The sequence below is a fragment of the Salvelinus alpinus genome, chromosome 23 (genome assembly GCF_045679555.1).
Source record: "Salvelinus alpinus chromosome 23, SLU_Salpinus.1, whole genome shotgun sequence".
Lineage (NCBI taxonomy): Eukaryota > Metazoa > Chordata > Actinopteri > Salmoniformes > Salmonidae > Salvelinus > Salvelinus alpinus.
The window spans coordinates 39,064,058-39,136,146 of record NC_092108.1 but is presented as its reverse complement, the minus strand read 5'-3'; the positions used below and the strand labels follow the sequence as shown (position 1 = coordinate 39,136,146).

At 42.8% G+C, this 72,089-nt stretch overlaps 1 protein-coding gene across 2 annotated transcripts; it reads right to left on the bottom strand.

Annotated features, from left to right (window-relative positions):
• Positions 1-14,603: 14,603 nt before the first annotated feature.
• On the bottom strand, positions 14,604-64,282 carry LOC139550944 (protein FAM110B-like). Of its 2 annotated transcripts, XM_071362238.1 has the most exons (3): positions 64,156-64,271; positions 25,889-25,985; positions 14,604-17,354 (listed from the first exon to the last, which is right to left on the bottom strand). In XM_071362238.1, the coding sequence occupies exon 3, from the start codon at positions 16,963-16,965 to the stop codon at positions 15,718-15,720; it is 1,248 nt and encodes a 415-aa protein (XP_071218339.1). In that variant the 5' UTR covers positions 16,966-17,354; positions 25,889-25,985; positions 64,156-64,271; the 3' UTR covers positions 14,604-15,717. The 2 variants fall into 2 exon arrangements, with proteins under 2 accessions (XP_071218339.1, XP_071218340.1); XM_071362239.1 differs by lacking the exon at positions 25,889-25,985 and having other exon boundaries at positions 64,156-64,282.
• Positions 64,283-72,089: the final 7,807 nt, after the last annotated feature.

The window sequence follows — 72,089 nt, the reverse complement described above, 5'->3', positions numbered from 1 at the left end:
ACCGAGACACTGAATATGTGGTCTCAAGACCGGACTCGAGTACTACAACACTAGTAGTAGTGGTCCGATTTTGACAGAAAGCAAACACTATGATTCATTGATTTATGACTATGACTATTTATGACTATGATTCATTGATTTATGACCCCTTGATTTATTCCACATGTTGTTGTGTTACAGCCTGAATTCAAAATTGATACAATATTTTTTCTCTCACCCATCTGCACACAATACCCCATAATGATAAAGTGAAAACATGGTTTTTGAAATTTCAGCAAATGTATTGAAAATTAAGAAATATATAATTTACATAAAGTATTCAACCCCATGAGTCAATACCTTGTAGATGCATCTTTGGCACTAATTACAGCAGAGTCTTTCCACATCCCGCAGGTAAAGAAGCCAGATGTGGAGGTCCTGGGCTGGCGTGGTTACACTTGGTCTGCGGTTGTGAGGCCGGTTGGACGTACTGCCAAATTTTCTAAAACGACGTTGGAGGTGGTTTATGATAGAGAAATTAACATTCAATTCAACAGCTGGCAACAGCTCTGGTGAATAATCCTGAAGTCAACATGCCAATTGCACGCTCCCTTAAAACTTGAGACATCTGTGGCATTATATTGTGTGACAAAACTGCACATTTTAGAGTGTTCTTTTATTGTCCCCAGCACAAGGTGCACCTGTGTAATGATCATGCTGTTTAATCAGCTTCTTGATATGCCACATCTGTCAGGTGGATGGATTATCTTGGTAAAGGAGAAATGCTCACTAACAGGGACATAAACGCATTTGTGCACAAAATTGTATAGAAATAAGCTTTTTGTGTGTATGTAACATTTCTAGGATATCTAATTTCAGCTCATGAAACATGGGACCAACACTTTACATGTTGCTTTTATATTTCTGATCAGTATAGATACAATTCATTTAGAAATTCGTCAAGAATAACACAACAAAAATGATGTATTTCCATTGTGGTCCTAGTTCAACCAATAAACATGTTACACATTCACAGCTAATCTACATGGAAAAATATTATGGTGTACCATGGTCTAAATACTATAGTATTACTATATTTATATACTACTTACTAGTTTCAAGTTGTAATATCACGTGCACAAGTACAGTGAAATGCCTTTTTTGCAAGCTCTAAACACAACAATGCAGTAAATCAATCAGTTCCAGTACCATATTTACAGTGTGCAGTGATACTGGAGTGATTGAGATAGATATGTATAGGGGTAAGTTGACTAGGCATTTGGATATATGATAAACACAGTAGCATCAGCATATTTGATGATTGTATGTGAGTGGGTGAGAATGTGTGTAGAGTCAGTATAAATGTACAGTACCAGTCAAAAGTTTGGACACACCTACTCATTCAAGGCTTTTTCTTTATTTTTACTATTTTCTATATTGTAGAATAATAGTGAAGACATCAAAACTATGAAATAACACACATGGAATCATGTAGTAACCCAAAAAATTGTTAAACAAATCTAAATGTATTTGAGATACCCTTGGCATTCCCTCAACCAGCTTCATGAGGAATGCTTTTCCAACAGTCTTGAAGGAGTTCCCACACATGCTGGGCACTTGTTGGCTGCTTTTCCTTCACTCTGCGGTCCAACTCATCCCAAACCATCTCAATTGGTTTGAGGTCGGGTGATTGTGGAGGCCAGGTCATCTGATTTTTATTTATTTAACTAGGCAAGTCAGTTAAGAACAAGTTCTTATTTACAATGACGGCCTAGGAATAGTGGGTTAACCGCCTTGTTCAGGGGCAGAACAACAGATTTTTACATTGTCAGCTCGTGGATTTGATCTAGCAACCTTTCGGTTACTGGCCCAACACTCTAACCACTAGGCTACCTGCCGCCCCCAGCACTCCATCACTCTCCCAGCACTCCAGCACTCTCCTTCTTGGTCAAATAGCCCTTACAAAGCCTGGAGGTGTGTTGGGTCATTGTCAGGTTGAAAAACAAATAGTAGTCCCACTAAGCGCAAACCAGATGGGATGGCGTGTCGTTGCAGAATGCTGTGGTAGCCATGCTGGTTAAGTGTGCCTTGAATTCTAAATAAATCACAGTGTCACTAGCAAAGCACCCCCACACCATCACACTTCCTCCTCCATGCTTCACGGTGGGAACCACACTTGCGGGGATCATCCATTCATCTACTCTGCGTCTCACAAAGACAGGCAGATGTTCGTGACGGGAAAGCACACTGGCAAGACCTGACAAGACAAGACGAACTGACAACAGAAACAGAGAACACACGTATAAATACACAGGGGATAATGGGGCAGATTGGCTACAAACACAAAGACAGGTGAAACAGATCAGGGTGTGACATTGTTAATTGAAATGTATTCCAGGTGACTACCTCATGAATCTGGTTGAGAGAATGCCAAGAGTGTGCCAAGCTGTCATCAAGGGAAAGGGTGGCAACTTTGAAGAATCTCAAATATAAAATATATTTTGATTTGTTTAACACTTTTTTGGTTACTACATGATTCCATATGTGTTATTTCATAGTTTTGATGCCTTCACTATTATTCTACAATGTAGAAAATAGTAAAAATAAAGAATTATGTGTGTGTGAGCAAATTATGAAGTGAATGTTTGTGTGTGTGTTGGAGTGTCAGTGTGCGTGAGTGTGCATAAATAAATAAAAAAATGGTCAACTCAGTCCATGTAGCCATTTTGTTAGCTATTTTGTAATTAGCAGTCTTATGGTTTGGGGATAGAAGCTGTTTAGAAGCCTGTTGGTGTCAGACCTGATGCACCGGTACCACTTACCATGCGGAAGCAGAGAGAACAGTCTATGGCTTGGGTGGCTGGAGTCTTTAACGATTTTTCCCGATCCTGGATGGCAGGGAGCTCGGCCCCAGTAATGTTCTGGGCTATCCGCACCACCCTCTGTAGCACCATGCCATCGAGGGTGGTGCTATTGTCATACCAAGCAGTCAAGATACCCTCAATGGAACATCTGTAAAACTTTTTGAGGATTTGAGGGCCCATGCTAAACCTTTTCATTTGGACACAGAGGAAGTTGAAGTTCACAACCCACTCCACTGCAGCCTCGTCGATGTGGATGGGGGCGTGAAAATTACAGTGAATGTGTCTGTCAGTTGTTCTGCGCATTCTCTCAGAACGTGCCCTGGAATACCGTCGGGCCCCGGGGCCTTGCGGGTGTTGACCTGATTAAAGACTTTTGCAGACTTTACTGTAGTATTCACTATAGTGTTTTGCGGACATGAGGGTAGTATACTATAGTATTCACTGTAGTGTTTTTGAGGACATGACTGTAGTATACTTAAGCAATAAGGCCCGAGGGGGTGTGGTATATGGCCAATATACCATGGATAAGGGTTGTTCTTATGCGCAACGCGGAGTGCCTGGACACAGCCCTCAGCCGTGGTATATTGGCCATATATCACAAACCCCCGAGGTTGTCACACCCTGATCTGTTTCACCTGTCCTCGTTATTGTCTACACCTCCTCCAGGTGTCGCTTGTTTTCCCCAGTGTATTTAGTGTGTTCCCCAGTGTTTCCTGTCTCTCTGTGCCAGTTCTTCTTGTATGTTTCCAAGTCAACCAGCGGTTTTCCAGTTCTGCTTTTTGTATTTTCCTTTTTCCAGTCCTCCTGGTTTTGACCCTTGCCTGTTTCTGGACTTTGTACCTGCCTGCCTTGACCACGAGCCTGTCTGCCACTCTGTACCTCCTGGAATCTGATCTGGTTTTGATCTTTTGCCTGTCCACGACCATTCTCTTGCCTACCCCTTTGGATTTATTAACATTGCAAGACTCCAACCATCTGCCTCCTGTGTCTGCATCTGGGTCTCGCCTTGTGTCTTGATAATTTCAATTGACTGATTGCCTTATATATCCCGTAACTCAGTAAAATCAAAGAAATTATTGCATGTTGCGTTTATATTTTTGTTTAGTGTATTTTTGCTATGGTGTTGTCTGGTGAGTTGCTCAGAACTATTGACCCAACTCAATAGGTGGTCTGTCACTAACATGTGTCTTTGTTCTGGTTGAGGTGTTCCCCTCATTGAACTCTAACTGGCAGTTTGCCATTTTAGCTAACCCTAGTCGGCAGGTGTTACTACATTATACTACAGTCATGTCTGCAAAAACACAATATTGCCGCCATGTCCGCAAAAACACTACAGTGAATACTGTAGTATACTATAGTAATGTCCACAAAACCACTACAGTAAATACTACAGTATACTACAGGCATGTCCGCAAAAACACTATGGTAACGGTTAAAATGTTGGCTTGACAGTCGCTGGACCAGGGTTTGAGTCCCGTTAGGGGCTACCCCTCTGAATTCTGTACAATATACTGTACTTCCATGGTTGGTTTCATTGACTCTCTTTAACTCCCCCTAATTGACCCATTTTTATCTACATCTTCCGAGTCTGTGGGAGAGGTTTAATTGAGCAAAGTGAGGTGTAGAATCACTGATCACAAATAGTATTCCCTGCCAAATAATAGGTTTTGTGCGATTTAAGATTCACAGAGCTACACCTCCCCTGGCTTAGGCAATCCCCCTGCCAAACACACATGCACAACCAGACATTGATTGGAGACCGCTTGTCAATTACAGAACATTTCATAGGATTTCTTACCTACAGCAACACTAGTGGATAATGGTGGAAATACCAGTAAAAGCACAGTACCTCAAAAAGTGCCCCCAAACTTCTGGCCCTATATATAGGTTACTCCATGGGAATGGGGCCATGTTATTCTGTGGTAAACAGTCACTTGTCTATCTCTGCCTCGTCCTGTCCTGCTGTCTGCCGGCCCTATACATGCCGGTAGGGTGTTGTGTTGAGAGGGGGTTTGATCTATGTGTGAATGTGTGCGTCCACATGTGTATGTGGGACAGAGAGAGAGGGGACCAGATGTTTGCTAGTGTGATCAAGGAGCAGTCTTGAGTCATTGAATCAGTGTAGCCATCAGGTCTTCATGGTGATACAAACTGTTGGTCACTAAATCCGGTGAAAACTAGAACCATGAAAAAACAGCTAGCTGGAGCTCGTCTGAGTGGTTGGCTTCGGAGCCCTCACCCGCTATGTTTTTAATGCTGATTGGTTTTGGTTCATCCCACTATAGTGGTGTCTGGTTAGAACTTGATGTTGAGGCCCATAACTATACTCTTGTCTGTCACTACCACACATACGCAAACACAGCTGTTTCATATGGTGCTGTCATGACAAATGGGAATAAGGTCAAATCATGATGTCAGTGACCTTTAGGTTGTTAAGTTGGAGCTCTAGAAAGATGCCCGAGTTTCCGACTTGGAATTCCGAGTTGGATGACCGCTGAAAACAAGCTCCGACGGGAAAAATGGTTTTCTTCCAAGTTGTCTTGAATGCACTGAAGTCGGAAGTCAGCGATTTCCGTGTTCCCAGTTGTTTTGAACGCGGCAATAGTTCTTCATGTGATTGTGATTATGCCATTTGACGCCCAAAACACTTGGGTTTAGGAAAAAGCATGCGAACTGTCCATCAGCACAACACTTTCTTCTTCTTCTTGCGGCGGCATGTAAACACAGGCAATAACGTGAGGTGTCGGGGGCAGAGCCTTGGAATGCATCCAAGTTCCCTTATTGGTTGGATTAATCAGATTGAGAGGGCTGTCCTTTTGGAATGAGGTGAAACATGCACCCCTACACCCATAGAAATGAGTATAGGTTTTTGGCTTACAATCCTGTCAGGTGATGTAATAGGGCCATATCACCATTGAAATTACTTGACACACAGGCATGGCATTGAAAATAGCTATGCCCATATGACTTACACGTGGGAGAGCTGTAACACTGCAGTCTAATAGCATAAAACACTCAAGGTAGTGCTGTATGAGATGCTTTTCCTGAAAAGCAGGCTCCACTCATTAGTTGACTAATAGACAACATTTTTTGGAGTTGTACGCATCCTTACTGGCCTACCAAGCAAAAGAGCAGTAACTGTGCATTTGGTCAAAAAGGAGTTATTAACTTTTTTTCATACATTAAATACATGCTTTATCATGTGGACAAATATCCCGCCTCCATTGTGTTGTGGTATGGAGAACATTTGGGGTCATGTTTTCAGTAAAAAGTTAAGGTGGAACCAAGGAAAAAGGCAGTAACTGCCATCACACGTGAGTTACTGCCTTTTACCTTGGTTTCACTGAGCTTTGTGCTGCAGTGTCTATGGTTGACCTTGGTATTATTTATTGTTCTTCGCTGATACAAGTGTCAAACTATATGACACTGACAGCCACATAGAAATAAACATATTAACACAAGTTTGTGTTAAAAACAATCGCCATGGAAACGTATTCCAGTGGGTGTACCAAGCAGAAGGCAGTAACTGCCGTCCAGGGACAAAGGTCATGTCAGAGGTTGGGGTCAATTTAATAAAAAATGACCTCATAGTAAGACAACAGATAACCATATCTCCAATGATCTGCCTACAATTCATTTGGCTGGACAATATATTTTTTTTCTCAATTTCACTCTATGAGCAGTTTTTGCTCTTTTGCTTGGTGGGGCAGACTACAGTAGCTAGATTTCTTTACTACACATTCCATCTATCCATTACACATAGGAATGGTATGAAACACAAATCCTTAGAGATTCAACTTTTGAACCTGAGACCTTCGATTTCTTAATTGTTTCCGTAGAAATGACTATGGATGGTGTAACACACATTTGGGTGCAACGGGGTTCATAAAGTATCAACCGAACACTGGTATTGCCTACCTCCTATGGTTCACATGACCTGCTCACCTGTTGGCAAAATACTCTATAACTAGGACCTTGAGTTTTGCCTGGCCAGTTCATTTGATCAGGCAGAACTCCTGGCTCTACTTATAAGATGTCTATTTATATGGAGTCTTGCCAACAGCTAAAACCTGACTGAGTGACTGCGGCCCTAAAGTGATAGTGCAGGGAACCTCATAATGGTTAACTTTGGGAATAGTAGGCTTATCGAAAAAACAGACCTTTTAGGCCTTTTCCCCCTCCAGTTAAGCACTGCCTCACAGAAAGCTCCATTATTTTCACCACTTCACACACAACTGCAGCTCTGAAGCTCAGTGGAGGAGACTCCACGATGGTGGTGGTGACAGAGCGTTTCTGAGTTAAGGAGTCTGTCAGCTCATTACTCAGAGCTAAACGTCTCCTCTCTGTCTCGCACGGCGAATGGGCTTCGGCTAAGCTGCCGCAGTTGAGTAGAATGACTCAAAGGCTTAAAAGGCAGCAGGCGGTTCTCTACTGAGTGTGGAGGAGTGCGGGAGGAGAGAAGCTTCCAAATCCAATACCAAATCCAGAGATGTTAGAGTGAAGTCCAAAGATCACTTTTTATCTCACTGGCCCGGTTGGGCCAGTTGGCCAAAAATTTTACGTTCAGCACACAGACATGGTGTAGTTTTTAAATGCATTGGGGTCATGCAGGGCCTATATGTTGGCATGCTTCTCTCTATGTTAAGCTATTAATAGGCTACATTTGGTTATTATGATATCAATATATGTACAAAAATATGTAGACACCCCTTCAAATGAATGGATTTGGCTATTTCAGCCACACACATTGCTGACAGGTGTATAAAATCGAGCACACAGCCATGCAATCCCAAGAGATAAACATTGGCAGTAGAATAGCCTTACTGAAGAGATCAGTGACTTTCAATGTGGCATCGTCATAGGATGCCACCTTTCTAACAAGTCAGTTTGTCAAACTTTTGCCCTGCTAGAACTGCCGCTGGTCAACTGTAAGTGCTGTTATTGTGAAGTGGTAACGTCTAGGAGCAACACCGGCTCAGCCGCGAGTGGTAGGCCACACAAGCTCACAGAAAGGGATCGCCGAGTGTTGAAGCACGTAGCGTGTAAAAACTGTCTGTCCTCGGTTGCAACACTCACTACCGAGTTCCAAACTGCCTCTGGATGAAACATCAGCACAAGAACTGTTCGTCGGGAGCTTCATGAGTATGGAGTTGTTGAGATCGGTGTGGAAGAACTTGACTGGCCTGCACAGAGCCCTGACCGTAACCCGATTGAACACCTTTGGGATGAATTGGAATGCTGACTGCGAGCCAGGCCTAATCGTCCAACATCAGTCCCCAACCTCACTAATGCTCTTGTGGCTGAACGGAAGCAAGTCCCCGCAATAATGTTCCAACATCTAGTGGAAATCCTTAACAGAAGAGTGGAGGCTGTTATAGCAGCAAAGGGGGGACCAACTCCATATTAATGCCCATGATTTTGGAATGAGATGTTCGACTAGCAGGTTTCCACATACTTTTAGTGTATGTATTAAAAAGCTGTGTAATATAATTTAGCAATGTACAGTGCATTTGGAAAGTATTAAGACCACTTGTGTTTTTCCACATTTTGTTATGTTACAGCCTTATGCATCAACTTCTGGACTGCTAGGGTGCTCGAGAAGTTGTAGCCCAAAGGCTGGCAGTTGGCGATGTTAAAGTCGTTTCATCTTACCTTCCAAAAGCATTGTATGCAACATTTTCCACCACCATGCTAGAGTAGCTAATGCAACTTCCTAATGTTGCGCCTCACGTTCAGCCAGGGGTAACAACAGATTGCTGCAAACTGATTTTCTGAATGTGACACGCAACATCTGGGACTAGCATTCCTAGATATTTCTCCATTTTTCCCCCCACCTTCTCGCCGTTAAATTGAGTTAAAGAGGAAATCAACGCCTTTGCAGCCTGAATGGAGAATGTTTTATGTACGAACCGGTCCACGGAAGATACGAGTGTATAGCAGGCTGCATACAATGCCTTTGGATGGTAAGATGAAACGGCTCAAATTCGCCATCTGCCGGCCTTTGGGCCAGAGAAGTTGGGAACGTGTTGGTGCATGAATGAACGGCCAATCGTATTGCTCAAATAAATAAAATAATTCTGTGTGTAGTCTTCAATGGTTTTCAATGGTAGACTGCGACAGAGTAGTTAAATTATTGATGCCAATGATCCACTAAGAGAAGAACGACTGCCCCCTCTCATTATAGCTACGGAAGTTTAAAGGCCAACCACGGTACCGCCGGCATTGTTAGTGGAAAAAAGGATCCATTTTAATGAATGGAAAAATTGCAATCTTCGTGCTCAATCTTCGTAAAAAAATAAATAAATCAAAGTCAATAATGGTATCAATAATTGCATCTAATTCCCCAGATTTATTGGTTGAACTGATTATTTTTAAATCACACACAGAATAAGGTATAAGGATAATTGAGTTGCTAATGACAGCCTGCAGTACCACGGTCGGCCTTCGAGTTACTCAATGAGAGGGGGCAGCACTTTGCTAGCCTGCAACGTCACTTCCTGTAGTAGCTCAAACTGCTCATGATTTGTCTCCATGAGACACCATCTTAACTGACTTTATTTAGCTTCAATGTGGTATTGAGTCTTCACAAAATAATAAATGATGTCATGTGATCGATGACTTTTTACATTCATATATACCGTCACTGGATACACTAGCCGGACACACATTTTTACCGGCCCTGGGCCAGCAAGCCCTCGTTAATGTTTTGTATTGGGCTTTGTGAGGTTGTTGTTGTTTGACCCCATGGCTTTGAAATAAGCCCTACTTTAGCTGAATGTAAAGCTGCAATAAGTAACTTTTTGGGCAACCTGACCAAATTCACATAGAATAGTGAGTTATAGATCTGTCATTCTCATTGAAAGCAAGTCTATGAAGTGGTAGATCTGTTCTTTGTGCGTTATTTCTATGCTTCCCGTTCTTATGTTTAATTTTTGCATCTTTTACTTTCAGTTTTGTACACCAGCTTCAAACAGCAGAAGATACAATATTTTTGGTTATGGAAACGATATTTGACAGCGGTTTAGATGTTATAATGATTATCTACACCCCTCAAACTCAACTCTGGACCTCGAAGCCAGTTCCACTGCATTTTTTCATTGTTCCCCTCTAGTCAGGGACTGATTGAGACCTGTGACACCAGGTGTGTGTGCAGGGGTACTCTGTTCTACCTTTATTATCAGGTAGAACAGAGTACCCGTGATCTACACTATAATTGCTTGTTTTGAGAAATAAACTGAAATTATATGAAGTATTAGAATTTTTGCACCCAGGAAATAGCAGAGCGATTTCTGTATAGTGCATATTTAACAGAAATATATATATTTTTCTGGTAATCCAAGCTTTGTCAAATACTCATATTCACTGTCTTGGCAACTGTCCTGTTCCAGATTCTAGGCCATCTAAAAGGTACCCTAGAAATATCCTGGCAGCACACCAGCAGACAGACACTAACCATTTGTGACTCAAGGGTGAGGCTAAGGTCATGCTTGGTCTTGCTGGAGATCATACTGTTTTTAAAACAATCAGTTGTGGGGGATGAAGACTAGAAATGCTTCCCCTGAGAGCACTGTAGAAACTATAACCATATTGTCTATCTAGCAGTTGTAGTTTTATAGTATGGGTATGTGCGTTCACACTGACCCCTTTGTGAAACACGTTAGGGTGTGGTGACTAGACTTGTGGTTAAAAACCTCTGACAGACCGACCGACTTATCTTGGAGGTTTCACCACCCAATAACAATAGAGAAATAATCTGAGGGTGAGCACTTTCATTCAATGCAGGGGGGGGGGGGGTTGTCCATCAGTGATGTTTCACTGTGTAACGTGTGACCTTGTGCTTAACCCCCTAGAGTCGATTGACGCACTGGTGCATCAATCTAAGTAACATCATACAAAAATCACCATGAAAATCCGTCAGTTTAAGACAGAGTATCTTTTTTTGCATTGAATGCATCTCAATCCCGCACATCCGCCTGTCGCACTTCTGCATCTGCGGTGAAAGGCGGCAGAGCTAGAGTGGTGTTTGTCAGACCATGAGACGAAAATCGGTCTTCTCACGAAAACGATTGCGGCATCCGAATGGTTTGACCTACAAACTAATGTGACTCCACTGTGGAAAGGGGAGATTCTCACAAACACGATGGTGGTGTCACGGGACTCGTAACAAGTACCAGATTTTACAAAAATGAATGGAAGTATAAAGGTAGTTTTGTGCCTACCCAAAAAAGGGGCCATGTGTAGAAATATTATATATACAGTTGAAGTCGGAAGTTTACATACACCTTAGCCAAATACATTTAAACTCAGTTTCACAATTCCTGACATTTAATCCTAGTAAACATTCCCTGCTTTAGGTCAGTTAGGATCACCACTATATTTTAAGAATGTGAAATGTCAGAATAATAGTAGAGAGAATTATTTATTTCAGCTTTTATTTCTTTCATCACATTCCCAGTGGGTCAGAAGTTTACATACACTCAATTAGTATTTGGTAGCATTGCCTTTAAATTGTTTAACTAGGGTCAAACGTTTCAGGTAGCCTTCCACAAGCTTCCCACAATAAGTTGGGTGAATTTTGGCCCATTCCTCCTGACAGAGCTGGTGTAACTGAGTCAGGTTTGTAGGCCTCCTTGCTCGCACACGCTTTTTCAGTTCTGCCCACAAATTTCTTATGGGATTGAGGTCAGGGCTTTGTGATGGCCACTCCAAAACCTTGACCTTGTTGTCCTTAAGCCATTTTGCCATAACTTGTATGGGGTCATTGTTCATTTGGAAGACCCAGTTGCGACCAAGCTTTAACTTCCTGACTGATGTCTTGAGATGTTGCTTCAATACCTGTTCCCTCCAGCATCTTCACAGGGTCCTTTGTTGTTTTTCTGGGATTGATTTGCACTTTTCGCACCAAAGTACGTTCATCTCTAGGAGACAGAACGCATCTCCTTCCTGAGCGGTGTGATGGCTGTGTGGTCCCATGGTGTTTATACTTGCATACTATTCTTTGTACAGATGAACGTGGTACCGTCAGGCATTTGGAAATTGCTCCCAAGGATGAACCAGACTTGTGGAGGTCTACAATTTATTTTCTGAGGTCTTGGCTTATTTCTTTTGATTTTCCCATGATGTCAAGCAAAGAGGCACTGAGTTTGAAGGTAGGCCTTGAAATACATCCACAGGTACACCTCCAATTGACTCAAATGATGTCAATTAGCCCATCAGAAGCTTCTAAAGCCATGACATCATTTTCTGGAATTTTCCAAGCTGTTTAAAAGCACAGTCAACTTAGTGTATGTAAACTTCTGACACACTGGAATTGTAATACAGTGAATTATAAGTGAAATAATCTGTCTGTAAACCGACTTGCCAAAACTATAGTTTGTTAAGACATTTGTGGAGTGGTTGAAAAACGAGTTTTAATGACGCCAACCTAAGTGTATGTAAACTTCCGACTTCAACTGTGTGTATGTATGTGTGTATGTATGTATGTATCTATATACACTGCTCAAAAAAATAAAGGGAACACTAAAATAACACATCCTAGATCTGAATGAATGAAATATTCTTATTAAATACTTTTTTCTTTACGTAGTTGAATGTGCTGACAACAAAATCACACAAAAATTATCAATGGAAATCAAATTTATCAACCCATGGAGGTCTGGATTTGGAGTCACACTCAAAATTAAAGTGGAAAACCACACTACAGGCTGATCCAACTTTGATGTAATGTCCTTAAAACAAGTCAAAATGAGGCTCAGTAGTGTGTGTGGCCTCCACGTGCCTGTATGACCTCCCTACAACGCCTGGGCATGCTCCTGATGAGGTGGCGGATGGTCTCCTGAGGGATCTCCTCCCAGACCTGGACTAAAGCATCCACCAACTCCTGGACAGTCTGTGGTGCAACGTGGCGTTGGTGGATGGAGCGAGACATGATGTCCCAGATGTGCTCAATTGGATTCAGGTCTGGGGAACGGGCGGGCCAGTCCATAGCATCAATGCCTTCCTCTTGCAGGAACTGCTGACACACTCCAGCCACATGAGGTCTAGCATTGTCTTGCATTAGGAGGAACCCAGGGCCAACCGCACCAGCATATGGTCTCACAAGGGGTCTGAGGATCTCATCTCGGTACCTAATGGCAGTCAGGCTACCTCTGGCGAGCACATGGAGGGCTGTACGGCCCCCCAAAGAAATGCCACCCCACACCATGACTGACCCACCGCCAAACCGGTCATGCTGGAGGATGTTGCAGGCAGCAGAATGTTCTCCACGGCGTCTCCAGACTCTGTCACATGTGCTCAGTGTGAACCTGCTTTCATCTGTGAAGAGCACAGGGCGCCAGTGGCGAATTTGCCAATCTTGGTGTTCTCTGGCAAATGCCAAACGTCCTGCACGGTGTTGGGCTGTAAGCACAACCCCCACCTGTGGACGTCGGGCCCTCATACCACCCTCATGGAGTCTGTTTCTGACCGTTTGAGCAGACACATGCACATTTGTGGCCTGCTGGAGGTCATTTTGCAGGGCTCTGGCAGTGCTCCTCCTGCTCCTTCTTGCACAAAGGCGGAGGTAGCGGTCCTGCTGCTGGGTTGTTGCCCTCCTACGGCCTCCTCCACGTCTCCTGATGTACTGGCCTGTCTCCTGGTAGCGCCTCCATGCTCCGGACACTACGCTGACAGACACAGCAAACCTTCTTGCCACAGCTCGCATTGATGTGCCATCCTGGATGAGCTGCACTACCTGAGCCACTTGTGTGGGTTGTAGACTCCGTCTCATGCTACCACTAGAGTGAAAGCACCGCCAGCATTCAAAAGTGACCAAAACATCAGCCAGGAAGCATAGGAACTGAGAAGTGGTCTGTGGTCACCACCTGCAGAACCACTCCTTTATTGGGGGTGTCTTGCTAATTGCCTATAATTTCCACCTGTTGTCTATTCCATTTGCACAACAGCATGTGACATTTATTGTCAATCAGTGTTGCTTCCTAAGTGAACAGTTTGATTTCACAGAAGTGTGATTGACTTGGAGTTACATTGTGTTGTTTAAGTGTTCCCTTTATTTTTTTGAGCAGTGTATATACAGTATATATATATATATATATGTATTCCCATGAGCTTTCTTATATCTCCTAGACATAGGACAAACACTTCAAAACCTTGTGTCTTATGATAGTCAAAAAATCTGTCTTTTTTGCCATTTATGAATGTGTTTCTCTGGGCTATAGTAGTAAAGGCCAAATTCAGTATTTTATACCTAAAGGGGTCCTACAATTCAAACTCAAATAGCTAAATGATCTATAGTATGAACGTCTGAACTGTATTTGAAAGATGAGGGAATCTGTCCTTTCCACATTGGTTTTAGATTAGATCACTTCGTCTCTGAGCTCGGAGAGTAACAATTGACATAAAGAAACTGCATTACCCACAATGAATCACTCTCCTGACATATCCCACAGCCTTTTAAACCTGGAACATGAACAGTGGATAGGAGTAACTGTCAACAGACTCTTTTTCAGTTTTACATACTAGCTCAGGTTCATTGTAGTCTGTGGAGCGATACATAGAAGCATGGAAAATACATCTTGACAGCTTTTCGCTTTATAGGACCGCACAAGGAAGGTGATATTGGTGACCTATGATCTATGAGCTAACATCAACAGACTACACTCACATGGGTATTCTTCTGATCCTCCAGCGGTTAGATGGGTGATGTAACGGTAACGCAGTAACCATAAGTATTGTAGTACAGAAAATGAACAGAGCTCAGTGTTTCCTCATCAAATATAATTTTAATGAAATAATACTCACATTTTTCGACGTAGATGGCAGATGGAAAAACAAGCCATTTATTGAAATAATGCAGAATAACTAACATTGAAAACAATTAATTGCCTTAATTTTTAAGTACTGTAACAGTTCCAACTCCCATATACTGAACCATGTATGCCGTCATAACAACGTCATACACATTTGATCGTGAACAGGGTTTGACGCAGTCTCACAGTCAAGCCCAGAGAGAAGATTGAACAATGTAGTAAGTTAGCTTGACAGGCGCCCTCTGACAATAATCAATAATAAAAATAAAAAAATGTATATACATTTTCTTACAGCATTTACACACATCTTAAAGAAAAGCCAGTACCACAAAATCCAACTGTCAAAAAGAACATTATGGACAACAAACTAAACAGAAGCAAAAACCACGTAATGCTGAATGGTTTCATGATGCTGCCTGAACGTTATCGCCATAGTAATGCTGAGAGAGGGGTTAAGCTGGGGTTTCCCCAGGAAGGGGGCAGGGTCTGAGTCTGGAATGTACCAAACAAACTCTCCTGGTACCAAAGGGGTGAGGCAGGTTTGGACTGTACCATGCTTCCACAGTCCTTTTTTCAGGGGAGTTTTTTTTCACACACAAAGCTCAGATGCATCAGAGAGAATTATTAGACTAAAGACTGGTTACACACTGAAGCGCTGCATTCACACCCGTATGGCTTCCAGGCTTAGTGTTGTTCAGAACGAAAGGACATTAAGAAGACACACCTAAAAAGAGCTGGCATCATAATGCTGGTCTAAACAGAGAAAGCAAAACGATGAGAGAGAGCTGCACTACTCGAAGAGACGGCACTGAACGGCAGCCATCTTGAAAAAGGCAATTTTTTCCTAAACCTGCTGCTTTAGCTGGAGGCCGCACTGGCGGGTTGGGTGGAAGGAGTCATGCAGATTCAGAGGACAACAAACACTGAACGCGAAAGCGACCGCAAGAGCCATCCACTGGCGCCTTGCCAGATCAATACCTTGACATTCAGAGAGATTCAGTGCGCAAGTGTCCAAAGACCTTCATTGCATTGGTAGTATATATTTTTTTGTATGTTTCTTCCCTCTCTTAGACATGAGATACTTTCTGTGACTCGCGTGCCTGTTTGATGCTGTACAGCCATTTGATGACGCGGGCGTTGCGTTCTACGGCCGAGATCCCGTAAGGCACGCGTTCGCTTGCATCTTCCTCCTCGTCCGTCATGTCCTCGTTGCTGTGCCGTGATTGGTCGCAGTCCGAGCTGATCATGCTGGCGCTGCGGAAGTTGAGGGAGATGATGTCGGAGTTGGCACGGGCGAAGCTCTCTATGCCCACACTCTCCAGCTCCTCGGGGTCCAGCCCACAGTAGTTAAAGAAGCGCTCCACGTCGGCGCCGGCTCGTGCGTAACGGTCGCTCAGGTCCGACTTGGAGCGATGCAGGGACGGCCGGCGGGCCACAGAGCTCCCCAGCGCTAGCTCCAACTGCTCAGCTGGGGCGGCAGAGGAGGGCGGCGTGGTGGTGGCCTCGCTCTCAGGGGCCTGGGGGGCGTTGTCGCAGAGGGGGGCAAGGACTTTGGGGCTGGGCTTGGGGGGTAAGGGAGGTGCGGAGCTGCTGCTACTTCGGGCCGCCCTTAGAGACTTACCGTTGCATAGCCTGCGGATGTCGGAGGAGCTGTGGGAGGTGTGGAGGGGTGAGCGGTCACCCTCGCCCCGCTCCTCCAGCAGGCGGCGGCTGAGGTTCAGGTTGCCCCCCTGTGGGCTCCGTCGGCCGGGTACAGGGGGAGGCACCTTGAGGGACTCGGAGAAGGAACAGAGGCTGGTGGGCTCAGAGCAGTCCGTTGTGGTGGGGATGGAGCGGTGGGGGGCCCAGCTCCTGGCCCCGGGCTTTAGAGTAGCGCTCTTAGCGTGGCCCTCAGAGGTCGAGCCGGAGCTGTTCAGGAGGTTCTTAAGGATCTCCAGGTTGAGGTTCTCCCGTTTGCTGGTGGTGGTGCACGTGTCTGACTTGGAGTTGTTGTTGGATGCCTTGAGGTCCACCCCACCACCACCGCCCCCATTCGCCCCTCTCTTAGCCACGGCAGGGCAGACAGGCGGCTTTGCTAGCAGCGGGGGCTTAACAGGCTCCTGCTTGGCGTTGATGACCTCCTGGCTCTTGACGTACTTCGACTTGTCCGCCTCCAGCCGCTCCACAGCGCTCAGCCGCTTAGGGTTGGGCTCCACCTGGCGCCGGAAGTAGTCGGGCCCTTTGTTGAGTATGCGCAGGGGGACGGTGGAGGCAAAGGCCGCCCCGTGGCCGGGGGGCTTGCTATCTGCCAGCGGTGTCAGGGTCTCGGTGGGCATGTCTGGGTGGCTCGGGATGGCCGCCGTGGTGGCTGACGCGGGGGGTGGCTCTGCTGCTGCGCGTAGGGCAGCCTGCAGGCACGCACATGAAGCCAGGCGAGCGGAGAATGGGGGCCGTCTCCACTGGCCTTCAATAGCCAGGTCTCATCCCCACAGAGCATCAATCAGCCCCTACTGCTGCCCTGCTCCTACTGCCCCACAGCCTGCCTGCCCCAGGGTGGAGCGACAGAGAGAGAGAAACAAGAGGAGAGAGGCAGAGTGGGGAGAAGGGACAGGCAGAGCGAGTGCAGGGGCAGTGGTCCGGATCAGTAGGCCCAGGGGTGTAGGATTGTGGGAAGGAACAACCTCGTCTCACCTCCTTTGTTCGCCCACGACTGGAGGCAGCAGATCTGAAACAAAAAAGAGACCAATCGCATTAGGGGATCAGGTGACATCACGGTCATAGCAACAACATGAAGAACTGGGACACATGCATGTACTTGACTGTTGAGGGGCACACTATATAGACACACACCTATAGGAACACATGCAGACGCAAACACACTTAAACACAGGGAAATATGTTCCTAGTGAAAAGGAGGAAGGCTGAGTAGAAAAGCATACAGTTAGCCATGTCTTTTCCCTGCATTCTGCTCTAACATCGCAAGTGTTATGAAGAACCTCATTGTCTGTCAAAGTGAGGAGTGCGATTATTCCAGCTCTCCCTCAGATACACACACACACGAGAAAGTGCTGACACAGCCGCCAGTGGTGTGTTTTTCCCCCCACCACAGAGCCAGAGAGAGAAGGGACTACGAGAGTGAGATCAGACACAGGAACAGAATGGCAGAGAAAAGGAATGAGAGACAGAAGAGAGATCGAGAAAGTGCAGAGTGAAATATAGGGTGCAGAGTGAAATGTAGACCGAAGAACCTCAAGGCTGTTGGGGGGGGTGGGGGGGGATCATAAATAAAAGTAATTACAGTGGCATCAGGGACAGGGCTGTTTGTGTGCCGGCCAATGGACAGGGAAATTGCAGTGACAAAGCAGTTTTATGGCCCCACTGTGTGTGTGCGCGCGCGAGTGTGTGGTTGCGCTGCCTGCGACACGTCATACATTACTGAGGGGGAGGGAGGGAGTCTGGGGCGATGCGGGGCAGACGCCTGGACTGATTCAGTAAAACGTAAAACACATGGCTGGTGGTGGCCCTAATGTCTGGCTTACTAAAGAGTAGATTAATGAGTTCATTTCAAAGGCGCAACCTGTACGTTTCACCCTGCCTGGGACTTGTTTGTAAACTGATGGTGTGATGGGGACTTGGACCAGGGCGAATGTAACCATTTGGGGACGACGACGACGACGACTTCAACTAACCGAGGCACCTTTTGACTATTATTGTCTCAAAATCACTGAAATTAACAGGTTTGTTACTGCATAAACTACAACATAATGTAATCGCAATCTGTAAACTTGACTATCCCCACCCCATCATATCAGCAATTATTTTTTCATAGAAATGCCTGAATCCAATCTCTCTGATTTTACCCAGCCGAATCACTGTGATTACACATGTTGTTTTCTCATAACCAAAATAATCCACAAACGGGACGGGGGTGGGAAGGGACTATAGCCCCAGACTAGATTTAGATCATCCAATACTCACTCCCAATTCCCACCCGTCGTGCGGTGTAGAAACACACCACTACAGCTTATATCCTGACCCGTCAACCACTCAAAGACCCGCATCCCTCTATTTAGAAATATAAGTATATTGTTAGAGGCCTGGAGAGTCCATTTTGCAAAACTCAATCCAGCAACGACACAGAGTCCCAGCTCCAGCCGAGACACGCCATTGGCCACGGGGTAACCGTAGGGACCCAATTTCATCATCTAACGGTAAGACACTCCAGGTAATAAACCAAATTAGGCAAGGCGGCCTGCCTTGCCCATAGGCCCATTGCCCCCACCTACATTTTTTTCAATCAAATCCGTTTCAATGAAAGACATTTGTTTGGTTAGCCCCGGATACAGATTCAGGGGCCTCAAACCCGGCTATATGAAAACACATAGCAGGACGTCTGAATGAACAGAAACACTGCCAGGCTCAATTTCCTCAAGGTCTTTACTATAGTTAAGGTCATGGTTAGACCTTAGATCTACAGGACCCTGTAGATAGCCTATATTATAATGTAAACACAAGAGAGGCATATATAACTATTACCTATGAATGTTACGGGAGACAGAGGACCATGTAAAACAGCAGGACAACAGGCAACTGATCTCTCATTAGAAGGGGGTGGGTTGGTGGCAGGGCCCATAGAATGAGGCTGCAATCTGCCACCACACTGTCTGCAGTCACACACACACACACACACACACACACACTCCACCATACTGTAATTAAGGAACAGGAGGGGGTCAGAGACAGCACTATACACAGTAATAACAGTGAATGAAGCCAGGCTCTCCTCTACCCAATATACCAAATGACTATGATCCTCCCCCTTGACTACTAGGCTAGTCTTAATAGGATCGGGGCCTTTAAAAAAAAAAATCCTCTAAAATGTCATAACTGCCTGTAGCTCAGGACCTGAAGCAAGGATATGCATATGCTTGATACCATTTGAAAGGAAACACTTTGACATTTGTGGAAATGTGAAATTAATGTAGTAGAATATAACACAGGTCTGGTAAAAGATAATACAAACAAAAAATATGCGTTTTCTATAATGTTTTGGTTCTGTCTTTGGGAAAGAGAGAGAAAGGCCATAATAGAATATTGCAGTTTAGGCGGAATTTAGATGTTGGCCAAGCGCTGCAATACTGGACAATATTTTGTATCAAGTCTGACCAAATGTGCCGAATTGGTCCATTGATACATTTTGCAATGTGCATAACTATAGAGAACATAACTATAGAAACTAACTCAAGTGCATAACTATAGAGAACATACAAACATGATATGGTAATACTAAATTTAAGTTTACACACTCCCAGGAATGTCATACATGAATCATTAGCTTATACACTAACTTTCACACATCTAGATGGCCGGGCAGGGTGGGTGTGGAGCCAGAGACAGCAGGGGTTCATACTGTAGAACCCAGTTCCTACATTTGAATATAAAAAAATATTTTATCAAACAAAAACTATGCTACATTTTATCTCTGGGACCCTCAGGATGACAAATCAGAGCAAGATTACTGAAGTTCATTAATTCACCTTCAGAGGTGAATGTATCAAACCAGTCAAGTTTTTTGTTGTTGTTGTACGCTCTCCTCAAACAATAGCATGGTATTTTCTTCACTGTAATAGCTACTGTAAATTGGACAGTGCAGTTTTTAACAATAATTTAAGCTTTCTGCCCATACATTTTTTTTATTTAACCAGGCTAGTCAGTTAAGAAAAAAATCTTATTTACAATGACAGCCTAGGAACAGTGGGTTAACTGCCTTGTTCAGGGGCAGAACGACAGATATTTACCCTTGTCAGCTCGGGGATTCAATCTAGCAACCTTTCGGTTATTGGCCCAACGCTCTAATTACTAGGCTACCTCCCGTCCCAATGGAATAAGACATGTCTATGTCCTGGAAAGTTTGCCGTTACTTACAATGTCATGCTAATCACATTAGCGCACGTTAGCTCATCCGTCCCGGTATAGGGACACCGATCACATAGAGGTTTTAACCTCTTACCCCTTACCAGCTGTGGTGGGCTTTTGTCCCCTGCCTGCCCTGCAACACTCCCCTTGTTTAGTGGGGGGGGGGGGGGGGGGGGGGGGGTGAGTGAATTTGTATTGTATGTACTGTACAGTGTATGCATGATGTCATCACAGAGTTCAGTACCTTTCCTTCAGGCATTCAATCAGCTCCTAGAGAATGGAGAATGTATGACAATTGTTTTCAGTCAGTTACCTACAGTCATGATTCAGGTAATCAAAGCAAAAGTACCTATATCAGGTAAGTCCACACACAAACATGACGCGTGCACACAAACCGCTCTCTCCCCTTCTTCCTATGTTTGAAGATGCCGATTCCCCCTAATTAATACCATGTGCCCTGTCTTTCTCCCTAATAGGCCATCTCTATAACAGACCTATATTCTCCATAGATCGTATTATGATAGAGCAACACAGAGATGCATAGTGTCCTTTGACCAAAACGACCACATCCATAACAGCGGTATGCTCAGAATGTTCGACCCAACGGATTCCTTCATTCTCAGAACCGCATCAGCCTAACATTCCATTCTCCTCCTTGAAAATAAATTAAAGGCCAATAGAAAAAACCCACATAAGCTGAGAGGTCAAATCCATTTCTGGTTCTGGGAGACAATCCTTTTCTCTTTTTGCCCCAAACAGCCCCAAACACATGACGGTCATACGAGAGGGTGTTACGTACTATGCAGTCAGGCATTATGGAATGACTGGACTTATATGGCTAGAGGCCCATGTTCAGTTAAATCATGTTATTGTTGTGACGAAGTGAGACGGAATAAGACTTTCATCCAGTATAGCTGCAGGACTAATGCATCATGCACAGGGAAGTACTGAATGCAAAATCCTAACTAATTTCAAAGCAAGCGTGGCCTGGTGGATGCAGACTACAGTGAAGTACACAATGTTACTACTAGGCTACTCAATTATACTGCAACGAGCTAAAGCACCTTCCTAATTCACTTTGGCTTGATAATAAAACATAGTCAGCTTTAAGGCGCAAGGGGCTTAGACAGATGTTTTGCTATCACTAATTCTCAAGACTCAGATGTTTGCAAATCTATTATGTTTTTAATAATATAAGTTAATAGGTCTCTCTGCATTCTGATTGTTTTATACTGTTTAATTAAACCTCAACCAAAAAATATTTTTCAGCATTTTCATAAATGTTTGCATTTCCTGCACTCATTTGAGATAATTTCCACACTGCCAAGTAGGGCTGCACGATATTGGCAAACAATCTAGGCCTTATTTTTAACTAAATGTTGCAATTGCGATTTGACTTGTGATTTAGGTCAAAACACTTGGGTGAACTGTTGGAATCATGGAAAAATAATGATTATTCTAATTCTATAGTTAGAATATTAGTGGTTACTTTGAATACAGTATTGTTTGACATGACAACAAATGAAAATGCCAGGGAGGAGTTACTGTGACAGGGTAGTAACCAAAGTGTTGGTCAGTGTTTCCTAGGGGACCCTATAATCTTTGTCGATATTAAATGTTTTCTCTTAGCTACTCCATGTAGCTAACATATTCATGCATTTCCAATTCCTCTTTGATTTAGAAGATACTGTTGCACAAACATGCTGATTTAAGCCTACACCGTTACTGGTATCAGGCTGTATAGCTAGCTACGTTTGCTCTGACTCAGTAGATTTATTTGCTAGCTAGCGAGCATGACTTAGCCACAACTTGCTAACAAAAGACAAAATAGCTGTTTGCAGATATAAGAAACACAAACTAATGGTGTAATTATAGAACGCTAGTGGATTTATATTAAGAAGCAAAATGGAAACAGCATCATTGTCATCAACATTGTTGCATGTGCTGCACTGACCATGCAGACTGAATGCAAGTGTCTCATGGTCGAGCAACAACAAATGTGCTCCTTGAGTGACGGGGCGGGGCTAGCTCGTGTGGAAAAAAGGCATGGAGAGAGAGCAGAGAGAGATGATTCAAGTAGCGGAGTAAACTATTGAAATAGACGTTGCACACGGCATATCACATTTAACAAACCAAACATTCAAATACCATTATAGAAGGTAAAGTAAAAACCCAAACCGGTCCGTGCATCAATACCCGTATATTTTGTATTTATTAAGGATCCCCATTAGCTCTTCCTGGGGTCCAAACACACCAAAGCACCCACATTACCTATAAAACAGTGAACTATGTTTGCACTGAATGAGCTAAAGATAAAACAGTACATCATATAACATCCCTACACCACCACATATCCACAACACAAAATGTTCAATACCACCATACAACAATATCACAATGTGTGTGCATTCATAAAATACGGTATACCGCCCAGCCCTACCCCCACATAATGACAGTCTCTGTGTTGAGTCATTCAACTGGTGGTTGAATTTTAATAGGGTCCGGAACCCTAACCATCTGTCAATGTCTTGTACACAAATCGGCAACAGACAGCGGAGATTGTGGGCCAAAATACAGGCCAGATTATCATGTCATTTTAAAGTCATTTCAATTCACTTTAATGCAAAATACACCCTGTGACCCAAAACATGTGTTCTTATTTCCCCAAAATGTTTACAGATTTATGCAAGCCTTCGTCCAGATATCGGGTTTTACTGAATATGTGCTGGCACTGCTTCACTGGACTCCTGAGAGAGGTAAGACCCCATCCCCCATCACCTCTGTGTGTGGTTCTCGGAACATGGTTCAATCCATCTACAACTTCTCTATTTGAAGTTCACATGCAGATGTTGTTACCACAGGAAACAGAACTGTCATTCCCGGATTTCTCATCTCAGTGAGGTTAAGGGGGACTGTTTTTGTAAAGGGGGAGGGTTGTTATTTCTTGGCTCCAGGCCCAGAAAGGTGCTTTAGGAATGGGGGATTGGGGGGGGGGGGGGGTCTATGGTAGATTTTTGTGGGTAGAATAGAAAATTGCTTTATTTCCCCCAAAATATTGCAGTGACGGTTATGAACTGTCAATACTTTTCAATCTCAATACAAGGCTTTGGATGATCTCTATCGCTCTGAGGAGATATTGACGGCAGCCAAGACTTTGTGTCTTCGGCCAACAGACACTAAAATAGATCTGTAATAGATCTGTTGTTCTTGTGCACTGCAGCTATCCCGTTACATCTTGGCCGTCCCCGCAGCGTAAATAAACGTTCAACCATCCAGTCTGAAAACTGTTTAGAATTTCAGATAAATCTTACAACAGGAAAAGACTGTTTCAGGCCGTCTGCTATTTTTAGCAAATAGAGGAGTCTCAGTCCGTTAAATGTGATGCTCTTTGGAAGAACGGGGAGAATGCAGGCTAAAAACGTTCTGCGAAATGTGCCAGTTTTTCCATTAAAGCATATTTGTGCTGATACGACTACTAGCACAGTCCTATGTTACTTCTTTTGGATGTTGAGATAATCGATGTAGATGGTACAGAAGGAGGTAAAGCTATGAATGAATCATCTGTGGTCCGAGGCAAACAGATGTAAAGGGTAGACAGACAGGGTTTCCTAGAGAGACTGAGAGAATGACAGAGAGAGAGAGACAAATACACACGCACCATAGTCTCTATGGGAATAACACATACGCGCACACACCCACACCACACGCGGTGACCCAATTTAAACTGAGTCTCATGTGGCAAAGTAGTGAGACTATCGTCAACAATACTGTGTACTACACCAAGTTGATGGATAACATTGTCACTCCTAGTCCCACAGGGTGTTGAGGCTTGGTCCCACTTTAAAACTAACTTACAAAGGCTTTATATAGCATGCATAATGTCAACAAGTCCTTGATTAGATTCATCAGCTGTGTTAATGGTGGGCTACACTCTTAGCACCTTTATTTCTATCTAGAACCTAAAAGGGTTCTTTGGCTTTCCCCATAGGAGAACCCCTTGAAGAACCCTTTTTGGTTCCACGTAGAACCCTTTCCACAGAGGGTCCTACATGGAACCCAAATAGAGTTCAACATGGAACCAAAAAGGGTTCTCATATGGGGACAGCTGAAGAACCCCTTTGGAACCCTTTTTTCTAGGAGTGTAAAACCAAAGCCGACACACCCTGTAGGTCTCCAGTATCAGGACATCAGGCCTAACGGCTGCTGACAGATATTGCTAATGGGATGGCAGGGGAAGAGGCTGTTTTGGGACAGTTTGTTCAGCACAGACACTTCTTTACAATGCTGCCAGCACATCACCTTCCACAGCTTTATTCACGCCAGCAGTAATGTTTATTTACTCAAACTGGTCTGGGTGAATGCAGAGACTAGTCGGTGTAAGGCTAATGGAATCAAACAGTGCATTGCTGAAACTTTACTGCCACTGTTGGCTAATTCTGCGTTGGTTATGACGGACCACTCTTCTGGAAAAGCATTGAGCGATATCGTATTCTATCACTCACCACGTTGTAAGAGCGTGTAATGGAGTCGATAGCCTAGATAGTCCATTGCTTATCCATACTGATTTTAAGCCATAAAGACAGACTAATTTGAACACAATTATTTTATTTAACCTTTATTTAACTAGGCAAGTCAGTTAAGAACTAATTCTTATTTACAATGACGGCCTACCAAAAGACAAAAAGGCCTCCTGCGGGGACGGGGCCTGGGATTTTTTTTAAATTATAATATAGGACAAAACACACATCTCGACAAGAGAGACACCACAACACTACATAAAGAGAGACCGAAGACAACAACATATCATGGTAGCAACACATGACAACAACATGGCAGCAGCACAAAGGGCAAGGAGGTGGCGACAACAATACACAACGCGAAGCAGCCACAACTGTCAGTAAGAGTGTCTGTGCAAGTCCCATCCCAATATCGTCAAGATCAGCGGACATGCTAGGTCTTCTACTGCATGAATACACTCTCCAAGTCACACTAATTAACAACCTGTTTTATAGCTGCTGTACAGAGCATAGCCTAATCAGCACTAGGAAGCAGACTGCACTGTAGATAGGCTATATAGTAATATAGGCCTAGCCCTAACAAGCCTACCAAATCACAAAAGGTAGTTTATATTGTGTCTGCCCTACACAAAGATTATTTTGTAATTGATAGATCTGGTCCAATAGACTGACTAAGATGAAGTAGTCTAGTTTGAGGGAGGCTGGTGCTGCGACTCAGGAGGCTGCTGCAGCCGCATACCAGCAGGGGCTGGCAGACCGGCTGGCTAGACTCAGTTGAATCAGGTGTGTAGGCATGGATGGACACGGAGATGATGATGGGGCTCACCTGTTCAGAGCTCAGGTGTGGGCAGACTCTGGTCCATTGGCCAACTCTGAGTCCTCCTTGTCCTCCAACCGCTGCAGGTTGTCAGCAGGGGAAACGGCTGCGATAACACATAAGTCTGGTTAGATCAGGAACCACTCTAGGTGATACATATCGGCTATATAGTACTAGAGACATACTCCAGCTCTAAACAGCAAGTAGTAGAATAGTTTTTCATTTAGGCTATACAACAGATGGTGTGGGACATGGACTCATGTCATTAGACCATGAGGTCTGAAAAATCAACGTACAAACTTGGAGTAAACTATCACTAACGAAATCCAAGAAACTCATAGGTCTATGGGTACAACCAAAGACAATATGAAGATCGGAAGAAACTGCTTCTCCAATAGAAATCCCTGGTCACGCTTGTAGGTGATGTCATGGTGAAGATGGCCAGCTGCGTTCATGCGCAGAAACATGTCATCGGGTCTAACAGTCGTCTCGCGCCAACCTGCGCATGTGTAGGCCGTCAAATCAAAGCCACTCCTTCCATATAACCTTGTTTTTGACGAAAATGAAAACGTGTCAGTTTGTCACTTCCAAGAGGTTGGAGTAATAACATGTTCAACTACTTAAGACATTGCCTGGAATCTAGGTTAAGAAAATGAACAACTAAAGGAACGTTTCACTTCTCTCACTGGCTTCTCTAACCTGGTCTGTTTTGGTCTGTTTCGCAAGCGTTCCCGGAAGTCTTGCGAAGTTGCGCCTCTGGGTTTGGAAACTCTGTGATATACAACTAATGTGTCTTCATTTTCTCAACACAGTCTAGTCAGGTTCAGTGACATAGTCCATCAACCACTCTCCTAGATGCAGATGCTCTCGCTGTGTGAGCAGCACTTGTGCAGACCGATCAGACACGAGCGCTGCAAGCTGTCTAGATGCAGGGGACACAGAGATACATCAAACTCCAAAAGGAAGACGAAAATCTCCACTCTCTCAGAGGCATTTCAGAAATCAAGTTAGACAACACATTTTCACAGGGAATGTTGTGGATTGGTGCTATGGCGTGCGTGTGACATTCTGAAATGCCTGTCACATTTCAAAGCTGAGTGTTAGGCCTCAATCACAGGTCTATAAAAATAGAGATTATTTATCTGAAATCACAATCGTTCTGCACTGCAGAAAAACAGGGGAACTAGTGTGCTGGGCTGGAGCAAAAAAAAGTGGGCTAGCACCAAGCAATGAGGCCCTCAAGGACTTCAGTTGCTTTCCCCGCTGGAAGAGAGGAGACATAGCCTGTGAAAGAGTACACTGTGTACTTAGTGCTCTACTCTTGAGAATCTACATCTGGAACATTGAGTGAAACAGTCACAGCATAGTTCTGTTTATTAGGATCCCCATTAGCTACTGCACAGCCAGTTGCTACTCTTCCTGGGGTCCACATAAAACGTTCAAATACATGAACAACGTACAGAACAATTATAAACAAGAAAAACAAATAAGAGTTATATATTGAAAAGACGCCAAGAGACAACAAAAATACTATTTACAAATAATCGTATATAAATATTCATATTCTTATATACAGTGCAGTTAAATTAGATCTAGCATTTCGCTACACTCGCATTAACATCTGCTAACCATGTGTATGTGACAAATAAAATTAGAATTTGATTTGATCTTTAGAAAGATGAGAGGCGCTCTGATACAATATGTTTATCTGTTTTTTAAAGCTAAACTTGCTTTTTGCCTGAGTAACCTCTGGTGGCAGAGCATTCCATGATGACATGGCTCTATTCATTAAGTGTACAAAACATTAAGAACACCTGCTCTTTCCATGACAGACTGACCAGGTGAAAGCTATGATCCCTTATTGATGTCACCTGTTAAATCCATCAGTGTAGATGAAGGGGAGGAGACAGGTTAAAGAAGGATTTCTAAGCCTCGAGACAACTGAGACATGGATTGTGTGTGTCCCATTCAGAGGGTGAATGGGCAAGAGAAAATATTTAAGTGCCTTTGAACAGGTTATAGTAGTAGGTGCCAGGCGCACCGGTTTGAGTGTGTCAAGAACTGCAACGCTGGAGTTTTTTGTTGTTTACCCCCTTTTTCAATCTTGTCTCATCGCTGCAACTCCCCAACGGGCTCCACCACCCAAAGGACATCCAGCTAACTTCACACAACTGTGGGAAGCATTGGAGTCAACATGGGCCATCAACATGGGCCAGCATGGGTGTAACTCAATATTAGGATGGGTGCAACTTGATATGCAGTGTGTATACACATATAGTATACAATGCATTCGGAAAGTAAATCACACCCCTTGAGTTTTTCCATATTTTGTTACGTTAGACTTATTCTAAAATGTATTAAATTAAACAAATTCCTCAATCTCCACACAATACCCCATAATGACAAACCAAAAACAGGGATTTAGAAATGTTTGCAATTTATAAAAAAAATAGGTACCTTATTTACATAACTATTCAGACCGTCAAAATTGAGCTCAGGTGCATCCTGTTTCCATAGATCACTCTTGAGATGTATCTACAACTTGATTGGAGTCCACCTGTGGTAAATTCAATTGATTGGACATGAATTGGAAAGGCACACACCAGTCTATATAAGGTCCCACAGTTGACAGGGCATGTCAGAGCAAAAACCAAGACATTGGGTCGAAGGGATTGTCCGTAGAGCTCCAAGACAGAATTGTGTTGAGGCACAAATGTGGGGAAGGGTACAAAACAATTCTGCAGCATTGAAGGTCCCCAAGAACACAGTGGCCTTCATCCTTCTTGGAAGCAGTTTGGAACCACCAAGACTCTTCCTGGAGCTGGCCGCCCAGCCAAACTGAGCAATCGGGGGACAAGAACCTTGGTCAGGGAGGTGACCAAGAACCTGATGATCACTCTGACAGAGCTCCAGAGTTCCTCTGTGGAAATAGGAGAGGCATTCCACAAGGACAACCACCGCTGCAGCACTCCACCAATCAGGCCTTTATGGTAGTGGCCAGACGGAAGCCACTCCTCAGTAAAAAGGCACATGACAGCCTGCTTGGAGTTTGCCAAAAGGCACCTAAAGACTCTTAAGACAATGAGAAACAAGATTAACTCTTAGGCCTGAATGCCAAGCGTCACGTCTTGGCATTCAGCCAGAGCCCGGACTTGAATCCCATCAAACATCTCTGGAGAGACCTGAAAATAGCTGTGCAGCGACGCTCCTCATCCAACCTGACAGAGCTTGAGAGGATCTGCAGAGAAGAATGGGAGACATTCCCCAAATACAGGTGTGCCAAGCCTGTAGCGTCATACCCAAGAAGACTCAAGGTTGTAATCGCTGCCAAAGGTGCTTCTACAAAATACTGAGTAAAGAGTCTGAATACTTACATTTATATACATTTGCAACATTTTAAAAAACAACTGTTTTTGCTTTGTCATTATGTGTGTAGATTGATGAGGGGGAAAAACCATTTAATCCATCTTAGAATAAGTCTGTAACGTAACAAAATGTGGAAAAAGTCTAGAGGTCTGAATACCTTCCGAATGCACTGTATATACAGTACCAGTCAAAAGTTTGGACACTTACTCATTCCAGGATTTTTCTTTATTTTTACTATTTTCTACATTGTAGAATAATAGTGAAGACATCAAAACTATGAAATAACACATATGGAATCATGTAATAACCAAAAAAGTGTTAAACGAAACAAAATATATTTGAGATTCTTCAAAGTAGTCACCCTTTGCCTTGATGACAGCTTTGCACACACTTGGCCTTCTCTCAACCATCTTCACCTGGAATGCTTTTTCAACAGTCTTAAAGGAGTTCCCACATATGCTGAGCACTTGTTGGCTGCTTTTCCTTCACTCTGCTGTCCAACTCATCCCAAACCATCTCAATTGGGTTGAGGTCAGATGATTGTGGAGGCCAGGTCATCTGATGCAGCACTCCATCACTCTCCATCTTGGTCAAATAGCCCTTACACAGCCTAGAGGTGTGTTGGGTCATTGTCATTTTGAAATACAAATGATAGTCCCACTAAGAGCAAACCAGATGGGATGGCGTATCGCTGCAGAGTGCTGTGGTAGCCATCAAGGTTAAGTGTGCCTTGAATTCTAAATAAATCACTGACAGTGTCACCAGCAAAGCACCCCCAAAATCACTGGCAGTGTCACCAGCAAAGCACCCCCACACCTCCTCCATGCTTCATGGTGGGAACCAGACACGCAGAGATCAAACTTTGTGATATTACATTGTAGAATAATAGTGAATACATCAACTATGTAGAAAATAGTACAAATAAAGAAAAACCCTTGAATGAGTAGGTGTGTCCAAACCTTTGACTGTTACTGTATGTTAGAACTTATTTTGAAGTTAGTATTTGCAATTCAAAAATATATGTAATATTTTACAATGGTATATTCTAATTAAGCAATAAGGCACGAGGGGGTGGAGCTGGTATCTCTGACAGAGCAATACACTGATCCCCCACTGAGTCAAGAAGCAGGGATACCATGGCTAAGTGCTGTATTCAGGCACTCCGCGTTGCGTCGTGCTAAAGAACAGCCCTTAACCGTGGTATATTGGCCATATACCACAAAATCCAGAGATGCTTTATTGCTATTATAAACTGGTTACCAACACAACTAGAGCAGTAAAAATACATGTTATGTCATACCCGTGGTATACAGTCTGTTATACCCCGGCTGTCAGCCAATCAGCATTCAGGCTCGAACCACCTAGTTTATAATTATTCATAACTTATTTTACTTTAGTTCCACATGGAGGACTTTTGAGAGAATACAATTAAATCAAGAGAGTAAAATAGCGGTATGGGCTATTTTGTTCACAAATAAGCCAAATAAGAAATACTTTTTCAATTTTGATGCAAATTAAATTAGGCTAAAGCTTTTTCAAATCTGTTCTGTTTTGTAACAGTATGGTGGCATAGCCTCATAATATCTGTTCTTCTTCCCTCATAAGAAACAGCAGATTATCTCACACACTGCAAAGAGCACAGCCTCCACACAATTTGCCTCAGCATCCCACGATGCAGCAGTGTAGGCAGGGCTATTTATAAACAGGGTTCCTGGCAGACGCCCCCACACACACGCTGCCTCACCTTGAGTCGCTAACCCGCCTGACTACATCTCACCCCACCTCACCCCCATCCCTAACATCTCCCAGAATGCTGTGTGTGTCGGTGGTGTTAATTATGGCCACAGAGAACAGGAGGAAAACAGAGAGGAGAGTAGCCCTCCCCTCTCCTTCTTGACCCCACCTCCACAAAAACACCTCCTCATCCTCCATCGGATATAAGTAGGACAGTGGGAGTCATGGGAGAAATAAGGTAGCTGAATAATGTCCTTGATGTAGAAAAGCAGGTCCGGGATCTGTATCCCCAAACATTATAGAAAGACCATGACTTTTAGCAGTGGGGATAATGAAAATGGCCCTAGGACTCACCCTTGGGGCACTCCATCTGATAGGTTACAGTTTAACTTTAACTACTTTGACTCTGCTGTTTAGCTACACACAACAGTAAGCCTAGTTGTCGGAGGGTCTGCCATTCAGGTGGTTAGGCCTACACTGACCCTTCCCTAACCAGCAGGCCTATGTGATCGCTTAATCTAGGCCGTAATGATTTTTCAGTGTACAATTAGACAATGTAGGCTAAAGGTTACTGTGACTTATGACTGTTTAGAACCGAGCAAGGCAGTGATCCTTTTGGAAATTCAAGTTTTTGGTTTCACGGTAGCACCTAAGCACCTGATTCAACTATTCATGGTCTTGACAGAAGTCGTTCAAAACCACAACTAGTTGAGTCAGGTGTTTAGTGTTCTGGAACAAAGGAGGTTGCACTACATGCACCGTATGGCTCCACAGAATCATTGGCTTCCTCTGTTCCCTGTTCTAAACTCTAAAAAGGTAGAAGATAGTAGGCCTACCTGATCAAATACTAACCAAACGCAGAACTAACTTAGATCAGTAGCATTCTACTCTGTTCATAACAGCTTTCCTATCTGTTTGTTTACTAACACCAGCAGCTGCAGAAAGGTGGGCGTGTTTGAGAATCCCTTCTTCTTGACTCAGTGGGCGATCAGTGTATTGCTCTGTCAGCGATACCAGCTTACGGTACACATACCAGTTTACGGTACAGATTGACAGGAAAGCCTTCCCAGCCATAGATAGAACACTGTCTCAGATGAAAGCAAATGCATCCCAAATGCAAGAGAACTCGGCTGGCTAAAAGGAGAACTTCCAACCAGCCTCAGTGTCTAACAGTGGAAAAATGTCATCCTCATCACCAGTGAGTGACAAACTTAGTCCACTGGTGTTTGTCCTCTGTTCTGACATTAGCCTAAATACACCAGGAGAATGTTTGGGTCTTTGTTCTTTGTCTTCTTCTTCTGCAGAAGCATGCTGCTACCTTGCTGCTTTCCTGGTAGCTGCCTGTTGGCCTCGGTGTAGAGTGGAAAAACACTGTAGCACTGTAGCAAGGAAGGAACATCTGGGATGATGCTCCTTTGGCCAGCAGCGCTAGGCCTAGCTAGCTACAGTACTTCAGGGTTTGGCAGGAGAGGGTGTGAACTGTGAGACAGGAATGAGGGCTGCTTAGGATCTCCGAAGGAATGTTAAATCACAACTACTTTTTAAGGTGTTTAGACGAAGAGGCAAACAGATACGGTTTTCAGGCTGATCGACGACACTGAACAATTTATCCCTGAATCCTGTGTTTTGAATTAGGGAACAGTTTGAGTACGATAGTGGTTGGATTTGATAGATTGCTCTTTTTCATGGTTTTGATGAAAAGGGAGAATGGAGTTTGATCAAAACGTGGAAAATGGAGTTTGAATAGGCACCAAATCTCCAGTCATTAATATTGTTTTGAATTAGTGCTGTTTGAGGTCGATTCGGTTAAAAACAATTTACCAAGGTTTTTGATTTCAATAAAATACATAATGAAATATGACCTTGCAATTATTACAAAGCCAAATATTGGGAACATTCAATTGCCAAAATATTTAAAACAACTCATTGTCTAACACAGAAGAAAACAATAAAAGCCCCATGATGGTAGTGACTGCTCATTACTGCGTGCTTATATTTTAATAAAATATTTCAGTTGTGTATATTCCTTTAATTATTATTTATGACTTTATTTAATTTCTTAAAGTCATCATCTCATCTCTGCTAGCTAGCAGCTGCCTGTTCTGCAGAGCTGTCTGACTAAATCACTATTTCAGTGGTTCTTCAAAGTTGATAAGGCATACTTTTAAGCCTGCTGAATAACAAAAATCAATCAATTAGATGTATTGTCGGGTAGAGATACCTAAGCAACTGCTCTCTATCCATCGTGTCTATCACGCTTGCTCTCCTTGTCTGTCTGAAGGCTCCACACAGGCACGAACCGATGAGAACAGGCAGCTGTAGGCACAACGGATTCCGGTCATTGTAATTAATTGTTTACTGCCCTAAAAGCCTTTTTGGGCGACCCGACCAAATTCACATAGAAATGTGAGTTATAGATTTGTCACTCTGATTAAGAGCAAGTCTAAAAAACAGTAGATATGTTCTATCTGCACTATTTCTATGCTTCCCGTTATGTTTCGTTTTTGCGTATTTTACTTTTAGTTTTGTAGACAAGCTTCAAACAGCTGAAAATACAATATTTTTGGTTATGGAAAATATATTTCACAGCGGTTTAGATGGTACAACTTTTAGTCTGACTCAGGAGGCATGCAAACCATTCACCTCTTCCAAGTATATTGCTCGCTAATATTCAATCCCAATAAAGTAGACGAGCTCAGGGCGAGGATCTCCTTCCAGAGGGCCAGGGACTGTAACATACTCGGTTTCACGGAATCATGGCTTTCTCCGGATATACTGTCCCCATTCATATAGCCAGCTGGGTCTTCATTACATTGTGCATACAGGAATAAAGAACTCTCCGGGAAAAAGAAAGGCGGAGGTGTGATTGTGACTCATGGTGTGATTATGCTAACGTACAGGAACTCAAGTCCGTTCGTTCACCCGACCTACAATACCTAACAATCAAATGCCGACCGCATTACCTACAGAGAGAATACTCTTAGGTCGTCATCACAGCCGTGTATATTCCCCCTCAAGCTGATCCCATGACGGCTCTCAAGGAACTACACTGGACTTTATGCAAACTGGAAACCGCAAATCCTGAGTCCGCATTTATTGTAGCTGGGGACTTTAATAAAGCAAATCTGAGGAAAACGCTACAGAAGTTTACCAACACATTGCCTGTGCTACCGGTCCATCACAAACTATCGACCATTGCTACTCTCGCTTCCGGGATGGCTACAAGGCCCTCCCCCGCCCTCTCTTCGGTAAATCAGAAGGCAGAAACTCAAACAGGAAGTACTTAATTGTTAATTTTTAAAAATGTAACCTTTACTTAACTAGGCAAGTCAGCTAACAACAAATTCTTATTTACAATTATGGCCTAACGTGAACAGTGGGTTAACTGCCTTGTTCAGGGGCAGAACGACAGATTTTTACCTTGTCAGCCCGGGGATTCTATCCAGTAACCTTTCGGCAGGTAACCACTAGGCTACCTGCAGCCCCAAGTACCCGTGGTAAGGACTGTTCAACGCTGGTCTGACCAAATCGGAATCCATGCTTCAAGATTGTTTTGATCACACAGACTGGGATATGTTCCGGGTTGCCTCTGAGAATAACATCAACGTATACACTGACACAGTAACTGAGTTAATCAGAAAGTGTATAGGGGATGTTGTTCCCTATCCAAACCAAAAACCATGGACGGCAGCATTCGCTCCAAAACTGAAAGCGCGGTAAAGTCACTGGGAATATGGTCAAGTACAAATAGTCCAGTTACTGCCCCAATAGATCCATGGATGACACAATCGCCATTGCACTGCACACTGCCCAAGCCACCTGGAAAAGAAGAATACCTATGCAAGACTGCTGTTCATTGACTACAGAGCAGCCTTCAACACATTAGTACCCTCCATGCTCATCATTAAGCTCCGGGCCCTGGGTCTGAACCCCGCCCTGTGCAACTGTGTCCTGGACTTAATGACGGGCCACCCCCAGGTGATGAAGATAGGCAACAACAAAAAACTCCATTATGCTGATCCTAAACACAGGGGGTTGGTCACTGTCACTAGCCGGCTACCACCCGGTTACTCAACCCTGCACCTTAGAGGCTTCTGCCCTATGTACATAGACATGGAACACTGGTCATTTTATTAGTGTTTACACTGCACACACACATATATATATATATATATATATACTTACATACATACATACATACACACAAAAGTATGTGGACACTCCTTCAATTTAGTAGATTCGGCCATTTCAGCCACACCTGTTGCTAATAGATGGATAAAATCAAGCTCACAGCCATGCAATCTCCATAGACAAACATTGGCAGTAAAATGGCCTTACTGAAGAGATCCGTGACTTTCAACGTGGCACCGTCATAGGAGGCCACCTTTCCAACAAGTCAGTTGGTCAAATTTCTGCCCTGCTAGAGCTGCCCCGGTCAACTGTAAGTGCTGTTATTGTGAAGTGGAAACGTATAGGAGCAACAACGGCTCAGCCGCGAAATGGTAGGCTACACAAGCGTACAGAACGGGACCACTGAAGCGCGTAAAAATCATATGTATTAGTTTGCAACACACACTACAGAGTTCCAAACTGCCTCGAAGCGGCTTCAGGGAGCTTCATGAAATGGGTTTCCATAGCCGAGCAGCCGCACACAAGCCTAAGATCACCACGTGCAATACCAAGCGTCTGTTCAGGTTGGCCAGGCGGCAAACTCTAGAAAGAGTCCAAACTTCTTCCATTTAAGAATGATGGAGGCCACTGTGTTCTTGTGGACCTTCAATGCTGCAGACATTTTTTGGTACCTTTCAACCTCATGGCTTGGTTTTTGCTCTGACATGCACTGTCAACTGTGGGACCATATACAGACAGGTGTGTGCCTTTCCAAATCATGTCCAATCAATTGAATTTACCAAAGGTGGACTCCAATCACGTTGTAGAAACATCTCAAGGATGATCAATGGAAACAGGATGCACCTGAACTCAATTTTGGTCTCATAGCAAAGGGTCTGAATACTATTGTAAATGTGATATAATCCAGGCTGTATCACATCCGGCCGTTGGGAGTCCCATAAGGCGGCGCAAAAATTGGCCCAGCGTCGTCCGGGTTTTCCAGGGTAGGCCGTCATTGTAAATAAGAATTTGTTCTTAACTGACTTGCCAAGCTAAATAAAGGTAAAACAAAAAATATATAAAAATAATAAACAACCAAAGGACATCCGGCCAACTTGACAAAACTGTGGGAAGCATTGGAGTCAACATGGTCCAGCATCTCTGAGGAACGCTTTTGACACCTTGAGTCCATGCCCAGACGAATTGAGGCTGTTCTGAGGGTAAAAATAGGGAGTGCAACTCAATATTAGGAAGGCTGTTCGTAATGTTTTGTACAATCAGTACAGTACCAGTCAAAAGTTTGGACACACCTACTCATTCAAGGGTTTTTCTTAATTTTTTACATTGTAGAATAATAGTGAAGACATCAAAACTATGAAAAAACACATGGAATCATGTGGTAACCAAAAAAGTGTTAAACAAATCTAAATATATTTGATTAACGCGTTTGAGACAATCAGTTGTTCTGTGACAAGGTAGGGGTGGTATACAGAAGATAGCCCTATTTGGTAAAAGACCAAGTCCATATTATGCCAAGAACAGCTCAAATAAGCAAAGAGAAACAACAGTCCATCATTACTTTAAGATATGAAGGTCAGTCAATCAGGAACATTTAAGAACTTTGAAAGTTTCTTCTAGAGCAGTCGCAAAAACCATCAAGCGCTATGATGAAACTGGCTCTCATGACGACCGCCACAGGAAACTGCACCTCAGATTGCAGCCCAAATAAATGCTTCACGGAGTTCAAGAAACCACTACTAAAGGACACCAATAAGAAAGAGTGTCTTGCTTGGGCCAAGAAACACGAGCAATGGACATTAGACCGGTGGAAACCTGTCCAAATGTGAGATTTTTGGTTCCAACCGCCGTGTCTTTGTGAGACGCAGAGTAGGTGAACAGATGATCTCCGCATGTGTGGTTCCCACCGTAAAGCATGGAGGAGGTGGTGTGATGGTGTGGGGGTGCTTTGCTGGTGACACTGTCAGTGATTTATTTAGAATTCAAGGCACACTTAACCAGCATGGCTACCACAGCATTCTGCAGCGATACGCCATCCCATCTGGTTTGCACTTAGTTGGACTATCATATGTTTTTCAACAGAACACTGACCCAAAACACACCTCCAGACTGTATAAGAGGTATTGGAGGAGTGAGTAAAAATCTGTCGTTCTGCCCCTGAACAAGGCAGTTAACCCACTGTTCACACTGGCACGTTAGGCCATAATTGTAAATAAGAATTTGTTGTTAGCTGACTTGCCTAGTTAAGTAAAGGTTACATTTTTAAAAATTAACAATTAAGTACTTCCTGTTTGAGTTTCTGCCTTCTGATTTACCGAAGAGAGGGCGGGGGAGGGCCTTGTAGCCATCCCGGAAGCGAGAGTAGCAATGGTCGATAGTTTGTGATGGACCGGTAGCACAGGCAATGTGTTGGTAAACTTCTGTAGCGTTTTCCTCAGATTTGCTTTATTAAAGTCCCCAGCTACAATAAATGCGGACTCAGGATTTGCGGTTTCCAGTTTGCATAAAGTCCAGTGTAGTTCCTTGAGAGCCGTCATGGGATCAGCTTGAGGGGGAATATACACGGCTGTGATGACGACCTAAGAGTATTCTCTCTGTAGGTAATGCGGTCGGCATTTGATTGTTAGGTATTGTAGGTCGGGTGAACGAACGGACTTGAGTTCCTGTACGTTAGCATAATCACACCATGAGTCACAATCACACCTCCGCCTTTCTTTTTCCCGGAGAGTTCTTTATTCCTGTATGCACAATGTAATGAAGACCTGTATAAGAGGTATTGGAGGAGTGATGGAGTGCTGCATCAGATGACCTGGCCTCCACAATCACCTGACCTCAACCCAATTGAGATGGTTTGGGATGAGTTGGACCGCAGAGTGAAAGAAAAGCATTCAAGTGCTCAGCATATGTGGCAACTCCTTCAAGACTGTTGGAAAATCATTCCAGGTGAAGCTGGTTGAGAGAATGCCAAGAGTGTGAAAAGCTTTCATCAAGGCAAAGGGTGGCTACTTTGAAGAATCTCAAATATATTTTGATTTGTTTTACACTTTTTTGGTACTACATGATTCTATGTGTTAATTCATAGTTTTGATGTCTTCACTATTATTCTAAAATGTAGAAAATAGGAAAAATAAAGAAAAACCCTTGAATGAGTAGGTGTGTCTAAACCTTTGACTGGTACCTTATGTGTGTGGTACCTGCTAATCTTACAACATTTGCACACACTGTATATAGATTTTTCTATTGTGTTATTGACTGTACGTTTGTTTATCCCATGTGTAACTCTGTGTTGTTGTTTTTGTTGAACTGCTTTGCTTTAGCTTGGCCAGGTCGCAGCTGTAAATGAGAACTTGTTCTCAACTGGCCTACCTGGTTAAATAAAGGTGAAATATATATCCTTTTTAAATACACAAGTCATCAAAATAAGACAGCTTTGGCATGGAAACAGTGCTTGGTCTTATTCAACCAAGCCTTGATACATGTGGCGTATCCTCTACCATGAGCAGTCAGAGTCACACGTCTAAGGACATTTAAAGGGGCAATCAGCAGTTGCTACATCCATTTCTGGACTTAAGTGAATGATATGTAGGCCTACTCATTGATTCTTGAAGAATATAACATATAAATGCCTCATGAGCTTAGTTCAACTGTTGTACCCCATCAGAACAAAAACATAAGATTGTTTTAGTGCCGCTTTAAAGAGGAACAACATGCTCAACTGTGAAATAGCGGGCAGGTAAAAACAATGGTTTAATCTATAAAGTTTTACTCGGATTATGTTAAGGCTTCATTACATAATTTATGACAACACTGAAAGAAGAAAAAAACTAGATAAAGCCTCAATGAATTTCCATTACACAGGTTCCGCTGCTTTAGATTGACCTCTGCAGCAGTATTAAGTAATACGATTAGGCCTACTCCGCATCCCACCAACACAAACACACAGAAAACATATCAGCACCCTCTGAATAGCTCTTAGGGTTATTCATCTACAAGCTCCCAGTATTGAAACACACACATAAACAACAGTCACTTGACACCTGGAAACAGGCTCCCACTCAGACACGATCACACACGCAGGCATTACCAGATCATGGCGTGTGCCTGATTACATTTCATTGGACAGTGATGGCTCGGGTTAGACAATCAATGTGGCCCAGAATCTTGTTACGGACCACACACACACTTTAGGCATTTAGCAGACGCTCTTATCCAAAGCGACTTACGGGAGCAATTAGGGTTAAGTACCTTACTCAAGGGCAGACAGTCAGATTTTTTCTCTCTCACCTTGTTGGCTCTGGAATTCGAACCAGCAACCTTTCAGTTACTGGCCCAACCGTCTAAACGCTAGGCTACCTGACCCCGCTCACACCCACCCCTACACACACCTCTCTTACTGCCGCCGCTTGCTGCTGAATACTTTTTGCTGACCTTTAGGGTGAGATGAAAACAAAGTCAACCCCCCCCTTACCCTTCCATGGTTTCCCCGCAGGCACCGAGATGGATGGCCTGCACCAGCAGCAAGGACCCGCAGTGTCAGGATTAAGGGAGGGGGGGAGCAGTCCACCTGTCAGACCGTGACATCAGCTGACGCGTGCCACTGACACCTGCAGCACCAGGCAAACACATGCTGCTGAGAGTTAAGATGTTGTAGGCTGCAGCCAGGCTGGGCTCCCGAGTGGCACAGTGGTCCAAGGCACTGCATCTCAGTGCAAGAAGCGTCACTACAGTCCCTGGTTCAATTCCAGGCTGTATCACATCCGGCCGTGATTGGGAGTCCCATAGGACAGCGCACAACTGGCCCAGCGTCGTCCAGGTTTGGCCGTCATTGTAAATAATAATTTGTTCATAACTGACTTGCCTGGTTAAATAAAACATTTTTTTTTTAATTAAAAAGCCAGGCCTAGACAATATATTCCACTGAATGGTGTTTTCAGTTTTTTCTATGTAATATGACCTCTGTTTAATACAATAACTCTCGATTTTACCTTCTCTCGCTCCCTTTCTGTAGGATGTTTATAACCCCTCTTTCACCCCTTTCCCCTCTCTAATCTGATTGTAGGCATTCAGTGGACTGTTACTATAGTCAGACGTGAGGGTGAGCCAGGCAGGGTATCAGCTGCAGTATTATATTTTCATAAATGGAATCATCAGGAGACGACGTGAAGCAGCCATTCTTTTAATAACGCTGCCGAGAGGACAGAGACACAATGATCTCAATCAAGCCCCCGTAGACAGACCGAGCCTGTCCTTACGGTGTGCGTACATGCGTTCAATGTTTATGCGCTAAGTGCGGAGAGCGGCAGGCTTACTGGTGTTGTTCATGTGATATCAGAGCCTTAGTAGGGTAAGACTTTTTGTTCTTATTTGGGTTTTTGCATGCTCTGATTCCAGACTATTTTTATTGCACCCAAAAAAGGAATTCAGAACCCAATGTCAGCCCCAGTGTCCCTATATGCAAGTGTGTGTGTAGACTAGTCAGCCAAGACATAATGGCGACGGATAGTGTCTGCATGCCATGACCTCACGAAGCAGTGAATGATAGTGTAACAGCACTCCAGAGCACGTGTGTGGGGTGTCGCATGTGCATGGGAGTAAGTGGGGGAAAGATACAGCACGACAATGCAGGATCGGCTAGGTCTACGTAAAAAAATTTTTTTATCTTCTTTTAAGATTTTCATTTTGCACATCATTCTCAAGAGTCATTGCACTAGTTCAAGTAAGCAGTAAGACATATGTCCAGAACATCTGTCTTAGACTCTCCCTAACAGTAACCATACCTGATGGTTCAGTTCATTATTAACATGTGTGAGAACTGGGTAGCCTTCTGTGCAACAAAGGACCTACAGAACCACAGAAAAAGAACCATCTGTGTAGTAAGAGCCAATACAGGGATCCCTTAGTGAGGTGAGTCATGTTATTTCGACTGGAGGCCCATTATCTTCTCATGTTAAAAAAGGAGGTTAGTCCCGATCAATCAGCTGCATGGTGATTCATCCGTCATGTAAACCAGGGCAGACACTCAACAGTAAAAGAGGAGATCAATCTCCGCCTCCGTATTTTATGACGTCTTTAACTGTCTGCTTTTATTGAAAACTGAAGGAGAGAGGGACGCCCCCTGTGCTGTGACAGTTGTACTGGTCACACATTTGAGCCACACTGAAATCGAGATCGACACGACAGTCAAGTGGTATCTAACAGTTAAAAGGGTATGAGAAAATACACTTCTCGCACATACATAACAGAATTCAGCAATAGGCTATGGAGTAAAACAAATATCAAGTTGACTGAATGTGTGTCAATTTCATGCACTTTCTTGCAATGTTGTTGCTATTTTGACTGAAAACTGAAGACTGAAAACCCCTGAATATTGGTTTGAACATGGCCATGAGACTGACATTCTTGGAAAGGGACGTAAGGCTTAGCCATAGATACTGGTACACTGGCAGGAATTCAAGGGTGAAGATAGACCTGTGTAGGGCCTATAGCAATTGCTAAATAGTCACAACAGCTCTACTAGCCTGTATAAAAATAAAAACTTTCAACACCGTCAAACTATGTGCCACATCTTACTAGGAAAAAAAAACATTCCTAACAGGTTGTTGTCCTAACACCTTGCCTGATACAAGAAACAAGCAAATTAGCAGACAAACTTACTGCTTGAGCAGCTCTTCTTGGCAGCCCAAATGTTGACAAGCACTTTCCAGAGCTGCCGTATCAGGAAACACAGAATCACGGTACACATCGTAGACTGGCGTCCTTCATAAGGGTGCCCAAATTGGAGCCTTTTACAACCCAAATGGTACAACCACACATAGGAAAATAACTGAGTAGGACATGAGAACCTGCTGTCAGACCCCATTAAACTAATACAGTCTTATCTACCTGCCACCTTAATCACAGCTTAACATCCTGCCTCAGGCCAGCTAATGCTAATGCTAGCCAAACCATGTGGCAAGACTCTTATGACAAGATTCGGCAAGGCCCTTGTTTAACCTCAACAAGTCAACACAGAAAAGACAAGCAAAGGTATCGTATTCTTTATTTTGAGCACAGGAAGGATAAGATCACTTGGACATTCTGATAATGTGCACGAGAGAGAAGTAATCCTCTTGCTGCAGCCCTCAACACAGATTAGGCCAATGACTCTCAGGGTAATGTTCTCTCCCAAGTGGGATGATGAAGAGTTAACGACATAACAAAAGGCCAAAACTTGAGTTAACCATGACCCTGTCCACAGGTCCGAAAGACTACATGAGGTGAAGCCTGAGGAACACTCCCACATTGACAGCCAGATAAGAGAACACTCAGACCAGAGAATGAGGATCCCAACTGAGTTAAGACGCCCAATGCAAACCGCTTTCTATTTACACTGGCAAAGTTAGCACGGTTCATTTGAAACAAACTGGTGTGGGCTATTATCATTATAAAATAAAATAAATCTTCAAAAGAGAAAATGAGAAATGTAAAACGCGGTCATTCAGGCCACCCTGTACCTGACCTCGCTAGCCTCATTGCTTCTCCAAATTCAGCAATCCACTTTTTGCATAACCTGACCCTGCTTTTTTGACTACCCTTCAGAGCTATTTCACTCTAACACTCAGGGTAAAAGCTGCCCATAAGCACAGATCTAGCAGCAGCTGGCTTCCCTAAATCCTAACCTGAAGCATTTTGGGGGAAACGCTTAAGTCAGTGTCTGTATGAGCAACTGCATCCTACTTAAATCCTTACTGCCCTAACTATGAGAGACAACCTGATCGACCAAGGTGGACCCATGTACTAATGTACTAGCCTACATTTAGCCTACATCCAGACATAGGGTCCATTAGCCAAAATAGTTGAGTATTAACTTGGACAGGATCTGTTTTTTATGGCAGAGAAACCAATTTGGCTGAGGGGACCTGTATCCACCAACCTGAATAAGTGTAATCCTCTTGTTTTGGATCCCCGGGAAAGTCTGTAGTCTGGACGACAGTCAGTCTGCATCCCAGGGGACGTCCAAGCAAAACTGAAGATAGGCGTTTTCACATATTGAGGGTGTTGCTGAGCAAAATATACTGTATATGGTACATTTTTACAGAGAACACTTGGCCTCCAGTCAATTCATATTTTCAACTATTTTGTCGATGTCGTGCTTGATGCAACAGTTTACCTCAGGAAAACCAATAGTAGATAGACAGTGGTCAGTGGACACCACCTAAAAACGAACCATTGTCTTTAAAGACAACTGGCCTCGTTATGACCTACGTAAGAGTGACTGACTGTGAAACAAAGGTCAGATGATGCGGAAACAAAACAAAAATAGTTAAGAGTACTACTGTATCAGGTACTACGTCCCCACCCCCGTGCAGAGGATTTGGGTCACCCTTTAATCCCATCCTCAGACTGATCTCACTGACCCTGGGGTTAATTCACCAAGATCGACTGTACAGCACCGTAATCACTGCCTATTGTCCCAATACACCGGGTTACAGAGTTCACGGAGGAAGATCAGACAAAAATGTCCCATCCACAAATAATAGGCTAACAAAACAACACTGGCTCAACTCAGAGGGCTAATAACTAGGGACATGAATGCACACAAACTCAAAAAGAAAGCCGAGCCTTCCTGAAACAGCCGTAGTCTCAGACTAAAAGTCTTAGAGACAACCGGATCATGGACCCAAAAGGTCTTAAGATTAAGAGGTTACGATGCTATACCACAGATAAACATTATGGGTGAAGCAGGGATACTGTAGTGTACCATGACATGACATGACCTCAAAGTAATCCTACGACAGGGTTGGGGACAAGTCAGTTCGGAGGCTGAACAGAAACAGCTCATTTCTTCTTTGTTTTTTATTGAGTTAAAATGGAAGTGAGCCCAATCCTGTCCCAGGAAGACCTGTCTCCACTAAGAGCAGTTCTGTCAAATATTTTGACTACAGAGGATGCACACTTGTAGACGGAAGGTGGGTTTTTGTCTGGGTTCTTTCTCCTATTACTGTTATATTTCCCTGGTAAGTACTGCAGAGGTCACAACTCATCGTCATAACAACACCAGCAAGGATCTCTTTGTCCCTGCGTTACTGGATATGGGCAGGTGGAGTTGTGACTGGAACAAGTGAGGGAGGCAACATTAGGGGGCAGGGATACTGATACTGTTCTTTGGGCATCTTTATTTTACATTGAGGGACGACAGCAAAGCACATGTTAACAAAATAGGTTTATGGAAGAGCAGGCTGGGTCGGGGAGGGGGCAGAGAAGAACAAGTTCTAACTGGTTCAAGGTTAAGTGCTCTATCAGCTACAAGTCCGCTACAAGACGGAAAACATGAAAGTCATAGTTAGGACAGGTCTTCAGTTGTCAACGACACCTGGAACGAGAAGACCAGTTCTACTGAAGATAGGAGTCCATTGAAGAGCACCAGGTGTGTTCACCTGTATGCATCCACCTGAACCTCACCTGCCATGACAGGCCCTTTAGTTCTCTGATTCGCATCTGAGATTCTGCTGCTACAGCTGAGGTTACAGGATGCCTCAGGTGCTGAAGGAAAACAATAACAACAGATTTAGGTTATTTGCCACAAATTGCAAGTCATTTTCGTCAATGGACAAAACATTTGTAAAATCAGGCACCATTTTTTCCCTCCTGTATATCATTTATCTGCAGCAATGTAGTCTGGTTTCAGCAAAAATGATAAAGAATGTTCCAACACATGGACAGGCTGACTTAATTCGAAACCTAAATCAATTTGCCCTTACAGGTAGAGAGCAGTTAGTGACTTTATCCGAATACTGTCAATGTCACAATCGTCCGCAGTGCTACTGTAGACACAGCTCTTCTCTATCCCTCTGCACTGCTTGTTTGCGTTTGGGAAATAGGGAACTGCTCGTGACCTGGCACCCTTCAACTGTTTGGTTGAGACCATCTGCTCAGGCTTGGTACAATAGGGCCGTCTCATCAGTACCTTCTGGTGGGTCGTTCACACTCACAGCAGTGCTGCTTTATAATCCCCCTTCATTCGACTTGATGTTGGAATAATCTCACGACTCCGGTAGCAATCCCAGCCATCTGTAAATAAGCCTTTACACAATACCCAGACGACGATGGAGGACAACAAACAAATACACCTTACAGGGTGCAGATAAATAAAGCAGAGTTACAGGGTAATATTGCTACTTCCTGATCTCAATGGAATCACCATTAAAAACAATTAAAAAAGGTTATATGAATGTCACAAAACATCTAAGACAGGGGTTCCCAAACGTTTTCACTCAAAAAAGTGTGACGTCTATTTGGCACAAGTACTGTCGATGACAAACTGTTCACACCCCTCTTGTTGGCGGAGATAATGTTGCCATTTTAAAGCAAACTTCCTGCAATTCTACACATTTTGTCATGTCTTATGTGTGTTCATGTGATATCGGACTCAAACATTACAACAACAAAAATCAATGGGCTAAAAGACCTAGCTCAAAAACGTTAGCTGACATGGACTAGTTGATCTGGACATTCTGACAAGTTATAAATAGCTCTCTAAGGTCTGCAGTGACAAGAGGAAAACTGATGATGCACTACCCAATTTCAAAATTGCACCTTGTGCATTCTACTATTAGAACGGCTCGCCCCCCAGTTTGTGAACCACTGATCTAATACACAGCTATGAATGTCACACAAATAGTCCAGCCCTATGTAGGCCTATCAGGGTTTGTTGTTTCTTAGAGGGTGAAAACAGTCGAGAGTGGCATTTGACCTCATGCATATGAACAGGTCTGCCTGAGAGACCTCTAGAGAGACAGCCTGAGACCCAGGAAGGGTTAACGCCAAGCAGAAGCAGGGCAAAGGTGAGGCATAAGCACAACCTCAGCAGGACAAATGTCACTCCGGATCTAATCCTAAGACTATACACTGCCAAGGCTTCGGGACTTTGAAAATCAGTCAGTGTGTGCACAAAGGGACGTGATGTGCACCCTCCTCACATAACAGCACAGTAGAACTCAAGCAGCTTAGAAGTACACTCACTAAAATGAAAAGGTCTTGACCTACATCACAGAAAAAAGGAGGTTCCTGAATGTCCCTGAAAGTAGCTCTCCTCGCAATCAAGCACAAATGAACAGACTGCGTCTGCCTAGGAGTCCTTGTGCAGGGCTCTACACTAGTGCTGAGCGATTATCCAAAATGTCAAACAACTGACAAATGTGGTTCAATTATTTGAATTCCATTTTGTTTAGGTTTTTCTGTGAGCTCAATGCACACATTGCACAGTTTCTCTAGAGATAAATCAAATCAAATCAAGCCTAAACTGTGCGATGTAGTAGGGAGTTGTAGTTTCCCCACAGGCCAATATTCTACATAGTTTAGAGGAGAAAATGTGGTAATTAACTACACTGACCAGAATCCATTGCGCACCTACTTGTCCGGTCTGTGTGTTTCCTTTATGGCTGCTATGTTAGGTTAGTAAGGGGCAGACAAGGAGAGGGAGAGAAGAGACATCGAGAGGGATAGAGAGCGGTTGCTTCACGAGGTATCTCTACCTGAAAATACATTATCCAAGTGACTGACAGAAGGTACTCAGCAGTCATAAAAGTATACCTTATTTACTTTGAAGGACTACTGAAGAATCAGACAGCATAGGAAGCGGCTCTATAGAGATGAGATGATGACTTAGAATGAAATAATAAAAGTAATCTAATATACACAACAAATGAAACAGTTTATTACAGATTTGTGAATACCTTATGGTTAATAAGTGATAAGCAGTCTTGGGCAGCCACTACCATCATGGGACTTTTATTAATTGTTATAATTTTGAGAATTCAAACCACATAATGCATAGTGCATTTAATTTTTACTGTGATAATTTTTGTATAATCTAACCGAAACTGACCTCAAAAAGCACTAATGGCTCAGCACTACTTTACACCAATGTGTTAGTACAATATGCAGATGTTCAGTAGGCCTATTTGCCAGGGCTCAGGTGTGTTTGATTGGCATGTTATAATGTGTTGGATGGTTATTAGAGGTATCTGGGGTTTTGTAGTCAAATTGCCATCTGAGACACCTCACACTGGTGAGTGTCAGGCCACATGATCAGACCAGCTAGTTCTCTTGTTTCTCTGGAGGCAGACGCACTCGAGTAAAAAATATTTTTAAAAACTGCAGGTAGGGCAACCGTTGACTGGAGGCAAAAGACAGAACAAACAGACATGTTCACCGAGTGTGGAAAAGGCCTGCTGGGTCCACGACGCAGCTGCGCCTCCTCTCCATTGATGTGTCAGGAATCAGACAGATGGGTTTCATCCTCCGCCTCCAGAGGATTCACATGAGCCGGGAAACATGAGACTAGGGCCACACACTATCAAAACCGAGAGACGAAACGACCGCCCCACTATCACAAACTAGCCTATAAACGTGACTTAGTAGGCTACACACTAACATAACAGAAACATTATCAGAACTGAAACGGCCACACTATAATTAAGCAATAAGGCCAGAGGAGGTGTGGTATATGGCCAATATACCACAGCTAAAAGTCGTTCTTAGACACGACAACGCGGAGCAGTGAAAAGTACTTTGTTTGGGTATATGGTCTGATATACCACATCTTTCAGAAAAATCTGCATTCTGGGCTCGAACCACATGGTTTATAATCTCTGACATGATACGACATACACAACATGATACAGACATAAGCTACGCTATCACAACCAATAGCCGCAATACTACGACCCTAACTTGACACCACACGCCACATTTTCACATAGCTTAACCTTCCAGAGAATTCAAATGATCCAAAATGCATGTTATCACCACCGCAATCTCAGAATTATCCCAGCTAACTCGAACAGCCCAGACATAAAACAGGCTAGCTGAGATGACAGCCACACGCGAACTATAACAGTGGTACTATTCAACCTAGCCATTATCATACACTTTAAACAGTACATTTACTCAGGTCTGAGATAACAGCCACCATACTAACTTACAACCAGCAGAGAACATTCCCGAACAACAGCAGCAGCTGCAAGGTTTTATCACAGCTTGTTTTAATGCATTAAGCATCCGCCAGATAGCCGCCATCACACCAGGCCCATTGTAATTAGTATAGTTAGAGATGATTCTGGTCAACCTTCAAGGCCACCACCGTCTACAGTAAATGACCCCTCCCCAAAGTGTTTGGACTGTTATTTCTCTCCTCCTCCCCCTCTCCCTTCCGAGTGCCAGCTTTATACCAGTCTCAGTAAAACTCCACTGCTACTTTAAATCCATTCGTGAGAAGTGGGGGTCCAGCTGAAACCTGACATGCTTTACTACACACACCCTTCTCCCTCGCTCTTTACACTGCCCTCTCTCCCCGTTTTTCTGCTCCCTCATGGCTCATATCAGTGGAGCTGTCCTAGTAAACGCTGTCTGACCCAGTCTCTATCTACTGCTCCTCAGACTGCAAACTAACATACCTCAGCCACTGTACCATGTAGGCCTACTTGTGCACTATTGTTTTAGTACAGAAACTGAGTTTTTTTTTGGTTAGCAGGATTGACCCCCACTGTACTTACACTGACTGAACATAACTGTTCTAAGAGATGCTGCTATGACTGTAATTTGTGCACATTTCCAGGAACCTTGACTATTTGATGCCACTGCTAGTGGCAACCACACTTTGACTCCAAATGTTCATGACACAAACATAGCCAGCTGCACACTCAACAAGTAAGGCCCAAATAATTAAGTCTTAACAAATGTCCTCATCAAAACGTGTGACGTCTCGCTGACCACCACATCATGTCTGATTAGTCACGACTGACTTGGTCTCTCAACATGTCACTGGCAACCTCCAGCCCTGGGGCAGAGAAAGGACCTGCCTACATTATAGAAGAGAGGAAATGTGGTACAGGTGCTGTCGAACATAGCAATCCACTAGCTATTTGATGTGTGATATTTATTCCAAGGACCCCAGACTAACCTCCGTACCAGTCACCATAAGCTGCTTTGTGTCCCTTGAGATCAGTAGTAGATGGAATGGACCACCATGTACATCATAGATTTACCTCTGCTATTTCATATAGCCAAGGCATAATCTGTTAGGCCTAAACCTTATTGAGTGGCAAGTGATTGTGCTACAATAATTTGTTCCATTTTTTAAAATAATAACCAAAATCACCACAGACAAGTCTAAACTTCAGATGGCTACTATGGTCTTTGGTCCTGATCTGAAAGCTCTGGACTGGTGACAGATAATTTCCAGTAGGGATCCAGCGTCTTCCTTTCACGATTCACCTACCCTATCTTTTCAGATTAGTGCAGATGAAGAGGAGAGTGAGGGGGAAAGGTAGCTTCTTATAGACCATTAAGATGCACCCCATTTTACATCAAACAAGCAGGATGGGGGGGGCCTACCATGGGGGATACAAGTAGTGATGGAGAGAAAAAAAATATTATTTTGGATGACATATCGATACTTTGACTCCATGTCAATTATTATAATATTGTTTTATGCTAGGTAGCGTTAGTCGGCTGTACCGGAGACAAAACTCCAGTATTTTTCATCCTATAGCTTATCCTCCATCTTCTTTTTAAATAGTGAGCCAACAGCTTTTCAGCGCTTTTTCCCCCATGACTGATCAAAACGAATTTTCTCGTGCTCTCTGGTCCCTCTGCAGCAGACATATAGTGAGCAACATGTTTGGAACATCAAATCGCAATATCGAATCGCAATACATACAAAATCGTGAGAATCGTAATACATATCGTATGGGCACCTAAGTATCGTGCTAATATCGTTTTGTGAGGTCCCTGGCAATTCCCAGCCCTAGATACAAGGCCTGGCTCTCTGTTCATGTCTCTGTTCAGGCTGTCTCTTTCAAAAAAACAGCAGAAACGCAACCTTTCACAGCTGGAGCAGATCTTACTATTTAGCAGGACGCCAAGCAATAAAACAGAATGTTGAACATAAAACATCAGCATCCCAAAATACCTGCCCCTCTTTCTGAGGAAGAACATGAACTTTGGAATAAATAAGTTAAAAAAGGTGGGAAAGTAGGCTAACAAAGGTTCTCAACCCTCTGGTCTGTTGACCAGCGCCGGTCCTTGTGATGTTGCTTACTGCTCTGTCAGATAGGGAGCTGACACTATTTCATCAGCTCTCAAGAACTAGTTTTAATCTCAGCTACAAGGTTGTGAACCACAGTTTGCCAGTCCCTGGCACAGAAAAGGCTGATAAACACAGGTCCACTCAGCCCCTCGTTGGAATGCTGGTCTTTTACATAATACTCATACTCTCTGCTTTAGTAGTCTGCTGATTCTCAGAGTAATATGATTTAAAGATTCTCATGTGATTTGTAGATTGTTCCAGGTCAAGCATTTGCAGCAGCTGAGAGCTTCACTTCTAAAAATCGCTTCAAGCAAACTAAATGTCATCAAAATCCCGCTCCATCGTGTGAACCAGACTCACCTCCGCTTCGCATATCGCTAGAATGAAGACAAAGCATGGAGATGTATCCACGTTTGAGAAAGAAACTCGCCCTATTGGATAATCCATCTAGTGCTGGGTTATATGAACAAAAACGAATATCTTAATTTCTTCAAATTTATGGGTGATTCACGACATACAGTTCAAGTCGGAAGTTTACATACACTTAGGTTGGCGTCATTAAAACTCGTTTTTCAACCACTCCACAAATTTCTTGTTGACAAACTATAGTTTTGGCAAGTCGGTTTGGACATCTACTTTGTGCATGACACAAGTAATTTTTCCAACAATTGTTTACAGACAGATTATTTTACTTATAATTCACTGTATCACAATTCCAGTGGGTCAGAAGTTTACATACACTAACAACAGCAAAGGACATTGTGAAGATGCTGGAGGAAACAGGTACAAAAGTATCTATATCCACAGTAAAACGAGTTCTACATCGACCAAACCTGAAAGGCCGCTCAGCAAGGAAGAAGCCACTGCTCCAAAACATCCATAAAAAAGCCAGACTACGGTTTGCAACTGCACATGGGGACAAAGATCGTACTTTTGAGAAATTTCCTCTGGTCTGATGAAACAAAAATATAACTTTTTTGGCCATAATGACCATCATTTAGTTTGGAGGAAAAAGGGGGAGGCTTGCAAGCTGAAGAACTCCATCCCAACCGTGAAGCATGGGGGTGGCAGCATTATGTTGTGGGGGTGCTTTGCTGCAGGAGGGACTGGTGCACTTCACAAAATAGATGGCATCATGAGGCAGGGAAATTATGTGGATATATTGAAGCAACATCAAGACATCAGACAGGAAGTTAAAGCTTGGTCACAAATGGGTCTTCCAAATGGACAATGACCCCAAGCATACTTCCAAAGTTGTGGCAAAATGGCTTAAGGACAACAAAGTCAAGGTATTGGAGTGGCCATCACAAAGCCCTGACCACAATCCTATTGAAAAGTTGTGGGCAGAACTGAAAAAGCGTGTGCGAGCAAGGAGGCCTACAAACCTGACTCAGTTACACCAGCTCGGTCAGGAGGAATGGGCCAAAATTCAACCATCTTATTGTGGGAAGCTTGTGGAAGGCTACCTGAAACGTTTGACCCAAGTTAAACAATTTAAAGGCAATGCTACCAAATACTAATTTAGTGTATGTAAACGTCAGACCCACTGGGAATGTGATGAAAAAAATAAAAGCTGAAATAAATCATTCTCTCTACTATTATTCTGACATTTCACATTCTTAAAATAAAGTGATGATCCTAACTGACCTAAGACAGGGACTTTTTACTAGGATTAAATGTCAGGAATTGTGAAAAACTGAGTTTAAATGTATTTGGCTAAGGTGTATGTAAACTTTCGACTTCAACTGTACAGTCGTGGCCATAAGTTTTGAGAATGACACAAATATGAATTTTCACAAAATCTGGTGCCTCAGTTTGTATGATGGCAATTTGCATATACTCCAGAATGTTATGAAGAGTGATCAGATGAATTGCAATTAATTGCAAAGTCCCTCTTTGCCATGCAAATGAACTGAATTCCCAAAAAACATTTCCACTGCATTTCAGCCCTGCCACAAAAGGACCAGCTGACATCATGTCAGTGATTCTCTCGTTAACACAGGTGTGAGTGTTGACGAGGACAAGGCTGGAGATCACTCTGTCATGCTGATTGAGTTCGAATAACAGACGGGAAGCTTCAAAAGGAGGGTGGTGCTTGGAATCATTGTTCTTCCTCTGCCAACCATGGTTACCTGCAAGGAAACCCGTGCCGTCATCATTGCTTTGCACAAAAAGGGCTTCACAGGCAAGGATATTGCTGCCAGTGATATTGCACCTAAATCAACCATTTATCAGATCATCAAGAACTTCAAGGAGAACGGTTCAATTGTTGTGAAGAAGGCTTCAGGGCGCCCAAGAAAGTCCAGCAAGCGCCAGGACCGTCTCCTAAAGTTGATTCAGCTGCGGGATCGGGGCATCACCAGTACAGAGCTTGCTCAGGAATGGCAGCAGGCAGGTGTGAAGGAATCTGCACGCACAGTGAGGCGAAGACTTTTGGAGGATGGCCTGGTGTCAAGAAGGGCAGAAAGAAGCTACTTCTCTCCAGGAAAAACATCAGGGACAGACTGATATTCTGCAAAAGGTACAGGGATTGGACTGCTGAGGACTGTAAAGTTATTTTCTCTGATGAATCCCCTTTCCGATTGTTTGGGGCATCCGGAAAAAAGCTTGTCCGGAGAAGACAAGATGAGCACTACCATCAGTCCTGTGTCATACCAACAGCAAAGCATCTTGAGACCATTCATGTGTGGGGTTGCTTCTCAGCCAAGGGGCTGAGTGGGCTCACTCACAATTTTGCCTAAGAACACAGCCATGAATAAAGAATGGTACCAACACATCCTCCGAGAGCATCTTCTCCCAACCATCCAGGAACAGTTTGGTGACGAACAATGCCTTTTCCAGCATGATGGAGCACCTTGCCATGAGGCAAAAGTGATAACTAAGTGGCTCGGGGAACAAAACATCAATATTTTGGGTCCATGGCCAGGAAACTCCCCAGACCTTAATCCCAATGAGAACTTGTGGTCAATCCTCAAAGAGGCGGGTGGACAAACAAAACCCCACAAATTCTGACAAACTCCAAGCATTGATTATGCAAGAATGGGCTGCCATCAGTCAGAATGTGGCCCAGAAGTTAATTGACAGCATGCCAGGTCGGATTGCATGGGTCTTGAAAAAGAAGGGTCAACACTGCAACTATTGACTCTGCATCAACTTCATGTAATTGTCAATAAAAGCCTTTGACACTTATGAAATGCTTGTAATTATACTTCAGTATTCCATAGTAACATCTGACAAAAATATCTAAAGACACTGAAGCAGCAAACTTTGTGAAAATTAATATTTGTGTAATTCTCAAAACTTTTGGCCACGACTGTATATCTACATTTTATGTTCTCTCTAAATAAGCTTTGTTGTACAATTAAAGGTCAAATACACTGCATTTCAAACAGTCAACAATAATCTAATGAATTCAGGGCTTCTTCAATTATACCTTGGCTAAATATAAGCCTTCCACAACCATAAGTCTGCCTATGTAAATGCCCTTTTTGTTACAAATTTAACCAGAACCATGCAACCATTCACATCTTGTAGCAGGCATTATAGAAAATAACCACAGGTCTCATACAATCTCTCAAGAACAAGCCCACCTGCTAGGACGTAGCCAGTTAATCTTTATATTTCAAGTTTCAAGGATCTATTTGCTAGTTAACAAGGCAGAACAGTTGAATTGTTATGAACACACCCTTCTGTCATTCTACAACTGTTTGAACAGCATGCTAGCTTGTCCACTTTGTTCAGATGTTGAAATCAAATGGCCTACCTTCTTTCTCAGAATGAGTTGCCAAATCCTTTGTGTTTTATAAATATGCAATAAGCATAAAAAACTGACTAGACAGCTTGTATAACAGTCTTTGGCTAAAATGCTACAAGCGGTACGTGGTACCCCAATGCTGTGTGCGACAAACTGAGAATGAATTTTCCAGAATTGAGGGTATGGTTAGAAAGGTTAACGTCTCCTCTGTTACAGTAAAATAATGTCTCAATGTGTTGGTGTCCATATGACCCATTCTGTTGGACCAAACCTCAAATGCAAATAGCGAGTTGAAACCGCTTGTCAGAGAGGAAGAAGTGATCTCTCATCTTTGTTGTGTGAGTGGCAGGGGGAGGGGCTTGATGTCTGTGTGTAAACAGAGGAAGATGTGCGGTTTCACTCTCGCCAAACTCTGTCCAAAATAAGCCCAATGCATTCTATGGGCTTATTTTGGACCTAACCTTGTCGCTTGCCTTGCCGCCTTTGGGACAACGACTCCCATTGTTAGGGCGGAGAGATGAGCATCTTGTCATTATATACAGATCTCTGGTGTAAATGGGAAGGTGAACACAACACAGAAGGAGCAAAGAAGACGAGACCAAAAAGAACAAGCGGACATAAATGCTCATTAAAAAGAAAATACGATACAGGTACCTTGCAATATAGGTATTTGGAATATCGCGCAAAAAAAACATACATTTGAAAGAATCTAATTCATTCAATATATCTTGCAGCCCTAGATCCCATCGCTGCAGGCACAAGGTCAGGCCTGGAGGATGACGACCCACTCATCACTATCAAGATACATTTTCACACTGTGTGACCAATTCATCTTTCGCATGCTCTCTACTTGTCAAGTGTTCCAAACGGGGACATTATTTGTCTCTTTACCTAAACATGCAAACACTATCAGATAGAATCAATAGCAAGCAGTGTACTGGAATGACATTCTGATGAAATGAATTTTAATTCACTCTCATGTTATGGGAGGCCCAAAATAACTGAAACGAACAATGACTACATCTCATCTGCCCAGACCTGCATGCTCACACCCCCATCCCTAGTGCCTGCATTAGTGTTTTCCACATGGCCTTCAATTGTACCAATTTGGTTTTCCTCAGTCGCCCATGATATTTCAATATTTCAATAATAAATCTTTAGATTTTTCCATTGTGTTAATGATTGCGGATTGATTGATGTCCACATTTTTAGTAGACGTTTTTCAAGAGGAGAAGAGAATCGTCCAGCCCATTGGGTGTCTCACTACACCCCCATAATGCCATGTCTTGAAATTTGCAAACAGACAAATTAAAAAGATGTTTATATTGTAATACGTCTGACAACATTCCAGCTCCGCCCATAACTTTTGGACTTTATAGCATTCCCAGAAGGCATGGATTATGGAGTCATTATTAGTTTAACACTGAAGACATGACTATGCCGTTGTGCTGTAGAATTTGTGAATTTTGTCTCTCGTATAATACATTCCATACATTAGTTTATACTGGATTAAGCAAGTGTACATTTTCTTTAACTGTAATTTTGTTAGTTATGTTCCAACATTCCCTCCATCTTGTGCCAACATTGTTTGTTTTAAGTCCTGGTTCCAAAAGTGTATTTTTCTTTCTCTAAGAGATTGTCAGTTGGATAGGCTCTCTGCAAGGTTTTGAATATCTTCCCTATCATATGAACATCCTTTCTGACTCAAATAAGATTCCATCCAGGTTGCTCTGATATCCAAAAGATTTCTAATCGAAATTTCCTGATATGTAACTATCTACATTGGTCAGTCCAAAATTACTTTTTTCTGTCATGGAAATACATTTATATTTTAGCTTTAAAAATGATAAACTTCCTCATGGCAAAATGTGTACAATAGCATGAGATTAGCTATAAAACTGCAGATTGCCCCGTGGCAAAATGTGTAAAATTGCAGAAAATTCCCAAAACATGTATGGGACATGTCTTGATTGATGCATGTCTCAGTGGACTAATCCATTGCGGAAGCCGCAGGGATGGCAGACCAGTAGTACATAAACCGTTAATTCACATAATTTCTAATCTACAATGTTTGTTTGGATACCGTCATTTCTGTCAATGAATTCAATATATTACTATTTTTACTGTTCTCAATTTTGGAGTGGACATGTTGTTTGCAGAGAACACATCCTAGGCTACATTTGTGAGAAACACGTTTTGGTTTATTTCATTCCATTTACGAGGTCAATTTATTCATTGTGTTTTGTTTGGAGCGCTCCTGTCAATGTTGACTAAGGACGCACACCTGACTACGCATAGAAGTAGGCCTGGGCTACCTGGCTTGAGTGCACATGTAGGCTTATAAAATGTGCCTATTTGGGGATCTGACAGTATTTCTGTCTTAACTCACCACCACTAATGAGCTGTGGAGATTCTCAAAGTAATTTTTTCTTCACCTCAAACAGCAAGTAAACAAAGTCTGTTTTTACATCCATTGAGAATGACAATAGTTCCCTCAATGTAGCCTATTTGAAAAATCTTTCCAGCTCGCTCCCTTTCGATAACCCGTCATGCTCTGATCCATGCTCTGATCCGGTGGAAATGTTATAAAATAGGCCTACCTGATTACTTCTTATCCCTTGCGCAAATAGCCTACAGCTGTGTCTGTCCAGAGCTCACTGGCAGGGGAAACTCTTGAGGGTCCAGAATATTTTATACAATGTTGCAAGTTTGTTAGCTTAGGGCTGGACCAAGTTGATAGTTGATACAATGTTTCAAGTTCATACATTAAGGGACGCAAGTGGCATTTCCCGTATGTTTGATGAGGATCTCCATATTACAAATGTACGGTCCCTTACTAGACGTCCGTGGGTATTATTAAAATTAACCAGCCGCCTCTCGGGCGTCCCCCAGTGCCCGGTCTTCCGGGAAGTCATCAAATGAAGTCTCTAGGACATTTGGTTTCCGCGTTATATATATATATTTTAATGGGATATTTTTCTGCTGTACCGGAAAATTCCACCAGATGGCGACTGACTGTATATTGCAAATGGACAAAACAAAAACACCAAATGGACATGGCCGTTTCTCGTAAACGGAAAACCCTTCAAAGATGAAACTCGGTGAGCACAGGTTTAGCCAAATGTACTTTTAGCCCAGAAACAAGATGTCGTTGAGGCCTCAACGCTCTTTGAGTTAATGCCCATTTTCTGGGATTAAAGGTTGAAAACGGTAATACAGTGCTAATTTGACAGCTTCACGTCAAAGTACATAAACCTACAGTGTAAGGAAAAATAGAACCAGCCATTTATCTAACGTCCGTTTGATGATGGTTAACTTCTCTAGGGTAGGGGGCAGCATTTTCACATTTGGATGAAAAGCATACCCAAATTCAACTGCCAGTTACTCATCCCCAGGAGATAAGATATGCATATTATTAGTAGATTTGGATAGAAAACACTCTGAAGTTTCTAAAACTTCCACAAGCAATGGAGAGGAACCACTATCACTGCTCGGCCATCCCGAGTTCCACGAGCCAGTCAATTGGGCATTTCTGCAGTATATTAGAGCATGTCCAATTCGTCATGGTAAATGCCCATTGTAAGACATTGCAAACAGACAGTGTACAATTCCAATGTATTTAATGAAGGATTTAACATCACCAAATGGACAGGCTGAAATCAACACCAACGAGCGATTGGACAGTGTCCATTACACATATGCTATATTGTCAGTGTGAACATGCTCTTCTGCAAGTTGACAGTGTCCATTGCCAATGTATATCCATAACGACTTCCCATTAGGAAATGGACATGCTGAATCAACATCAATGAGAAATTCTTGCTTCCTATGATCAAACATGACAAATAGACCTTCTAGGTTGATTCAGGGCTTAACATAGTGATATATATCATTTGGTCAGTATATATGTCATTTGGACATTTCCTATGCCATTTGGACATGGTTCACTGATTTTTGGGTTTGGAAACCGACTTCCTATGATCATATATGGCAAATGGACATAACATCCTGATTTGGTACTTTCAATACTTTATATGCCATTTGGACATGGTTCACTGACTTTTGGGTTCGGAAGCAGACTTCCTATGATCATATATGGCAAACGGACGGTAGAGCGCACTCTCCACCTTTGGGATTTCTGGAGTATGACACTTGGCATTTGCCATGTTCCACTTGCAATATGTTTTTGATGAACTATCGTCCATTTGAGTGTTATTTGCGGTTGTGTACTTGATTCGCCAAATGCCAATAAGATGCCATTCATTTTTGTCCATTTCATGGGGTCTTCCCTTACAGACAGGCCATGCAAAGCCAATGTGATATATTTTTATCAGGATATTGTTTTTATTTGTTGGCTTTATATAAGCTATTTTTACATAGTTGGCAATGGCAATTGAAGTTGCTTTTAGATTTGTAGCATTTTCATTTAGATATAATTGTTATTAACCACGACAATGATTTTGAGATAAAGACTTTATTATAGAATAAATGTTCTACAAAAATGTGCATAAGAAAATCATAACTGGCACGCAGATCAGTAGAAATGGTAAGATAAATTGGCACTCCAAATGGAAAAGGTTGCCGATCCCTGGTTTAGCCTATTACCGGCAACTTTGGGAGAGTAATGGCAGAATCTGCGAAGGCCAGCAGCAGGTGATGGTTTGGGAACAATTTATTTTTTGTTTGGTTAGGCGATCTTGATCTCTGGCTCCCTTGAGTCATTTGTATGTCTTAATTATTTCATCACAGTGTGCTTAAAGCATCAGACAAGCTCAGTGGCTTACATATACGGTAGTTGATTTTATTAAAACACATAGGGTGTGTCTATATATGGAAAAATAGCCTATGAGTTTAAACATTTTGACCAGTCGAAATAATTACTCTGGGGGGGGGGGGGCACAGCCTAGTCAGTATTCATAACAAAAAGTATCTCTACCTCAGTCACAGGGCATCCCCACCCCCACGTCCTCTTTCCCTCCCTGTCCCTTAGCTCTCTCTCAGACAGAGCTGCATGCTGACTACTGTTCTGTTCATGTTCTGTCTGTCTGTGTACTCAACTGTTCCCGCATCACAGCATCCATTTCCACTGAGCCTCTCTGCTTTGACCATCATGGCATTCCTCAGAAAGCCAGGGCTCCACCATCCCCTGATCCCTGAGCTAGTACCGCACATGACAGGGATTTAGCCTACTGGTCTTTCACTATAGGCAGGCTAATATGGGGTTGAGTATTTAGGCAAATAGTTAGGCTACATATCTGAATATGTCCTAAATGTGTAGGCTTTGGAACATATTTCAAGTGACCTATTGAATTTTTCCTGCGTAAGCAAATTTGTAGGCTAGTTTATCATCTTCATGATTTGTTTTCTTCATGTAACCTGACAGATATTATGGTGGTCATGCTGAATCATTTTTATGGGATGGAGAGGCAGCAAGCACATTATTTGTGTTAGCATGCACATTGTGTTTTCATCTTGACATTGGCCCTCGCTGTTGGCCATTGCAAAGAGTGTAGGCTAGCCTAAATTATATCCCTTTGCAGGGGGGCAACAAACATGTAGCCTATTATAGCACAGCACAGAGTAGCCTACTACTCTCAACTAGAGGTTGACGTATTATTATTTTTCAACGCCAATACCGATTGGAGGACCAAAAAAACCCTGATTCCGATTAAAATCGGCAGATTTTTATAAAATAAATAAATATATATATTTGTAATAATGACAATAACAACAATACTTATTTTAACTTAATATAATACATAAATGAAATCTATTTAGTCTCACATAAATAATGAAACTTGCTCAATTTGGTTTAAATAATGCAAAAACACAGTGTTGGAGAAGAAAGTAAAAGTGCATTATGTGCCATGTAAAAAAAGCTCATGTTTAAGTTCCTTGCTCAGAACATATGAAAGCTGGTGGTTCAATATTCCCAGTTAAGAAGTTTTAGGTTGTAGTTATTATAGGAATTATGACGCGTCGACTATTTCTCTCTATACCATTTGTATTTCATATATCTTTGACTATTGGATGTTCTAATAGGCACTTTAGTATTGCCAGCCTAATCTCAGGAGTTGATAGGCTTGAAGTCATAAACAGCGCTGTGATCCAGCATTGCTAAGAGCTGCTGGCAAACAGAGTAAAGTTTGAATGAATGCTTACGAGCCTGCTGCTGCCTACCACCGCTCAGTCAGACTGCTCTATCAAATCCTAGAATTAACTATAATATAATAAACACAGAAATACGAGCTTTTGGTCATTAATAGTGTCAAATCCGGAAACTATCATTTCGAAAACAAAAAGTTTATTCTTTCAGTGAAATACGGAACCATTCCGTATTTTATCGAACGGGTGGCAACCATAAGTCTAAATATTGCTGTTACATTGCACAACATTCAATGTTATGTCATAATTATGTAAAAGTCTGGCAAATTAGTTCGCAACGAGCCAGGCGGCCCAAACTGTTGCATATATCCTGACTCTGCGTGCAATGAACTCAAGAGAAGTGACACAATTTCCCTAGTTAACTTCTTATGGCTGGGGGGCAGTATTGAGTAGCTTGGATGAATAAGGTACCCAGAGTAAACTGCCGGCTACTCAGGCCCAGAAGCTAAGATATGCATATTATTAGTAGATTTGGATAGAAAACACTGACATTTCTAAAACTGTTTGAATGATGTCTGTGAGTATAACAGAACTCATATGGCAGGCAAAAACCTGAGAAAAAATCAAACCAGGAAGTGGGAAATCTGAGGTTTGTAGGTTTTCAAGTCTTTGCCTATCCAATATACAGTGTAAAATTTGGTCCGATTGGCTTCCACTAGATGTCAACAGTCTTTAGAACCTTGTTTCAGGCTTCTACTGTGAAGGGGGAGAGAATAAGAGCTGTTTGAGTCAGGTGTCAGGCAGAATGCCATGAGCTCAGTCAGGCTTGCGCCCATGAGAGTTAGCTGTGTTTCTTTTCCTTTCTAAAGACAAAGGAATTGTCCGGTTGAAACATTATTGAAGATTTATGTTAAAAACATCCTAAAGATTGATTCTATACATCGTTTAACATGTTTCTACGAACTGTAATATAACTTTTTTGACTTTTCGTCTGGACTAAGTGCCTGCGCCTCTTGAATTTGGATTTGTGAACTAAATGCGCAAACAAAAAGGAGGTATTTGGACATAAATTACGGACTTTATCGAACAAAACAAACATTTATTGTGGAACTGGGATTCCTGGGAGTGCATTCCGATGAAGATCAAAGGTAAGTGAATATGTGAATGCTATTTCTGACTTCTGTTGACACCACAACATGGCGGGTATCTGTATGGCTTGTTTTGGTGCCTGAGCGCTGTACTCAGATTACTGCATGGTGTGCTTTTTCCGTAAAGCTTTTTTGAAATCTGACACAGCGGTTGCATTAAGGAGAAGTATATCTTTAATTCCATGTATAACACTTGTATTTTCATCAACATTTATGATGAGTATTTCTGTAAATTGATGTGGCTCTCTGCAAAATCACCGGATGTTTTAGAAGCAAAGCATTACTGAACATAACGCGCCAATGTAAACTGAGATTTTTGGATATAAATATGAACTTTATCGAACAAATCATACATGTATTGTGTAACATGAAGTCCTATGAGTGTCATCAGATGAAGATCAAAGGTTAGTGATTAATTGTATCTCTATTTCTGCTTTTTGTGACTCCTCTCTTTGGCTGGAAAAATGGCTGTGTTTTTCTGTGACTTGGCGCTGACCTAACATAATCGCATGATATGCTTTCGTCGTAAAGTCTTTTTGAAATCGGACACTGTGGTGGGATTAACAACAAGTTTATCTTTAAAATCGTGTATAATACTAGTATGTTTGAGGAATTTTAATTATGAGATTTCTGTTGTTTGATTTTGGTGCCCTGCACTTTCACTGGCTGTTGTCAAATCGATCCCGTTAACGGGATTTCAGCCGTAAGAAGTTAATATTGCCTGCTAACATGAATTTCTTTTAACCAAATATGCAGGTTTAAAAAATATATACATCTGTGTATTGATTTTAAGAAAGGCATTGATGTTTATAGTTAAGTACATTCGTGCAACGATTGTGCTTTTGTTAAATCACCCGCTTGGCGAAGTAGGCTGTGATTCGATGATAAATGAACAGGCACCGCATTGATTATATGCAACGCAGGACAAGCTAGTTAACCTAGTAATATCATCAACCATGTGTAGTTAACTAGTGATTATGTTAAGATAGATCGTTTTTTATAAGATAAGTTTAATGCTAGCTAGCACCTTACCTTGGATTCTCGCTGCACTCGCGTAACAGGTGGTCAGCCTGCCACGCAGTTTCCTCGTGGAATGCAATGTAATATGCCGATTACCGATTGTTATGAAATCTTGAAATCGGCCCTAATTAAATCGGTCGACCTCTACTCTCAACTTCATATCCATTGTTGTGGGAATAGTGGGATAAATATAATTTAACCACGGTGATCCCGAACATCATTGACCTGGCATTGATCTCGAGGCCATATGTTAGAGATCTGGTTTTGGACCCAGAACACAACACTGCAGTCTTTTCTCTCTCTGTCTCAAACAAAGGCATGGTGTCTGTGCCAGTCATGACCGTAACAAACCGTATTCTTCACTGTTCAGCATTCCTCACAGCTAACAAGTTTTTGTGAGTAACACTAGAATCAACAGCTGTTGTTGTCTTGGCTGTGCCAGCCTGGGTGTGTGTTTGGTCAAGCCAAAAAGGGGAAGAGTTTATCGGTGAGAGACTGGGAAGTGTTTAATCTTAATGTGATCAACAGGGGAATTCAAATTGGTTAATTACACATCAGGGATGGAATGTGTTGACGTTGTCATAATGTGTTGCTTCGAGTTGGTAAACTACACACAGTCAGGGTTTTAGCCTAAATGTTTGGCTGTTGATGTTATGCAATATGCATCACAACAGTGTCCAGCTTAAAAATGATAAGGCCTGGGCCAAATGCATCTGTTTATGACCACTTGCTTCTCTTCGCTGGTCTCTGTTATAAACCGGTTATGAGTGTATCATGCTTCACATACTGTCATTAGGCTACTTATTCTGTCAAGCTAAGTCATGTTTATGACTTATGCAGGCAGTATGATGGAACATTCAAATAAAGGGTTCCTGCTAAAGTCATCCAAGCCTAATGCCTTTCACTCGTTTTGTCATGACAATCTATTCACACTGACACTTACCCAAATCATTTTACCACCCCCAGCCTCCCAACGAACACATTGACACAGACACACACTCCAATCTCAATATTCATAAACCTGTTGTGTGTAGCTGTGTACCAGGCTCTGTAGATCAAATGATTCAGACAGAGTTTAAGGGCCCAGCAGCTATTCACTGTGAAGTGTGAGGAGTGGGTATACAGACAGGTGCACTAACGGATATGACATGTCAAACAGAACAAGTGAACACGGTAGCCTCTATTTACTCGTTACTATATGCATTCCATGCTACAGGCCTAATGCTAATATATTACACTGAAGAATAATCAATGCAAACTTACACTTGCTCTTAATTTCCCACTTATCTTATGATGATACAGTGTTTCAGCCTAAAAACATAGACAAAACGGACAAACAGCACAATAATATCTCAGAGGAGCCATAACATTGCCATGTTCCCAGTGGACTGGAAAGTCCAAGTGTTCTTGCTTGTTAGTGGGCAATTACTCGAATGTCACATCTCATAACCCCATACAATAACGATGCTGACTCTGCAATCCCACCAGCGCTCGAGCCACCCGAACCATCATCTTGACAAAATGTTAAAACCTCAAAGAGCGACATTGAGGTTTAGGAGTCGTTTCATTGTGACCTGCTGCTTCAGGCTGATGCACAATGCAAAGATGCAACGTTCTATCAGCAGTTTAGCTAAATGACAGCCACCTGTATGGTGCAATGTGAGCCAAAAAACAACCAGAGTAGGCTACGTACGAACGTTGGCTCGTGATTGCATGGCAGTTGAAACACGACGTCGCACACTTTAACATTTTCATTCAGACTGACCGTATCGTATTTTGTGTCGTAAAAATTTAAGTGAATAGCCGACATCATTCAAACAGCCATGTTGATGTATAGCCTACGTTGGTGGATAATTTGGGGAAAATAACGACTGGACATATGAATGTATGTCTACGTCAGTCCGTGCGGAAGATATAATCGTAGCAGGTAAACCATAGGTAAAACACTTACCTTGATACCCAGCGCAGGAAAACAAAAGATGCTGCGGTATCTTTCCGTTAGACGGAATGTGTGGGGATGGCCTCAAAGCTTCAAGGGAAACGCCAAACAAGCTCATTCAATGCAATCTACAAGCGACTGTACAGTCTGTATCCCTGCGCCATGGAAAGGGGGGGGGGGGGTGCTAGGACAATATTCCGAGTTGTCTTGCATATAAGTCATCAAAGAGTGATTAAAACTCTTATTTCTACATTATTTCGTGTTAATATCGATGGATTGTTAACGATAAATGATTGTGTTTGAGATTCGAGAGTATGTTTTATTCTCAGTCGATCTGTGCACCCCTACCATTGTATATGATGTGTTCCATTTTCTCTTAAAAGATACACCTCCTTTTTATGAACGCAAGGCACAGTTAGATCCATAGAAACAGAATGAATAGAACGGCCTTGGAACCTCTAACCCTGAGCCTTCGCTATGCCCCGCTTCATAATGTTGGGCAACCAATCGCAGCGCTCCAATGGATCGAGTACGACACCTCGGTCAAGCTCACGTTTACATCGCATGAAAGCCAGTGAGGTCTTTGGCAAAAACTGAGTTCTTAAAAATAAAAATAAACATCTTTAAATGGCTAAATAATTGAACACTGCACCAGGAGTACTTGCTACTGTGACTCCTGAAATGCAGCCTGTTGATGGAATATTTTTCTAATATGAAATTATACTTTTGTTATTGTTTGCTAGCTCAGTCTCACTAACCACTTAAAATGACTTGTTTTCTCAAAATGTGTGTTAGCTAGCTAACTTAGCAATGTTATGATTACAACTCCCATCTGCTGTCGACATCAGCATACGATTGGAGAGCACTAGTTAACTCCAAAAGTGGTTATAGCTTTGACTGCATGCTGACCAGTAACGACCCACAAGGTAGGGCAGAGACCCATCTGTTTTGAGTCCCACCTGTTAATTAAGCTAAAAAAATAATGTGTTGCCTGTTTTGCATGTTATTTTGGCATTAATACGTGTCACATATCAGTTTGCAAACAATATATATATATATATAATTGAGTTAATAAAGCCACATACAAACTTGGACTCTTTTTTGCTTTCTTGATTAAGGCAGCTCTAAAATGCAGTGCTTTCTGTGGTGGTGAGGGAGCCAGTGGAAAACACGAAGCGTAGGTGTCACAGCTGTTGAAAAGAGAGGACCAAGGTGCATTTTCTTTATTAAATCAAAATGACACCGAACAAAAACAATAAACACTACAAAAACAAACCATGAAGCTCAAAGGCTAAGTGCCCTAAACAAAGTCAACTTCCCACAAACACAGGTGGGAAAAAGGGCAGCCTAAGTATGGTTCTCAATCAGAGACAAAGATAGACAGCTGTCCCTGATTGAGAACCCTACCCGGCCAAAACATAGAACTACAAAACATAGAATACCCACCCCAACTCACGCCCTGACCAAACCAAAGTAGACATAAAAAATATCTCTCAGGTCAGGGCGTGACAGTAGGGGTTGGTAATGTTTTTTGGTTGCGCCGTGATTGGCTCAGTGTTCTGTCACTCACTGGGACACTACGTCACTGCAGTGAGCTCTACAGGTAGAGCTAGAAAATTCAAGCCCCTTGGGTGCTGCCATAGAGTTACATTAGAAGTTCCCACCCAAGCAGGCTCAAGGTCATTGGCAACACATAAAATGACGTCAAATCACGTTATATCTTCAGTAGCTTTGATTGGACTGGTTAGAGTGCTGGGCCATTAACAAAAAGGTTGCTGGATCAAACCCCCGAGCTGAGAAGGTAAAAATCTGTTGTTCTGCCCCTGAGCAAGGCAGTTAACCCACTGTTCCCAGGGGCACTGGATGTTGATTAAGGCAGCCCCCTGCACCTCTCTGATTCAGAGGGGTTGGGTTAAATGCGAAAGACACATTTCAGTTGTACTTGTTGTACTTTCAGTTGTACTGACTAGGTATCCCCTTTAAAATCTTAGCTAGACAAGCAGTCCTCATCATGAATCAAGTCGACAATGCTTGTCATTTGAAAATTAATAAGGATTAGAAATTATAGATAAAACGTGTCTGTGCTCATTAGACATAAATATTACACAACAAGTTGGAAATTGCAAATTTAACAATGAGTGGTTTGGAAGGAATCAGTGCCTAACTGCAAGCATTGCAAAGCAATCACTAGCCTGCTATTCAGGTGACTGGGTGTTTGGTCCAAGTCTGGGTTTAAGGGTCTCTTTTCCAAGCTTAAAAAGGACAAACATTCAACATTGGCCATGCTGTCAATCCAGCATGACTTCTGCCATGCTCAAAACAACAAAACTCAGAACTGCGAAATCTTAGACCTCGGGAAAAAATGAGCTCTGACTGGGAAAATACGTTTTGAACGGTCATTCAACTCAGAATTGCAAGTCGGGAACTCGGGCCTCTTTCTAGAGCTCCGACCTGAAGATCCCTGATGTCATCATGATTCAACCTTGTTTTTTTCCCTGAGTTCCCAGTTGTCTTGAAAGCACCATAAATACAGATAATGTCAGACTTTGAAGACAACGTTTGTCCACGAAGGACCGTCATACCACCTTCCTGTTCAAGTGAGCAAAGCACAACAAGGTGTGTCCAAAAATGTATTGTATGCTGCTGCATAAATGATGTAATATGCCAGAGAGATATGTATACTGTAGCTAAGAAAGCAATACTAAGTGTGTGTTGTTTAGTAAGCTGTTAGTAGCCCATGTGCCTCACCCTGATAATTTGGTCCATTTTCCCCACATAATTTAGCCTACAACAGTAGGCTCCTCCTCCTCAACAAACTTGGTGGTGCACATGTAGCTTATAGCCTGTTTTAGAGAAATGTCATCATCAAATATTGTAAGAGCTTTCATTGTCTGCTTATATGCCCCGTTTATTTATCCTACGGTGCTGACTTGGTTTCCAGGGAGAATACTTTCAGAAAGACCCATGTTCTGAATTCGGTTGCTGCATATTTCAAAAGTGCTGAACAAATAGTTATATTGACAACGTCCGTCCTAGCTCGCTCATTAATGTTTTAATCTAAATTACGGATTTCTTCTTATCCGCTCCCTTATGCCATAGTTTGTACATCTCAATTGTCAGTAGAAACCACATTTGTTTAATGTCAGCCATATCAGCTTTGCTTTTTTTTAAAGGCAGTAAATGAGGCTGAATGAACTGGTTCACTGCCAGACAAGGCTCCGCAGATAGCGAGGTGTAGCAGTAGTAAGGTGTTGGGACTGCTGTTGGGACAGCTTTATGTAGGCCCTAACAGTTTGTGTCACCCATATAGTGCAATTAATGTATTGTTTAGTGTTATGTTGTGTAGGTTTTTTTTTGCCCCACCAAGATGTACATGCTAAAATCGCCACTGATGCTGACAGTGAATTCAGAGACATTCAGTGGCTAGCTACACTACATAATTTTACCAGGTTCCCAATTGTAATGGCAGTTCACCACATACCCAAGGGTTTCCTGATTAGCAAGGGGTAGTCTGTGTTTAGTTTAATTGTGTATTAGAAGCACAGTTTGAGATAATTGTGAAGGGTTTTCTCCACTAGTTAGAATGGGGAATTGGGCTTCCCGGGAAAATGTTGTTGAAGGTTGCAACAGTAACTAAAGGGGTGTGGCTTAGTGAAGGGTCATCTCATGGGTACACTCGCTATGGCTGCCTGGTATTGTGATGCAATAATTTCCCATGGTAATGTAGAATGCTAATTCAAATGATGTTAACTGATGTGAAATTGAATGTTTGTTTTAACAAATCACAGCACATATTGGTTGGGTACACGTTCTGCTTTTACTTCCTGCTTTGCTCCTATAGGTACACTTGAAAACGCTGCCAGTCCATCCATTATGCCATCATTGACTTGAATGGGGAGGCCCCTTCTATCCATTTGATTTCTATGGGCAAATCATGCTGGCCTGGTATGCACATTAATCAGAGCATTAAAGTAACTGTCCAGTGTTTCCAGATTTCTATTAAATATGAGTAATTACAATTTAATTACAATGAGTGAAATAGTTGTACTTCTAAAAATTATTAAAAAGCTGTTTCTGTGTTTGAATGGTTGGGGTGTACCCTAAAAACAGAATGGTGTGGGCATATAATGATCGTTAAAAATATTAACGCAAGTCGACCTCTGATTGGCCAGCTCATCCTCCTCAGGAGGATGACATCATCCTCTATGAGGAGATAGCAAGCAGTCTGATAGGTGGGGTTTTTGAAGTGTTTTTTCTCAATTTTACGCTTTGGCCACAAATACGATAATGGGACGAGTCAACAACATTATTTGTGTATGAGTTAACAGTATATTAACTTTTAAAAGTGTGATTTTCAGTAGGCAGTTAATTTAAGAGGAAGTAAAAAAAAAGAAATAGTGTCATTATATATATATTTGACACTATCATTTAATGGTTCAGTTAACCATATCCCAGTGATCCTCAGGCATTGGCATATACATTACTTTACACATAAATGATTCTTTCCATCTCATGCTAAATTGAATTCATTAGCGAGCATGATCCAATCTGTGCCTTGAATTGAAAGAAGTACCTTGTGACTTGCCTTTGTGTGGTGTGCATTTTAACAAGATATGATAATGTCAGTGTCAGTTGGTGCCGTTTAAGATTAGGGGGGACAATTGTTTTTTTTATGAGCATGGCCTTATTTCTATTACAGCAGAGGTGTCAAACTCATTCCACATAGGGCCGAGTGTCTGCAGGTTTTTGGTTTTTAGTTTCAATTCAAATGTATTTTTATAGCCCTTATTACATCAGCTGATATCTCAAAGTGCTTTTCAGAAACCCAGCCTAAAACCCCAAACAGCAAGCAATGCAGGTGTAGAAGCACGGTGGCTAGGAAAAACTCCCTAGAAAGGTCAAAACCTAGGAAGAAACCTAGAGAGGAACCAGGCTATGAGGGGTGGCCAGTCCTCTTCTGGCTGTGCCGGGTGGAGATTATAACAGAACATGGCCAAGATCTTCAAATGTTCATAAATGACCAGCATGGTCAAATAATAACAATCACAGTAGTTGTCGAGGGTGCAGCAAGTCAGCACCTCAGCACCTCAGGAGTAAATGTCAGTTGGCTTTTCATAGCCGATCATTAAGAGTATCTATACCGCTCCTGCTGTCTCTAGAGAGTTGAAAACAGCAGGTCTGGGACAGGTAGCACGTCCGGTGAACAGGTCAGGGTTCCATAGGCAGAACAGTTGAAACTGGAGCAGCAGCACGGCCAGGTGGACTAGGGACAGCAAGGAGTCATCATGCCAGGTAGTCCTGAGGCATGGTCCTAGGGCTCAGGTCCTCCGAGAGAGAAAGAAAGAGAGAAAGAGAGAGAGCATACTTAAATTCACACAGAACACCGGATAAGACAGGAGAAGTACTCCAGACATAACAAACTGACCCTAGCCCCCCGACACATCAACTACTGCAGCATAAATACTGGAGGCTGAGACAGGAGGGGTCAGGAGACACTGTGGCCCCATCTGATGATACCCCCAGACAGGGCCAAACAGGAAGGATATAACCCCACCCACTTTGCCAAAGCACAGCCCCCACACCACTAGAGGGATATCTTCAACGACCAACTTACCATCCTGAGACAAGGCCGAGTAGGGCCCACAAAGATCTCCGCCACGGCACAACCCAAGGGGGGGCGCCAACCCAGACAGGAAGATCGCGTCAGTGACTCAACCCACTCAAGTGACGCACCCCTCCTAGGGACGGCATGAAAGAGCAACAGTAAGCCAGTGACTCAGCCCCTGTAATAGGGTTAGAGGCAGAGAATCCCAGTGGAGAGAGGGGAACCGGCCAGGCAGAGACAGCAAGGGCGGTTTGTTGCTCCAGAGCCTTTCCGTTCACCTTCACACTCCTGGGCCAGACTACACTCAATCATATGACCCACTGAAGAGATGAGTCTTCAGTAAAGACTTAAAGGTTGAGACCGAGTCTGCGTCTCTCACATGGGTAGGCAGACCATTCCATAAAAATGGAGCTCTATATTAGAAAGCCCTGCCTCCAGCTGTTTGCTTAGAAATTCTAGGGACAATTAGGAGGCCTGCGTCTTGTGACCGTAGCATACGTGTAGGTATGTACGGCAGGACCAAATCGGAAAGATAGGTAGGAGCAAGCCCATGTAATGCTTTTATAGGTTAGCAGTAAAACCTTGAAATCAGCCCTTGCCTTAACAGGAAGCCAGTGTAGGGAGGCTAGCACTGGAGTAATATGATAAAAGATTTGGTTCTAGTCAGGATTCTAGCAGCCGTATTTAGCACTAACTGAAGTTTATTTAGTGCTTTATACGGGTAGCCGGAAAGTAGAGCATTGCAGTAGTCTAACCTAGAAGTAACAAAAGCATGGATACATTTTTCTGCATCATTTTTGGACTGAAAGTTTCTGCTTTTTGCAATGTTACGTAGATGGGAAAAAGCTGTCCTTGAAACAATCTTGATATGTTCGTCAGAAGAGAGATCAGGGTCCAGAGTAACGCCGAGGTCCTTCACAGTTTTATTTGAGGCGACTTTACAACCATCAAGATTAATTGTCAGATTCAACAGAAGATCTCTTTGTTTCTTGGGACCTAGAACAAGCATCTCTGTTTTGTCTGAGTTTAAAAGTAGAACGTTTTTAGCCATCCACTTCCTTATGTCTGAAACACAGGCTTCTAGCGAGGGCAATTTTGGGGCTTCACCATGTTTAATTGAAATGTACAGCTGTGTGTCATCCGCATAGCAGTGAAAGTTAACATTATGTTTTCGAATGACATCCAAGAGGTAAATTATATAGTGAAAACAATAGTGGTCCCAAAACGGAACCTTGAGGAACACCGAAATGTACAGTTGATTTGTCAGAGGACAAACCATTCACAGAGACAAACTGATATCTTTCCGACAGATAAGATCTAAACCAGGCCAGAACTTGTCCGTGTAGACCAATTTGCGTTTCCAATCTCTCCAAAAGAATGTGGTGATCGATGGTATCAAAGGCAGCACTAAGGTCTAGGAGCACAGGACAGATGCAGAGCCTCGGTCTGACGCCATTAAAAAGGTAATTTACCACCTTCACAAGTGCAGTCTCAGTGCTATGATGGGGTCTAAAACCAGACTGAAGCATTTCGTATACATTGTTTGTCTTCGGGAAGGCAGTGAGTTGCTGCGCAACAGCTTTTTCAAAAAAATTGAGAGGAATGGAAGACTCGATATAGGCCGATAGTTTTTTAATATTTTCTGGGTCAAGGTTTGGCTTTTTCAAGAAACCCACTTTTAGTGAGTTTGGTACACATCCGGTGGATAGAGAGCCGTTTATTATGTTCAACATAGGATGGCCGAGCACAGGAAGCAGCTCTTTCAGTAGTTTAGTTGGAATAGGGTCCAGTATGCAGCTTGAAGGTTTAGAGGCCATGATTATTTTCATCATTGAGTCAAGAGATATAGTACTAAAACACTTAAGTGTCTCTCTTGATCCTAGGTCCTGGCAGAGTTGTGCAGACTCAGGACAGCTGAGCTTTGGAGGAATACGCAGATTTAAAGAGGAGTCCGTAATTTGCTTTCTAATGATCATGATCTTTTCCTCAAAGAAGTTCATGAATTTATTACTGCTAAAGTGAAAGCCATCCTCACTTGGGGAATGCTGCTTTTTAGTTAGCTTTGCGACAGTATCAAAAATAAATTTTGGATTGTTCTTATTTTCCTCAATTAAGTTGGAAAAATAGGATGATCGAGCAGCAGTGAGGGCTCTTCGATACTGCACGGTACTGTCTTTCCAAGCTAGTCGGAAGACAACCAGGTGAGGGGAGTTCCTTACTAATTAGTGACCTTAATTTATCAATCAAGTACAAGGGAGGAGAGAAAATCCACTGAAACTCGGCCCTTGGTGGAATGAGTTTGACAAGTGTTATAGCAAACTGGATGACTGTCATTCATATT

What these genes read in the sequence shown, in the direction of transcription:
- LOC139550944 (XM_071362239.1), bottom strand. Translation starts at nt 16,965, where the DNA reads ATGCCCACCGAGACCCTGACACCGCTGGCAGATAGCAAGCCCCCCGGC.